The sequence below is a fragment of the Thunnus maccoyii genome, chromosome 4, assembly GCF_910596095.1.
Source record: "Thunnus maccoyii chromosome 4, fThuMac1.1, whole genome shotgun sequence".
NCBI classification, from domain to species: Eukaryota; Metazoa; Chordata; class Actinopteri; order Scombriformes; family Scombridae; genus Thunnus; species Thunnus maccoyii.
In genome coordinates this window covers 7,028,628-7,100,716 of record NC_056536.1, presented here as the reverse complement: position 1 = coordinate 7,100,716, position 72,089 = coordinate 7,028,628, and the positions used below count along the sequence as shown (strand labels likewise).

The 72,089-nt window shown below is 39.2% G+C and overlaps 2 protein-coding genes across 8 annotated transcripts in view; one reads left to right on the top strand and one right to left on the bottom strand.

The window, feature by feature from the left end:
• Positions 1–16,156: 16,156 nt before the first annotated feature.
• LOC121895254 (solute carrier family 41 member 3) lies at positions 16,157–61,903 on the top strand. 4 transcript variants are annotated; one of them, XM_042408251.1, is made up of 11 exons: positions 16,157–16,375; positions 30,013–30,368; positions 40,283–40,390; positions 43,185–43,256; positions 44,359–44,503; positions 46,815–46,961; positions 47,962–48,106; positions 48,569–48,648; positions 54,648–54,782; positions 58,723–58,871; positions 60,181–61,903. In XM_042408251.1, the coding sequence occupies exons 2-11, from the start codon at positions 30,057–30,059 to the stop codon at positions 60,352–60,354; spliced, it is 1,467 nt and encodes a 488-aa protein (XP_042264185.1). In that variant the 5' UTR covers positions 16,157–16,375; positions 30,013–30,056; the 3' UTR covers positions 60,355–61,903. The 4 variants fall into 4 exon arrangements, with proteins under 4 accessions (XP_042264185.1, XP_042264184.1, XP_042264183.1 ...); XM_042408250.1 differs by lacking the exon at positions 16,157–16,375 and adding an exon at positions 26,752–26,949; XM_042408249.1 differs by lacking the exon at positions 16,157–16,375 and adding an exon at positions 27,720–27,881.
• A 4,977-nt stretch (positions 61,904–66,880) lies between these two features.
• Positions 66,881–72,089, bottom strand: part of LOC121895255 (carbohydrate sulfotransferase 11-like) — a 16,132-nt gene continuing 10,923 nt past the window's right edge. For 3 of the 4 annotated variants that reach the window (XM_042408255.1, XM_042408253.1, XM_042408254.1), the window contains 3 exons: positions 70,216–70,292; positions 68,549–68,713; positions 66,881–68,367 (listed from right to left, as the gene is read on the bottom strand). In XM_042408255.1, the coding sequence (XP_042264189.1) occupies positions 67,687–68,367; positions 68,549–68,713; positions 70,216–70,292 (923 nt within the window). In that variant the 3' untranslated portion in view covers positions 66,881–67,686. The remainder of the gene's footprint in view (positions 68,368–68,548; positions 68,714–70,215; positions 70,293–72,089) is intronic. The other variant, XM_042408256.1, reaches the window with a different exon arrangement.

Sequence of the window (72,089 nt, the reverse complement as noted above, 5' to 3'; positions counted from 1 at the left end):
AGTCATCCCTCTCTCATTTTATCTCTCATTTCCCTTTTCTCTCGCAGCCATTATCTTCCCATCTATCTGGCATGTTAGCCAAGCCCTTCAGACTGGCCACACACTCACACACTCAGCCCATTCACCAGATCAAATTGAATCTTTTTCATGTAATTGCTGCAGCGTTGTGTACTGCCAAGTGTTTGTTTGAATTGGAGGGGCTTTTGGTGCATTCACTGTAACAGATAGGAAATCTCATCATATCTCCTTCTCCCAACGTGCCTCCCTTCCCCTCCTCCAAAAAGGTCCAATCCCATACCCACTATGATCTACAATATAATATAAATAACAAAAATAACTTAAGTTCTACCATAAAAATAAACTGTGCAGCTGACAGTGGCCTTACAATGTATTTTTACACAACTTAGATTTTTCATCGGTAAGCCCACTTATAAAAACACTCATTAATATCCATAAATACATCAAGGGAATTAGTCAAGATAAAAATACTGGGTGCTGAGTGTTAATGGAGGCTTTAGGGTTCTTAGCTCTGGGTGAAGTGGCTGGTTGTTCCCTTCTAGGGTTTGGCTTTTGGGGAAATCAGCCTGATTAAAGGGAGCAGGAATGAGCAGCCACACCGCCTCTCCTCCCTGCCTGCCTTCAAGCAGGGCTTTGAGAGCTTTGTCTGCACCATCCATCTGGGTCCATTAGCTGCTCCATCCTGCAGACAGACTGTTATTTAACTTTACTGGATGTCCATTTTAAAAAGAGTGTAGAGCTCTAAAATCTTTTCACAGTCTGGAGCCTGGATGAAAAATAGCCTAGTTTCTTACCACTGGACTCAAATATTTCAGTTCTCTTTCCATTGCTGGGCTTTCACCAGAAGCAGGCCTGCAACCCATCTTGCGTTCTGGGCAACAGCAGCAAGGATTTTAGCTGGTTAAAGAGAGTCACTGAAAACCTGGACTCAAGCTGCAGTGTCAGTAAACATTCAATTCGTTATCATTAGCAAAACACTTCAAAACATTTAAATGGAATTGCATGGCAAAGTAAATCCATGCTGATTTTTGGTGTCAAGTTCAATTTTGGTGAACTTTAACTTGCAAATTTGCACCGTTGACCAACACCAAACAGTCTTGCCAGTGCTGACATTTGACAGGAAGGAGAGCCGGAGAATCCAAAATAGAGGAAGCTATCGAAGCTTATTAGCTGTGTTGCACCATTCACTTTTATTTACAGTTATAGTTAACGTGCAAAAGGCTGTAACTCACCTAAAAGCTTTAATTCATGTTTCAAAATTAAGTTGACAATTGGGTCAATGAATAAGCCATTGCCACCAAAATGATGCATTCCTTTGACATTGTGTAAAACCAAGGTGGTCAAAATGTTTTGTCAGAATGACAGTGGACTCTGGAAGTTTGTTCCTCATCTCCTAATTTCCAATTTCTAAACAGTCTTGTCTTATATGTTTTCACTGACACTGAATGCCTACTGGACCAGTTATTTTTCTGAAGCTAGCTGACTGCTATTGTGCATCAAAGTGAAAACTCCTCAGACGCTGATTTGAACAAAACAAGATTTCACCTTCTACTTTGTAAAGCAAAAGATTACTTAGATTAGCATGTAATATGAGCAAAATTAACTTTATTTTCCTGCAATGGTCACATAACATTACAATACAGTAAACAGAAAAAAAACTGAAAATTGAAACAAAACATATGCCGCAACCATAATCTGCACACTTCTGCTATTATGTTGTCACATGCAGCATCCATTGCAGCAAGCAAAGACATTTGATTTTGTGGTTGATGATTGTATACTTTACACCTCTGTTGCCCCCATCCAATGTTCATCTGAGCAGGCTCCTCCATGTTCAGAAACTTTAGTAATACTAGTGCCCTTAAGCTCCATACTATACCCATACTCATGACTTAGGGAAGAACAGGGTTGGTTGTCACATTCATTAGATGTCGGTCCTAGAAGGTGCTGTTAAAAAATGTTGGTACTGAAATTTTCAGAATTGGGGTCAGAGGTTACTCACAAGGTCACTTGACATTGAGGTGAGAGGACTTTTAGTGTTTTTCATGTCAAAATTTAAATATCCAGCTCTTTGGTGTTTCTTTTCTAGGCTTCGAGTTCGAGTTTTACCTAACAACAAATGTATCGATTTAGCAGACTTAACAACCACTATATATCAATGATATTTATAAAACATGGGCTCAGTAAATTTTGACAATTAGATGGACTATTCTGCATGTGATGACTTACACAATGAAAGAATTCTAACATATTTTTGAGAGTAAAACTATTCAACTGAGAAGAAACATAATCTATTTTGATCACAAAGACATAAACATAGCACAAAAAGTAAGGAAATTTGTGTTTGGTAGATTATTTCTTTGTTGTAACAATGCTTCTTGGCAATAAATCTTATACCGTTGGAAAGCCTGTTTATTTCCCTTTTAAATGGTGCCACATTTGTAAGGAACATGCATTTGTGGGATGAGCAGCAGAGCTGAGTATGTGGGTTGTGCCCATGAAAAATATGCCAAATCTTCTTTGCCAATGCCAAACAGCTTATTCTACCATTGACTCTTGTTTTGTGTTTGGTGGATTGGATGATTGAAGTTTGAAGAAACAAGACATATTGGCAATTTTAACAATTTATTCATTTAACATTCTTCAACCAGCATTTGTCAGTTTGTGGGGTTTATCAGAGACTACCTTCAGAATTTGTGAGTGGAGAGGATGGAATGGCTCTGAATGGATCTGCTTGGTCGTGCTGTTCGTGCCAGAGTGACCAACACAACCATGTTAGCTGACTTGCGACAAATGCTGGTTGAAGAATGGGATGCCATCCCACAGCAGTCTGTGACCAGGCTGGTGACCAGCATGAGGAGGAGGTGCCAGGTTGTTGTGGCTGTGTATGGTTCTTCCACATTCTACTGAGGCTCCTGTTTGTTAAATGAATTAATTGTTAAAATTGCCAATATGTCTTGTTTCTTCAAACTTCAATCATCCAATCCACCAAACACCAAACAAGAGTCAATAGCAGAATAAGCTGTTGGACAGAGAAGATTTGGCATATTTTTCATGGGCACAACCCACAAACTCAGCTGTGCTGCTCATCCCACAAATGCACGTTCCTTACAAATGTGGCACCATTTATCCAATGGTATAAGATTTATTGCCAAGAAGCATTGTTACAATGAAGAAATAATCTACCAAACGCAAATTTCCTTACTTTTTGTGCTATGTTTATATAACCAATAACTGTTCAAACTGTAGACAGTGATACTTCGTCATCTCCCTAAATTTACTAAAACATTTGCAAGTGGTAACAAAGAATGAGAAATGCTCTTTCTGTTGTGCACAAGTAACAGAATGTTGTGAAGAATGTCACATTGTTTTGACTACCTCAAAAGCCATTTGAGAATTGAGCCAAAGCAACTGAGAAAAACTGTAACCTCTACTGAAGTAAAACATTGTTCCACAAAAAAGCAATGGTTTGCAGACAGTTATGAGACAGGAGTCAATATATAGGCTATGTCTTTTGAATAAACAATGTGAGTTTTTGAGTAAATTATTGTCCCATTTTTGTCCCCAAGCTAAGCTAACAAACTAAAGAGTTTACAAACTGACTGTTGGCAAACTTGTTAGCTTGGAGAGCTTTATTTTCCCTCTTCAGTAACTTTGTCTTGAATGAAACTGTGTGCAGTAATGAACAAAATGCTATGGGGAAGAAAGAAATAAACAGAACAGCACAGAGAAAAAAGAGAAAAGCTCCAGGAGCTATTATGACTTACTAGTTCAAGTCCAGCTGGGCCAGCTAGCGAGTTAACCGTTAACTCACCAGCTACAGCAGTTTCAGGATCCTGGTATTGTGCCTGCTCACTCACTGTCACAATGTCATGGCTTAGTGAGGCACTTGAATAGAAAGGAGCCATCGTTAATGTTATCACTAACACCTGTGCTTTTCATACTATAAGTCAAAACATCTGCTGTGAAAAAAGTCAGTACCAGGACCCTGAAACTGAAGCAGCTAAATGGAATTCAGCCATCTCACTCCTAATTAGCCACTGATGTGACACACCTGGTAAACGCCAGGAGAACAGTGAAGACATTGAAATTACTGAGTTGCACCACACTACAATGATTACACGAAGGTGAAGTGAAGGACACTTTTAAATTGTACAAACTGCTCCACAATGATTCATACATCAATGGTACAAATAAGTCTTTTCAATTAAAACATTGTCCTGAGAGCTATGGTGACTGACTAGCATTAGCATGTTCCTGGCTTGCTAGCTAGTGTGTTAGCAGTTAGCTCACCAGTTTCACTAATTCACCAGCGAGCCCTGTAGTCACTATGTCATTAGCTTCTAGCGGCTAACTACTCTCTACCAGAGACTGAAAATGGGATCGCTGTTATTAGTCTTTAGAGATGTTTCTAAACAAATTACAGAGCCCAAACTCTTCACGGTGAAGAAACTTGTCACCCATTGCAGCAGTGTGACTCATTGATATGTTTTTAACAGTTTGTGGTGGAGGACAACAGCACAGAGGACTACAATATATCAGGCTTTGGATATACACACAATACTTGTTAATAGATCAGTTCATTGTTGGTTTGGCTCTGCACATGAGATTTGTTGACAAAAAAAAATAATAAGAAAAGAAAATTGCCAGCCATAACCCTTTAAGCTAAAACCAGACAATGAGCAGTATTTTCCTAGATAAGTGAGCTTCTGAATCATCAGCTGTCCTGAAGTGGAGAGCAAAAGTAGCTGTGGTTATGTTAGGTGAGCAGGAATGACAGTGGCTCTGGTCAAACAGCCAGAGTTTAAACAAAGATGCTCTATAACAAAAGATGACACATCACAAGCTACACCAATGGTATGAAATGGTATAAACTTTCTGTCTCCTAAGTGGGCACAGTCACCTCTCCCCTCCATAGACACAACCCATGCTGACAGGCCTTTTCAGCCCCACAAGCTTAACCTGCCAGCACCCAGGCTACAACCACAGCCTCTGGTGGAGTTTAGATATTCAAAACAAGGTGTAATCAACCTTGGTGTTTAATCTTTATTTAAATTGCATTATGTTGATTATATGAAGTGTGAAGCATTTTGCATGTGAAGGTTGATTTTATTGTGACTTTGCTCAAGAATATCTCTGACTCAGTCAGTTTGTAAAGAGGAAATTTTATGATGCTCTATGGTGATTATATAGGCTTAACGGAGGCCATGTCATTTGCATTGTCATTGTTCTCTACATATAGAGAGAGATAATGGCTATTTTGATATCCATTGACAATAATAATGTATATTCTGGGTGACCAATCTGTGGTTTTTGTGACTTGTTCACACTGAGCAGGTATAGAGAAGACGGTAACCGAATTAACATTAAGATTATATGCCTATTCCCGTTTACCTTACGTCATGGTTAGGTAGTGTTACAGTTGCTTATATCTCGCAAAATCTTTTGCCCTGTTGCTGCTTTTGGGAGGGGACTGAGCTGAATCCCCAGCTCTAATAGTCACAGTTCGCCACTGGTAGACTATATTGTGCCATTGACTCCATACCAGTGGTGGACTTGGACCTCTTATGTTTCAATAGTACTTCAACATCATCGCTAAAGATTCACTACTGAGTTCTGACAAATATGTTCACCAGACGTTAGTGTCAGTCCATTTCAAAATCACCTCCAGAAAGAGCAAACATTTGCTAGTGATAGCAGACTAAAAACATGGAAAGAATATCAAATAGTTCCATTTTTTAAAAAAACAGATTGTAATTGATAGAATGGTGCCAATGGCATTTCAGAACATACTGTATAAAACCCCCTGTTCAAATGGCTTGAAACTCTAGTACTGGAGGACACAGATTTGATACACAGAAGCAGGAGAGGAAGGTTTCAACACTTCAGCCCCTGTGTATCACAGTATGTGTTAGTTTGCATAAGTATTTGCCTGCCATGCAGACGGCTCTTGCATCTGGGTTTATGTGGCTTTTTACTGGGAGCGGGTGCTTTAATATTGAGGCCTGGGATAGTGTTTGTTATAAAACAGTACCTCTCCTGGGATATCTGCTTTCTCTGTTACACAGGAATGTACAGAAATTGAGACCTTGCGAAGACTTCAGGGTAGGGCATCCAAGAGAGAAGAGAGAGGTAGAAACACACACAGAAAAAAGAGAGAGAGGGAGAGAGAGAGAGCTGTATGAGTGTGCCTGAGCTTTGTCTTGAAGACAGAGCTTTAAACACTACCACATGCTACGAATCCCGCAGCGAGAGAGACACACTGTGTGTTTCTGTGCACCACACATGGTTGCATCTGTGCATGGCAGAATGTGTGTTTGTGTATTTTATGCTCACTTATCTTTGTGTGTGTATGTGTGTATTAGAGTGTGAGAGAGAAAGAAAGAGTGGACTGTAGTTTTATTATCCACTGTTGATGGCTCAGACCAATTATAAGACTGATTAGGTTGTACTTGGCAGAAGACCATGTGCTTGCCTGCTTAAAGTCAATAAGAAACACAGCCAAAGAGTAAAAGCATTGTTTAACTCAGTCACTCACACATTCAATACAATGCATATTACAATGCACAATAGTTCTGTGGGAGAATTATGTAAGAGGATGCATGGCCACTCAGAAAATGTGTTTTCCAGAAACTGTCATCATCATCCCAACATTTCCTGGTTAGTGTTACAGTTTCTTCTGTGGTCGGCCTATTTTCTGCCCTTGTGTATGTGCATACATGTGTATGTCTGAGTGTGTTTTATCTGCTTAATTTTACCCTCTTTTATATGTATGTCAGACAGGCCCTTGACATTTCCAAGAGAAACCATTCATTCAGTGAAACGATCCCACATCACGCTCCAGAACCACAATGAGATGAGAAGATCACATCCAGCACATCTCACAGACAGATTTTGTCCAGTACAGTCAATAGAGAGCCCTTTATGTAAATGGAGTAAAAAAAAAAGAGTGTCTATTTGTTGGGGAACGTGTGCATGTGTTTATGTGTGTGTGTGTGTGTGTGTGTGTGTGTGTGTGTGTGTGTGTGTGTGTGTGTGTGTGGGAAGGCTCCCTCAAGTGTTGTATTTGACACGTCCTATTAAAACCAGCTGAAGAATTCATCTGATGTGCGGGGCAAGTTGACACAGACCAACATACTTGGATCCTTTCTTGTGAACTGTATTATAGGGCTTCACAAATATTACAGTTTTAAAGCAACATTATACTTGTATTATTATATCTTAATCAGGTGAAAATAATTCTCTCAAATCTCAAAATGGTCCAGAATTATTTCTCACAGCCAAACTTGAATTCAGGCTTGTTGACCACGTTTTTCAGTCATGCAGTACGGAAGTTAGTTTAAATTTAAAATATGTGGTTTCTCTTTTTCTATGGGGATATGTCAGAGAACATATATACTTCAAGCATGTGACAGCATAGACACCAAAATAGAAAGGGTTCTATGAGTAACAGACTTTGAGTCGCTAATATTTTTAGTGTAGCCATGTATAGAAAACAAAACAAAACAAAAAATAGACCAGCCACGTAAAAATAGAGATGAGGGATGCCCAGCTTCAGTAGCAGCTTCAGTTGATTATAATGGCCGCATCCACGTCTATTTCGGCCATAAGTGTAATGTGGAAGGGGTCGCTTGTAGTGACAAACCCACAGAGAAAATTACAGCAACTCTGAAGTTCACCTCAGCTCTATGGAGCATTTTAGTGCTGCAACTTTACTGCTTTGTTTGACTCTCACCACTCTGATAGCGTTATTTCCAGATGCAGCAGGCAGCTGTTTTCAGCAAAAAAAAATCAGTTAAACCCACTGTACACTACCTGCCTAGCACCAAACAGCAGACAGACAACGTTAGCAATTAGCTCGTGAACACAGTGGTGCATTTAGCAGTTCAAGATCCAGATAATCAGGAGTTGATGGAGACCAAAAACAGGGCTAGCGGGAGAGGGAGTATGGCAAAATTAAATTTGCCAGGTGTCCAGAAACACAACTGTCAAACTCTTGGATATTAGAGATTTTTTTCCGTTGCCCCCAAGTCGCCAAAAGATAGGTATAGGTAGATAGATATTGACAGATATTATAGTCAGATTTGCTCTGCAGTTAAGTTTACTCGGTTTGAAGGGTCAGTTCTTGGTGGTAAGTCTTGATCTCGCTATTCCTGTTGGAATAGCAAGTGTCAGTGCACTTCAATCTGCTCCCAGTGACTTTGTTCAAGCGTATGGGGTGTAGGAACGGAAATGGATATTAACCCTCATGATTCAGATTTTGTTAGCATTATTTTGATTATTTTATGACGTGTTTGTTCTACAAACTATGAATGGATGAATATAAAAGGGACTATTATGCTTGCTGGGAAGTGTGCAAATAAACTAAACGTCGACAGTATCAACCCTGATTGATTTATATATATATAAAAAAAGATAAGTTGCTTTCAATAAATCACAGTACAATGTTTCACACTGTACAAAGCATTTAGGTGGTTACTTCGCATAAATTATATCATATTTCCCACATACATGGTACTGCTCAACATAGTTTTAATTTCATATTTGTTAACAGACCAGTGTTACAGTATTAAAAAAGCCACTGTACTAGCGCACTACCATCCAATCCACAGAGTCCCTCTCCATCTTTAAGAAAAGACTAAAGACCCAGCTCTTTTCACGAACACCTACGCATTTGATGGACTGAAAATAAATAAATAAATAAAATAAATCTGCTTCTATGCATTGCTTCTGTGCACTGCCTGTTGTCACCTACGTTCTATCGGACTTAAACTTAGCTTTATGGCACTTCCTAGTGTAGTTCTCTCTACAAGACTAGATCCTTGTTGTGTTGTAACAAACTCTCAGATGTACGTCATTTTGAATAAAAACGTCTGCTAAATGAAACTGTAATTGTAATTGTAATTACTACCACTAGTCCGAACTACAGTATATGTAGGTTGACGCAAGATGACAATGAGAAAATAGATGTGTTTGTGAGTAAAGTTTTTACAGACCAATTGTACAGATCTGGTTCTACCATATGAGTAAGAGAGTGTGTTTATGCAGCTTTTCTTTGCCAATGATTATATCAAGTAAGAGCCTAAGGTCCTGCTGGCACTCTGAATGCTACTTGGCGAAGAAAAAAGGAGGTTTCTCTGTTATACTCACAATAAATGGCTCTCTTTCTTTCTTCTCATCGGAAACATTCACTTTGATGGCTTCCCAAAGTGTGAGTCACCACAGACAGAAAATAAAAAGTGGTTCAGTGACAGTTCTTTTGCGTCATTTTGTGTACTTACGCTTGGACTCAAACAAGCAGATTTCCAAACAGAAACACCAGACGTGGTCAGGAAACCTCATTCAAGGTTGCACTTTCACACTGACAGCAAAGACACACACACACACAATACATTCACAAACAGCACTTATTCCTCACAGTTGGTAGGTCTTCAGAGTTTTCACTTTGAGAGCTGAGAATGCTGAAGCCCTGCACCCTCTGGGCCTACCATATTTCCTGGTGATCTGAGTGTTGGTGAGCTTGCTTGGCAAAATTTGTTTTGCCTATGTTTCGTGTACTCTCAGCAACTAAGGAAACAACCTAACAAACAACGCTTGCAAACACTATCGAATTTATTGATTCTTGATCTGTGGCCTTTGTTTTGAATGAAGATACAGGTAGGAAATGCATCATATAATTGGTCAGTCATGGACTGAAGAAAACAGACTTTATGGTGAACTAATGTGGAGGTGAGTTCAGGATTATTTACAGGGAGAAAAGAGGTGTTAGACAGGCACCTAATAATATCAGGATGTATGGATAGTTTAATATGGTAATACTGACATTCCGACAACATAAAAATACAAATACTAACTGATATGCAGCTGTTGCACTGGATTGTTTTGTTAGGCCTCAGTGACAGCAGAGTCACAGAAGGCTGGTTGTAAATGTTTTTTCCTCTGCTCTGTTTTACAGCCTTCCCTGCTCTCTGGCCTGCGTCCCTTTGCTCACAGCAGGCTGCTGGGTCTGTGGGAGGAATCAAAGAGTCTGCTCACTTCATTATATAAGAGCACTGCTGCTCGTTATCGACATTTCTGAACTGTCTCTCTGTCTCATTATAATCCACAAGTTGTCAAGTGCCAGCTAGGCACTTGACAGCATACAGACTGACCTTTATTATTTTTATTAGTAGTGCTGTTATTAGCAGCGTTAGCAATAGAAGTAGTAACATTAGCTCCATTATTACAGGCAAGGTTGTAGTACTAACACCAGTGTTAATGTTGAGCTATATGACAAAAAATATTCACCCACGAACCTTTTTCATGTTGAAAACGAGACTAAAACTGAATTTTTTTTAAAAAAGCCATTTGACAGAGAAACCATTATAACATTTTTGTAAACATTTAAAATCTAAATGATAATGTTAAAAACTGAAGAATAGACAAATTAACTAATCACTGTTTTAATGCAAAGTTTATTTACCACATGCATCTGTGAAATCATGACCTGACTCCTGTCTGGTAAAACAGTATCCTCAGCCGCCCAAAGCGCTTTCCAGAAATTGATTTAGCTGCTTTACTGGTTGCGCTATTAAGCAGCATCTTTCATTTTAGGAACCATATGTCTCTGCCAATAATGTTAAGCTAACGTTAACGGTTCTTGGAGGATAAAGTAATAGATTTATGGATTAAACTGATCTATAATCCCACTGACGGCAAGCAAACCAGAAAAACAGGCAGTCTCTCACTGTTTTTTTTTCAAACAAGAGGCTTTAACATGGTCTTCAGTGAAAAGTGATGACACAATACAATCAATCTTTTGTGTATTGTCTATTTAAAGAGTTTTAGCTGTTGTAGTTGTCAAAAATCAAAACAAACAGTGATCAGCAATTGTTTATGTATTAAGTGAACTTCCTTAGTTCCAGTAATATTCTCAGTAATATTTATTAGACATTTAGTGTAACAAGAAAAGGAACAAGTAACATCCTTTTTATTCTCATGTTCATTGAGAGTAAAAACAAAGAAAGTGGTTATACATCTTGTGAAGAGGGTGCTGGAGAAATAAAGTAAAAATAGTGCAAGACTTAATAAGTAAATGCTGGAAAGGGACAGAGAGGAAGCAAAGGAAAGCAGTGAGTCAGCCAGTAGAGAAATGTGTGTGTGTGTGTGCGTGTTTTTATGGGTGGGCAGAGTAATCCTGATAAACTACCCTACGCTGGCTGCTTCCCTGCAGGCAGGACAAGTCAGTTGACCCTTCTCACACAACCCGGCTGACCCCGACACTTTGAGCCTCTCCACAGATGCTGGTGCAGCGAGCACCTCAAGACCCTTTTACTATCTCACAAGTTCCCAAAACGCCGAGCACAAGACTCTTTGACCCTGACGCTTGAACCCAACAACTTTACAGTGCCGAATTACGTCACTTGAACCCCTTTGCAGGAGAAGAGTTTAGGGAGAGGTAGAGTTATCTCTCCTATTGCCATTAGCTCATTCATACTCAGCTAGCCCTCCACTGATATCTTTGAATCTTACAAAGTTATTGTTACAAATTAAAGTTCTTTTCATTAACTTTTTCTTTTTGACTGGGAAGTGACTCTTCATGACTCTTCAATGATATATTTTTTGTTCCAAACAAGGTCTTTCCAGGTAAAACTAAAACTGAAGTGGAAGTGATGCGTCCAGTTTATTTTCAAAAAAACACAAGAACAGGCTGGTGAGAATGGATGGTGATTGTCTGAATTGACAGGAGAGAGCACCACCTACAGAAACTCAAACTTCAGTGCCACAAAAAAAGAATTATTATAAATTATAAATAATTATTTTAATAATAATGAATCAATCCCATCAAGTGAAAGTTGAAAGGTTCATTTAGTGTTGTGACATTATTCTCAAATAATTATTTATTACTTACATTATTTTCTCTCCAATCTGTTACAGTTGAAACTAGAGCTATTATGGGGCCTTTCTTGATTTTGAAGTGCCAGAACTTCCAGAACATTTCACTGTATTTTGAGCTCGTCAGAGAATGAGGAGTGTGTGATGAAATAATACTCTTGAGCAAAGGTGTTGGCACATACAGCAACTGTGTAAGGAGCTCCAATCATCCATCAAACTTCAGTCGGATTATGCAACATGTGCCTCTAGCGGTGTAGACACTCCACAGCAGTGGCTCAACAGATGGCCCATCTCAACTCATTCAGTGAAAGCTGACACACATGCCCACTACACATGCACAAACATTCTGAATGCACCCACAGGCAGGCACATTGAGACAAGGACTGCTATATCCTGCCACTGATAGCCATGTGACAGCTGTTTCTAGGAGAGAGTCTGACAAAGTATAAATGAATCTGAGAGTAGCGGAAGAATGCTGAGGCAGTTACCAGGAACCAGTTCACTTTGCTGATAACACATGAATTAGCATCAAAGATGGTGACTGACAAGACCCCATGGGCCAAAATGGGGCTTTTTGAGGCAAAAGTTTGCTCTTGTTCACCTATTGGCCCCAACACCTATCTACCACCCCCTGTGCATTGTGTATGTACCCTGTCAGCCCCAAGGTCCCATTGAAATGAGAAATCAGAATCAGAAATAGGTTTATTGCCAAATAGGTTTGCATTTTGGTGCGTAACAATCAAAATATACACAAAAATCAAATAATCATGAATAATATAAAATGGAAATTTACAATAGAATATGTAAAATACATTCTAAAAGAGCACACAAGTGCTGTTATAAATAGCAGCGTCATTATGGGCTCAGAGACCAACAGTTCTCCTCTGCTAAAATAACACTATACCTTACTCCAAGGTTTCTGTCTGTCAAACAGTTTGCAGTAACTTGATTAAACCCACTATGTGAGCATAACCTCCACTAAAGTAATGAAGGGATTAAAACTAAATTTTGACTCAGGGATTCTCTACAAGACTGGGCCACAAGATTAGCTAATGATGAAGATCCTGCCTTACTGAATATTATATGGGGATATTGTTGTACCAATATTATATGCAAATGTGCATGGAGAGTTGTGCAACTGTGTCTCAATCTGTCTGTACATAATCAGATTTGTAAATGTGTAAAAATCTGTAAATTCATGCTGAAATCTGTGAATGTGTACAGGATTCTGCAAATGTGTATTCTGATTTGCAAGTGTATTGAGACTTGTGAATGTGTATACATCGTGCCCATTTAACATGTATAATATTTAAGTTGGATGGCTTTAGAAATGGTTAAATTATTATTTTTTCGCAATAAGTGTCTTTAATTAACTTTAATAATATAGTATATAAACAAAAATTGCTCTTCCTTATGTTTTTATTTGTATTTAACTCTGCCTGCTTGCTTTGCTTCTTTCCAGCTAGAAGCACTATGTAGTAGCAGCAGAGCTAGGAAAGCCACTCAGCCGAAGCTATGGGAGTCGTGCAGAATTGTTGCAAATTATGGTTGTATTAACCGTAGAGGTATGAATAACCTATCTCAGCTCACACTTAAAACAGTATGACTTGAGTAAATTAGTTAGAGCTACAGAATTTCCTTGTTTGAAGTGATTTTAGCATCAGTGGATTTAACTATAACCCAAAAACATTAGTGTTAGCTTGTTGTCCTTTGCTATTATTAGGAGCTAAATTATTGTTTTTGTCAAAACAAATTTGCAGCACTGAAATGTGTCATACAAAACAGGATAGGCATAAAGATAGATTTTACAGAGAAAAGAGCTAAAGAGTGCAAGTAGAATAGTAGCTACACGTTTGTGAGCTTTCCTTACTTAATGTCAACAGTGCTGGCTGAGACTGAATTTAAAGCCTTACAGCTAACATTTTCTTGTTTATTGTTGCTATTAAATGCAGTACAGTGATATTAAGTGTTTTCCAATTATAGTTCTAGACATTTACTTATAAGGGAGCGGTTCAGCAGATAATTACTGGTACAACTTGCTTTGTAACATATGCATCATCAAATTGTACCCCCTCAAATAAAATTTACCGCATGACACCCCTGGCTATACCTCTGCCATGCTTGAGATTTATAAATGTGTGTGGCAATTTGCCCGTAACTCCAGGTTTTCTTCGCCCTGTGCCAAGACTCAAAAGCTCACGCTGCCAGACTGTCCCTCCTCACTGCCAAAGGCTGCCGAGCGACCAAAGCAACAAGGCAGGTCCCAACTACAAGCAGAAACGGGCACACCTACGTTTCCACGAGATCTAGCGCTAACAGTGTAACCTGCCAACCTGTAAAGTTTTAGAAGCACTAGAAACTGCTTGCACATGCTAACGTTAGCTAACAGACTGAACAGTATTGTCACAGTTTTTCCCCTTAGATAACTTCAACCCTAAGTACTGTAACACTAATATCATATATAAACTATTCAGTTTGTTGCTAACAGCATTACAATGGACAATGGTCTGTATTTTATTGCTAGGGGTTTGCTAACATTAGCGCCCAGCAAGTTTCTATAAACAAATGTCTGTCAACAAACTGTACAGGTCTTTATGTTTGTGACAGCTGCTTACATGTTCATCTATATTTTCAGTAAGCAACCTCTATCAGACTAATCCTCACTGACGACATGCTGTGCCCCTCCCATGCTCCGTAGGTGCAGGTCGCTTACTGAAAATATGGTTAAATATGCAGGCTGCTGTGACTAACTGGGAATCCACATAGAAAGAGAGGTGTGAGCTGGACAAGAGCATGCTCTGTCCACACCAACTCAGACCTGTCTTCTGACGTCTCTGCCCACAGAACCAGCTGTCTGTCAGCAGCAGCCCATGGGGAGCGGAGAGGACAGCAGCTGGCCAAACTGTCTTCACCAGGCTGACTGACAGCAGAAATTTACTGAACCAAAATAGTTTTTGTGTCAGCTCCAATGGAAGAAATCAAAAGTGTTTGTAATTGATTCATTGATTTTTTTCCACGTCCACTGTATCAGGCAAGGGGAATCTGCCTGTAGTGAAACAGGCAAGCTCACAGGCAGACTGGGAGCCTTAATTAATATATATACATACCGTTAATAAATTCAAAACATACTGTACAGCAGGAGACTTGTGTGATTTAATTTAAAGCTGTCTGTGCACTAAATGTGCCAGAGAAGAAAAAAATAGACTTGCAGTGTAAAATAACATGGGGCCCGTGAGATGCACATCACTTGTGCGTATAAGGTTCATATAAGGACTCAAGAGGTTTTATGGCTTTTTCTCCAGTCTGCCTCCAACAACATGTGATGCAATAAGACATATGGGAAAGAATCATAACCTGCATAAATATCTTGGCTGCGTCCAAAGAGAGACAGTTTCTAATATGTCTATGTGTTTTAACTGTCTTTTTAACATGTTTCTTAAAATTCAAATTTGGATCCAGTGTCACACCACTGTCTGTGTCTGTCATGTTATTAAATAGACTGTTTTCACAGCAGAAAGTCATTTTGACAAATAAAAATGCTGTGAAGATCCTTTTCTGCTGTGAAAAGGATCTGTTGGCTTACAGTGGGGGTTTGGGGTGTGTGTGTGTGTGTGTGTGTGTGTGTGTGCAGACTTACGATGGAGGAAGGGGAGGGGGGATGTTGTCAGCTCAGGTGTCTCAGTTGGATGCTTGCCGCTTCTTCCACCTTTTTGGTTTCCTCCCTCACCTGGGTGGCAGTCTTAGTGCTACTGAGAGTTTCCGTATCTATGTGCTTTTTCAGCATCTCTAGCTCTGGTCTTGTTTCTGTTTCTCTTTTGATGCACTTGTACTTTAGGCAATGCACATGTCATGGAGATATTTTTGTAAGCCAACTGTTTCTTTGAGTCATCCAACTCTTGGCCAAGTTGGATTCTCCTGTTTCTCTCACAGGAGTAGTTGGCCCTCTCTCTACACAACAGTTCACTGACCTTCTGAAATTTTTTATGAAGTGCATCACGGTCTAACAAGGCCTTCTGCAGAGTCCTGTTTAGTTCCTGTTCTCTTGCAGCAATCTTGGTTGCTTTGAGGGATTCTGTGTCTATGTGTTTTTGCAACTTCTTCAGCTCTTTTCTTGTTTGTTTTTCTCTCTGTGTACTTGTCATGGAGATCTTTTTGGGAAGCCAACTGTTTTCTTGCTTCATCCAGCTCTTGGCCAAGTTGGATCCTCCCAGTTCTCTCACTGGAATAGTTGGCCCTCTCTCTACTCAATGGGTCATAGAGCATCTGAACCTCTTGATGAAGCTCATCGTGTTCCATCAAGGCCTCATGCATAGCCTTGTCTGGTGCCTTTTCTCTGGGGGTCCCATGGTTTTTGAACTTTGAAATCAAACTGGCCACTTGATTGCAGAGAGACTGACATAGTTTTCTTTTTTGTAGTCTTTTTTTAGTTTCTCCTTCTTGGCGTCAAGTTCCTTGTTGTGACTCTCAGCACATTGGAGCAAAGGTAAATAATTCAATTTCTTCTTTTTCCCCTGTATGTTTAAATTCAAGTTTACAATGTGTGATTTAAATGTTAAAACAAGGGCTGTTACTACTGTCAACATTTAGGACAGGTTTAAAACCCTCTATTATTCCCAAACTGATTGACAGGCCAAACACAACTATTTCACACAGCAGAGATGTTGTCATTGATGATCAGTTGAGAATCACAAAATGTAGCTTTTCATCTATAAATTCCGCTCAGTAAATATCTTACAAAACTGGATAAAAAAAAAAACTTGTATTAAAACGTGTATGTGTATGCTTGTTTTTTATTTTATTTATCAAATTTTTGAACTTCCCTCTAATGTCAAAGAGTGATTGTGACATATGATTAAGGGAAATGTTGAGGTAATGAATATGACTCCCACAGAGCATGAAGGTTCTCTGGTCACTGTCACAAAAAACCCCAGTTAAACAATATAGAGGGTTTTAGTTATTGTATCGTGTTATTGTACCATAGATTTTGTCACAATTTAATAATTGTACTATTTGTGTCAATAAAGACATTCTTGTCTTTTACTGTAGTTTTCATCAGTGAAGATTTAATTTCATGTAATATACTCTCCTTCATCATGAATGCGCTTGATAGGACAATAGCTGACATCTAACATGCTCACAATGACAATGCTAGCAAGTTGACATCAGGTACAATATATGAGATAATGTCATTTAGAAACAAAGAACTAATTGATGCTCTTGCTTTAATAATTTGCGCTTTCAGATGAGTAACTCATCCTCTTGGTTTAATAATTTGTGCGCTTAATTAAGATTACTTAATTAGTGCTCACAATTTGTTTTTGGCATGAGGCAGCCACTTTCAAGTGCTGTCCCTCATTCTCTCGCCACCCAAAAACAGCTTTGAAACCCCTGATTAATGAAAAATACAGTAGCGGTATAGGTTAAGTGCTCCTCAGCACACAGGACAACATCTGAACTTGAGGCTTTTTTTCACATTCCAGCTCTGAAACAAAAACCACAGTTTGTGTGGCTTTAGTTGGAAGAGGCCCACACATGAACCTCTCCTATATCACCATACCTTTCATATATGTTGAGTTCAGTCACTTTCACTTCACTTCAGAGTCTGTAATGCATTAGATTAATGAATGTTACTCATTATGTTCATGTCAATTGTTTTTTAAATAATTATTAACAACCATTTTCATTATTTAGCTCATATTTATTATTAAATACCTGTAGCCATCACACACCAGCAGGAATGATACAAGGGTCTCCAAATTAAGAATACACTTTTTCATGCATGTGGGACAGCAGCGGCAACTGCATTAACTGTTCATGATTATTAATTATCCTGTCAAAGCAACAGGATCGGTCAGGATCTCCTATAATGCTAAACAACATTCGGCTCTTTTCTGCACATCAGACAGTTGAGCTGTAACACAGAGATTCCACATTTATCCATGTGAAATCTTTTGGAATAAAGCAGCCATCTTCAGGATGAGCCCTGAATGCCATCAGATCTGTCAAAACAGTTTTATTTTACTGTTGGTAAAAGTCAAATATTACTAATGTGATCACTCTTGCATGTGCATTTTTTTCAGTCCATGGGTGATCCTGAATGACCCTAAAACACACTTTATCATCTGTACTGCTCTATTTACATGTATAACTTTCTGCATAGAGCCAAATCACCTCATGCATAAAACCAGAACTTACATTTGACATGTGACATACAACCTACAGCTGTTTCCCTCTCTTCTTCACGGCTATGGATAGTGTCTTCAACTATTTATTGATGGTGATTATGTTGTTGAATCATGTTTTGATATTTCCTAGTGCTCTCTGGCTCAGCTATCCAGGGTAACAGTTCTCTCTGAGCCTCCAGCTAAATGTGTGTATATATATTCAAATTTGGTGAATGGCTTTGTGCAATTTGGAAGTGTCCTGTATATGATGATGTGATTGGGGAATGCCTTCTACCAGTACCGTGATGCAAGTCGATGGAAGTGGAGCTGCACACATTTACAGTGACAGTGAGTGCAGAGATTTTGAGAGGGATATCTCTGCTGACTGGAGCCAGCACCAAGTGTGTGGAGTAGCTCCAAATGAGTAAGAGATAGAGAAATTACGGTGTCCAATAATTCTAAGGCCTTTCTCAATCTTTGTTCTCGTCTCCACTTGTGTTCTTGTGGACTTGTGAAACATCATCAGTCACAGCCCAAGTACTATTCCAATTCAAAGTCTGCATTTAGCTAAGTACAGTCCAAATGAGCAGTAGTGTTCTTGCTCTACCTGATTTATCGAATATACATTGGACATGGGATAACCAGGTATCCCAGAATAGATTTCGTACCAACAGGCAGTAATGGCAGAGATTTTGAGGCTAAAGGCTGTTGTAATTTTTGTCCAAGAACAGAATGTGACAGCATGTCATTTTATTATGTTTTGCTATTTTTTTACATGAGAGAGTCACCATTTAGATTCACCATATTTGGTCAGGAATTTGGAATATTTGGAAATTTGATATTTGGAAATTTGCTCCAGTGTTTTCGGAGATGTGAGTTAGAATGTACACACATTCTAATTATATCTTTTTGGAGGATACACTTTGATCTCACAGATGACATAATATTTGTTGCTGCCACATTAGTTTGTCTGATAGTGAAGTGAAGCTTCATGTTTTTATTGGACAGTACAATAGTGCTGCCTCTGTGGAATTTGGGGTCCTTTCAATACAAATCTATAAAAACATTAAAATTAACAGATTGATCTATATTAAATTTCATTTTATTATTTATATACATAACAGATTGGATTTTTATTATAGCAACATTACAGATTGGATAACATAATTGACTGCATTTCACTGTCAATTAGGTTATTTTTTCTTCTGAAAAAGTCTTTTAGTGGTGACTAAATGACCCAGCTCTTAGGCCACAACAAATAGGAGACACACCATGATAACGTTTAAACCAAAGATATTTTATCAAACCAAATTAAAGAACTAAATGTAAAGCATGGGGTGTGGATATCAGTGGTGTCAGTGGTGTATGGTGTGCATGAGTGTAAGGTGTGTGTGTGTGTGTGTGTGTGTGTGTGTGTGTGTGTGTGTGTGTGTGTGTGTTGTAAGGTGCAAAAGAAAAGCATAAGAATAACTTAAAACAGCATACTAAACCAAACAAACGGGTGCCTGAAGGGAAAAGGGAGAGAGAGTTGCTGCAGCAGCTGCATGGCAGAGAGAGAGATGCGCTGCAGCCAGGCTTAAAAAACCTGGGAACACCCCAGGGCCCCCAGGTGTTCCATGTTCCTCAACAATCTAGCTGCAGGGTGAACAAAGACACAGGTGAACCACACAGCAACGCAAAATGACTCAGCAGGGGTCATCACAGTGGACTTTTGAGATTAGATGATTTTGTGACAGTACAGTGACAAGAACACTGCAATTCCAATTGCAAATGATGGTACTGTGTCCTTCTGTCCACCAGAGTTTGGATTTCTGAGTTGAGCCTGCCAAGTTCGAACTTCCAAGCAGACAAGTATGAACTTGACGTACTCTGTATGAGAAAGGCCTCTAGTCTCAAATCCTGGTTGAGCATTCATGTGGACTAATTACGCAAACCGTCAGCAACAGATATACTGATGACACGGATTTGTGTGTGCATCATGTCTTAAAGCTAAAACCTGTTATTGTTAATGTTAGTTTGTCTGATAGTAAAGCTAGCTAAGGCTTGCTGTGTAAATTAATGTGTAAGCTAGGTAACGTTAATGATTATTTAGACGTTTAATATGACTTTTGCAAAATAACTCATGCACTAACAACAGCATGATGTTGATGCAGCAGTTGGCTACAGCATACAAACAGCATAACGTGGCTGCAATAACAATTAGTAATGTATACACTTTCATATAAAATTTCAATGTTTACATTAACTCATCTCACAATGTAAATGTTGTTTTTAGTGACAGAAACCATTCTTATCCAAGTGGCTTCTCCTGTTTCCTGCATTTACCTATGCTCTTTATTTAACAGTTTACTGTGCATTTTTATACAGGTAATTGATAATTGTCATAACTGTGGAACTCATCTTCACAATGCACACACACAAATACGCACAGTTAGGATAATATCAGGAGATAGTCCTCATATTAGCTGTAATGACACAAGAAGGTGTTGCAAGAGTAAGTGAAATAGTTGGTATGTGTGGGGATGGGAGGGGAGTGGGGTGACTTAGCCTACTTTCAGGGACACACACCAGACTTAAGACCAGTTGATTTGGGACGGCTTGTTGAATTGGGGACAAAATCCGTGTCCCCAATTGGAAAAAATCTGGTTTTTGGGACAGTGGTTAATGTTAAGGCTATGTTAAGGTTAGGGTTAGGCAAGTACTGGTTATGGTTAGGGTTGGGGTAAGTCTCCAGGAAATGAATGTAAGTCTATGTGATGTCCCCATAAGTGACCTAGGTAAACGTGTGTGTGTGTGTGCGTGTGTTTGTAGACAGAGTGAGACGGGAAGATAAAGTGGGTGAAGTGGGAGTATCACAAGGCCAACAGCTGCTGGTGTGACCAACAACAGGTGCTCCAAGGTAAACCAGAGGTATACCAGACATATCTCTTTGCTCATGCAGCTACACTCTATCTGCGCACGTCAGATAAAGTGTGGGTCCCTCCAAAACAACTGTGAAGAAGTTCATCTTTGGTGGCAATCTGTAAAACTATTTGAAAGATATTTGGCATTAGCATTAAAACAGTTTCAACCTGCCTTAGCCTGACAGACAGCAGACAGACAAATGGATAGCCAACCTAGTAAATAGCGGGCCAGGACAGGTGTTTGACAATGTAAACAGATGGAAAGAAGACAGACAAGTAAGCAGTCAGATGGAAAGACAGAAACGCAGACAGACCCCTGACTAAAGGACTGCCATGATAGCGTGGCTGGCAACAGGGGACAGGGACATTTATTTATAGCAACATTACAAGTTTCCATGATAGTTTCCACCACGCAGGCCAGAGATTCTGGAAACACATGGCTATCTATCAACCACTGTGCTTATCATCACACAAGTACCAAAGCTACTCTGTCGGCAGCAGCTTATGAAACGCTGCATGGACCAAAACACCCACCGCCCTGAATGATATGCCAGTAATGAATTTTTTTCTTTATTTCATTACCAGTTGATGTAATCAGTGGTGTGGTGTAGGGTATGTAGAAGCATACATTACAGATTACTACCCTCTTTATGCATTCTGAAAAAAAGTCAAGCTTTTGGGAAACAATCCTGTCGGTAAAAGTTCTGGTTAAATTACTGAAAATAAATATCAAATTCTTCCATAGGTCACCCGAAGCTTATCATTTGCTTCTCCCAATTGCTTGACACAGTATACTAAACAGGGCCTACTCTTACTCACATGGCGCACTATAGCGTTGGCATGAGGCCCACAATATCACATAGCATAATACGTGATGGCAAGGAACACTTGAGCCAGCAATCTACCAGGAATACATACTGTAGGTGATCTATGAGTCTAAATGTTTGTCTATATTGCCAAGTGTACAATAATTATCATATTTGCACCATAAAATAGCCCTTTTTATAATGTGCAATCGAAAATTTTCAGAACCCTTAAATGTATGCAATAATTTTGACATGTCATAAGTATGGTTATTCTCATGGTTTTTTTGGTTTTGATTTTACAAAAGTTCTAAATCTATAACCCATTTGCGCACATGCTAGGATGCATATAGTTTCCTGTAGCCTCCATAAACAACATTAGCTTATAGTAGGAGCCCAGTGTAGTTGGTTGTATTGTGAACTACTGTACAGTCTTTTGCACGGATTAACATACATTGTGAACTCAGTTCTTGGTTTGTGCCATCTGTATCCTCTTTCACACGTAGTCCCCCATAAATTACTGGGATAACCTTCCAGGCACCACTAGTGATTTTCACTATTCACACATGCAGCTACATTCATAAACATTTCCGCCTTACCCCTTTTCACACATGCCATGGCAATGCCGGAATAGATGGGCTGCAACACTTATGGATGCCAACCGTCATAAAACTCAACAGAAGAAGAGGGCAAAACTCACATAGCTCTGATCAAACTTTCAAACTAGGCAGTCCAGATTAAATGAATCAAGATTATGTTACTGCATTGCCTATTTCTCATCTCAAATGTTTCCAGAAACACATTTTAGTGTACTGTTTAGCTATAGTATGAGAAAGTTTGTGATGTGGCCGCCATGTTGAAAACAGACGAGCCAAAACCAAGCACCACTCAACTCACAGTACGTCACCCACACATCAAGTCTTGTGATTGGTTCGCTCACTCCACGTGAAAGTGTCTTTCGTCAGATGGATGTAATCCTTTGCATGCTTATCCCTGCAACGTTACTGCTTTCATTCACAACACAGCTGTACCGGCATTTTCCCTGAAATGTTACTCAGTCTTGAGGTGCGAAAATGAAGGCACAGATTTCCCTGAATATTGACCCCTGCTCCTATTCACACATGACCCCATGCGGGAAATGTTCATGAACGTTTCAGGGATAGACTGCATGTGTGAAAGGGGCTTGTATTTGAATGTCTGATAGCTTTGTTGGAGTTTTTTGAACCACTTGCTCACTGATCACTGGTAAATTGAACAATGCAAAGAAAAAAAAGACGTGCACTCTAGACATGATCTTCCATCATTTTTGTGCTTTTCAATTCTGTTTGGTCCTTTAACAGGTCACATAGCTGTATTGTGTTCCCCCACTCAATTACATTTTCTGAATTCACATCAACACCCAAAACCATCTGGCACAGGCAATGAAGATATCCTTGCACCAGTGCCATTTCAGTTGGGGTCATGTGACTACTTATGTATCTACTAAAATTGTATAAATGGATGAGGAAAACGCAGAATATTTATTTGACCTGGAGAGAATCTGTATAGGATCGAAAGGTTTTCACATAAGAGTGGTTACCTTCTACATACATTAAACTGACAAATGTGACCATGGTCAAGCCCAACAATTTGAATAGAAGTAATATTACAGAATCACTATAAAACACAGCAACACTGGAGCTGGTGTTGCCTGTCTGTGATACTACAATATGTTTGAAACAAATATGTCTTTTTATATGGTGTAACTTATACATGAAGTTCTGGCAAGTCTCTACTTTTTACCCACAGCACTCCATAGTTCAGAGCAGCTCTGTGGTGCAAATAATGCCTTCTGTTGTGTGTGTGTGTGTGTGTGTGTGTGTGTGTGTGTGTGTGTGTGTGTGTTTGTTCATGCTAAATATGTATATGCTTGCACACCATCTCTGCATGAAGGCGTTAATGAGGTGCTGAAAATGTCAGTGTTCATACAGCCATGGTGATCTGAAGCCAAAGAACACCACATAACACATAAAGTACACATAAAAAAAACATAAAATAGAGAAATGTATAGGGAAACATATGGGAAGGCAATCTTAGTCTTTCCTGGTTTTGATTATAGTTAATATGAGTTAAAAATAAACAATGAGGGCCTGTAAAGCAGATTTCCATAACCTCCAGGGGCTTTCCACCTCTGAATAGAAGGATAAAGCAATCCTTAACTATAACATGGATCATGTTACTATAAACCTAAATAAGACCAGGACTTAAAGCCCGTTACAGATAGATCATCCTACAGACCACCATGTTGCTGATACCACCAAAACTCAGTGCACCTCAAAGTTTTTTTTTCTTCCTACTTTAAGATCTTGGAAAAATGCTCTTCATACTTGTCAACTCTAATATCGCGAACATTTTTACAAGCCTCTTTGTTTTAATTGCAGCAGTTTGGAGCAAGTCTAAACTGTCCACATGTGCTTAGAAAAACAAAGCCTCTCCACTGGGGTCTTTTTTTAGCTTCAGTATTATGTTGCAAGTGGGTGAGAATTTTGCCAGGCATTTGCCTATTTTAAAAAGTTCTAAAAGTAATAAAGACATGAGTTGAGCCTTTTGAGGGTTTTCTTTCTCTTTAGTCCATGCTACCACCTAGTGGTGAAATTGTAAACTATCTTTTAGTCTTGACTTGACTTGAATCTGATGAAATTGAAGTAACACACTGTACAGTCAAGTGTTGGAGGTGAAATAACTGTTTGCTAATTAGTGTCCTTGCTCAAGGACACCTCTGCAGCTTAACTAGCAAGGACTTGAATGCAGTTGTCAGGTAGAAGATCTTGACAGTGTCAGTGACACCAGGGAGACTTGCAGAACCGACACAAAAATGGAATCTATAGTTGTCAGGAAACTGCAGCAGTGTGGTCCAAATGATTACCATATGGTTTCCCACAAAACTATCTGGAAGTTGATTTATCTACAGCCAGTGCTATATTATGTTCAATGCCAGTAATTCCAAGATATTCTGTTAATTGATTCAATGCATTTTGGAGAGTTGAACTGTCCATATGGTCATCTCACCGCGGTAAATTCACATTATATCCAAGAGCATATTATGGCTTAGTGAGGCACATGTTCCACCCTCAGTGCTGTCAAGTATGCAGCAATGAGTACACTGATGTGTACATCTAAACATCTTATTTCTGTACTGAGTTTGGTGTTGGCTGCATTCACCCCTCTGCTGGATTTAGCTTCTCCACCTAATCACCAGGAATGGATAACAAGAGTGACAATTCACTTCAGGCTCCACATTGTCATTTTTTGTTGAACTTAGGGCAGTCAATCAAGCAATTCATTCAATTTTATATTAACAATGGATGAAATTCCTATGTATTATTTGATAGGGATACTGGTAGTGATGAACCCACAGAGAATAATTACCAAACTCTGCAGCTCCTCTTAGTTCTATGGAGCGTTTTAGCATCTTTCAGCTCACTGTTTTGGTTTTACAGGCTGCAACTTTACTGTTTTGAGTCTCACTCATTGCTCTCATCAGCATAGCTTCCAGACATATCAGCTGTTTTCAGCAAGAAGCTTTGATAAACCACTGTATTATCAGCACTAAATGTCAGACAAAGTTAATGATCTTAGTGGATAATTTGACAGTTGAGGAGCCAGATATTTCCTTCAGGTGTTGGAGGAGACCAAAATAGTGCAAAAAAGAGCATGAATGTTGGACTTACATTTACCAAGGGGGCCAGAAACACGACTCTAAATGAATGCTAATGTTGCTCTGTGTCTGCTGAATGTGTAAACAAGCCACTGTTTCCTAACATACTCACCTTGTTAACTTTATAAGGTGATAATACTGTATATCAGTGCTTTCTTTACGGCTTACCAGACTAACCCCTGAGTGGTCACAAAAATCAAATGCAGATTTAATAAGAACTTCATAACTTGAGTTGATGACACAATACTGATTATATTTAGGACAGTAGTGTGCATGTTAACACATTAAATGATTCATAATAGCTCATGCTGTAAAAGCACAAATATACATTTTAAAAAATATTTCTTATATTATTTTACATTAAGAAATTATTATTATTATTATTATTATTATTATTATTATTATTATTATTATTATTATTATTATTATTATTATTATTATTATTATTAATATTATTTTACACAATGGATAGAAATGCTAAAAAAGGCCCAAGTATTAACTCAGATGTACTGCACTTACAAGCAGATTTTATACCCATTATAATACACCCTGATATGCTCTGAGATGAAACAATAATGGAGAGGACATGCTGTGTATTGCGTTATTATTTATGTATAGCCACATAACAAGAGGCTGAATACAGCTATAGCACTTCAATGCAATAGCTGACACACTATGTTACACATTACTGGTACAGCAATGAGTTACAACCAGCAGTCAGCAGCTGGTATGTTTCAGTGTAGAAGTAAAAGAAGAAATTCTCACTCTGTCACCCACATGAGTCAAATACACAAGTGGGGTATTCTATTTAACCACAGACCACTAACGTCTTAACAAAATCACCATGACATAACTGTTAAATGTCACAGCATGCGCACGGTGTGGTGTCAGTATTATATTATAAATCAAGACAGGGCAATGAGTCATTTTTGAAGCCTGGTTTGGAAAAACTGATTCACATTTAGGCTGCATGATGCTCATCTGTAATGAATCTGGCTCCTGGAACTAAAGATTAACAAACTGATGTTCTTAGGAAGATTAAGAAATCTTGAGTGCCCTACCACTAACTGTGAATTTGGCAGGAATTCTCTAAATACCAACAAGCCTGTTGTAAAGTATATTCCTCCCATGAATGAAAATGTGAAAGTGCTGTAGCTGCCTGCTGCTGTCACCAGCCTACCAGAGATGGAAAATGACAGGAGGGGGATATCCTTATCTGCCAATGCCATGAAATTCAAGAGGGTGCCCCGTGATGCATGCGCACTAGCTCCTACATTGCACACATACACACACACACTCACACTCACAGAGAGCTCAACGCACAAACATAGGTACAAAAATGCATGAGCAAACGGAAAGTGCAACATACACATAGCCTTAATATAGAGAGACACTTCCACTCAAATTCATACATACACACTGTTATTCTTGGGAGCTTGCTTCCGGCTCAGCTGTGCACACACTCATCCTGACAAGCTCTGGAGACAAAGGTAAGAGCAATAAATCAAATCTCAGCCTCAAATACAGCAACTTACCTCCACTGTGTTTATTATTGGCTTACTTCAGTTGTGTTCAGTCTGAGGAGGACAGCAGATAATGTGCTTTTCAACCTTAGTGAGTGTATGTTGACTTATGTATGTGTATGTATGTGTATGTGTCTTCATTATCTATTCTCAGCTTTAGTTACAGGCCAGCAACCATGGCTGTGTACAGCTGCTTCATACACTACACACTACACTTAGGGGGAAGACAGTCATTGATTTCACTCATGTTTGCTCCCAAATAGGATCCTCACGTTTGTTAACAAAAACTGGAGTCCAGGGACTTCCAGGTAGTCCCGATCAAAATAAGAAGGAGCTGCTTCTAATATGTTCTTTTCCTATGACTTTGTTTCTTTTGATTGCCACTCATCTCACTGCAATACAGCAATGTTGATCTCAATAAGTTAGGTTTTGGGGTCTTTGACCTGAAAGATTTCGACCCCCTGCTCTGTGAGTTTCTATTGTTCAAGATTTTATGAGTCGAAGTGAGAAAATGCATCTATCTTATACTAAATTGTAATGAAACACAGTTGGTTATACAGTCTAGACTTGGTGTAACATTAGGATTCATGGACAGTCTATGAAACCTGACACAGTTTCAAAAATTTAAGTAGCTGCTCACTTTCTCCGCTGGGGGGCGGGGCTACACGCTGCTACAGTTTCACTCCAGTTTGTATCCAATCAGAAAGCGCCGAGTCGTGTAACCACGGTTACCCGAGCAGTGCTATTATGGGCTGTACACATGGCAGCCTCCGATGGAGGAATGCATGTCAACATTAGGGTTTTATACTTCTACTTTTCATGTTTCTGGTGCGCAACTAATGGACCGTCAGATGAAAGCGGACACATCTGGAGATTTCCGGGACTCTGTCGTCGATATTGTGTGTATTCATATTTTCATTCCAAGTTTGAAGCATCAGTAGTGTAATGTCAGTCTTTGTGGTTTGGATTGAATTGTGATTGATGGCTCATTAACGCTCCCCGGTGATGTAAACGGATGCATGAGTGCTGGCTGAGCTGCTATAAACAGCTACCCATCGAGTTTTACAGTCATTTACAGGAAGATTGTGTTGACTCAGCAGAGGTCCATTGTGCAAATTGCTGCACTCAAGAAAGTCTGCTCTGAATCTTCTTTAACATAAAAAAAACACAGCTGCTGTCAAATGAGGCAAAAGATCATCCATCAGAGCTTCAAATCAGACCATAGAAATGTTGTGTCTTTATTTTTAGATAATATTAATAGCAATGAGAAAAATACTTGCAATAGTGAAGTTGGTATTTTAAATGAGAGCAGGATTTCTTTTGATATCTGACTCTATTTATTTCATATGTTATTGTAGAGATGAACCACAATATATATCCACAGTGGAGTTGATACTGTAGATATAACATTAGATTGATTGATTTGATTTATTGATTGGGACAATGTGCAATTTTAAACATTAAAGATGCACTGTACCAGAGTTAGCTCAAAGCTAATTTGCATCCGTAGTCCCCCACAATCAAAACATACAACAGTACAAAGCAAAAAAACACACAGAACACACCATACAAAATACAAAGCTACACACAACAGTACATCACATACACCCACAATGTCAATTAGAAATTAATAATGTAAACTTGTCAAATTAAAAGCAAGATTACCTGCGCTAATGAGAAGACCATAGATGGAGTTTAGACTCAATGGTCACACAGCTGATTGGTTTTTAGTAGATTTTTTAATTTGGCCTTGAATGTATTGATTGAACTACAGTTCTTCATATCATCAGGAAGGGAATTCCACTGAGCTGTGACTTTCACAGAGAAAGCTGACTGCCCAAATGCAGTGCAACGAAATGGTATGGTGCAATCTTGTATAGAGGATATTCTAGAGGATCTAACAGAACTTACTGAGCGAGTGTACACAAAGTCACATAGTAGAGGAGGGGCCAAACCATTAAAAATTTTACAAACTAGGCACAAATTGGAGAATATCATAGAAAATCATAGAGTTTGAATTGTGACATCCAAGGCAAAATGATAAATGTGATTGTTCATTAGATATTTTGATCACAAATATATATTATAAATACTGTGATAGTGTGATGTACATCATTGCCACAGTGTTTCTAAAAGCCTTTATGTAGTGGAACAGTGATTAGCAATTAAGTGTTAATGCTGTTCACCTTCTGTAGGCAATCTTGAAAAAGTAAGGAGACATGTTTTCATGAACATTTGTACACTTTGTGATAGGGCTGGGCAATATATCGATATTATCTATATCATGATATGAGACTAGATATTGTCTTAGATTTTGGATATTATGATGTTGCATAAGTGTTGTCTTTTCCTGGTTCTATAGGCTGCGTTACAGTAAATTGATTTAAAATTTAAAATTTTCAGAACTTATCAGATTGTTCCAGGTGTTCTATTGTTTGCGTTTACCCACTTAGTCATTATATCCACATTACTGATGATTATTTATCAAAAATCTCACTGTAAATATTTAGTGAAAGCCACAGTAGATATGAAATACCATAAGGTAAGAGGTAACTGTTACACACAACTTAAGGCTATGTTATGAACCAAACACATAGAACAGGAGGATCATAAATGGTTACATTGTTGAAAATATGACTGATGCAAGAAATTTATTTTTGGGCTGTGTACAGGGAAGACTTGCATGTTTCAAAGCTTTCACTGGCAAACACTGTACATTTTACCTCATATATGGAACCCCTAAACAAAAGGCAGTAATAACGTAATCAGATGAGTCAAACTCACATGGCTGAATACATTAATAGGTAAGTGGATAAACTCATGTAACAGTAGCTAAAGCATTTTTCATCAACTTATTGGAAGTAAAGGAAATAAAATGTTTGTACACTTTTATCAGCTGACTGGAGGTTCAAAGAAAAGTGTATACCATATATAGTTTTATTTTTGACTGAGATTTGGTGGGGTACACTTGAAACAATACCTGACCCCCCAAATGTCCCTCGTCCCTTTTCACTCTCTATGTATCCCCAGATTAAGCCACCAACGTCCCACTCATCACAACCAACACCGCCATCATGCCCACTGAGGAGATACCGTCACAACAGACCCGCAAGAGGAAAAAGAACAAAAAATCACGCTCCAAGGGGAAGAGCCCTGGTGGGAGTCCCAGTGCCTCCCTAGGAGGTACCTTAGAAGGACAGGATGACCTCCTCCTACCCCCGGTCCTCCAGCCGCCTCCTAAAAAGCCAGCAGAGCAGAGGCCGAAAATATCAGTGGCCAAAGTGGAGGAGGAGTCATCCGTAGCTATCTGTCTACAGGTGCTTTTCTTCTACCTGCTGGCTGGGATGGGCATGGTGATGGCCGGCATGGTGCTGGACAATGTACAGGTGAGTGAATACTGTCCTGGGGCTGATTTTGAAACAGTGGTAGCACAGATTTCAAGGTTCATTCATGAACTGAGTACCAGCTCGACAGTGGATATTTGTTTTGACAGTAATGCAAAGTCGTCATAGTTCATTTTTACCCAGTAGTGATGCTCAGTTTGAGTGTTAGTGTGTGTTGTATCTGACTGCCATTGATAAGTTACCTGTTTATCAACCTTATGCGACCCATCCATTCTTTTCCATCCCATTTCTGCTTTCGTCTCTTCTTGTCTCTTGTCCTGCTATGGTAAACACAAGTCAAAAACCTCTGACTCGATTGGTTCACATAGCCTAACACACATCCACATTCACAATAAGGTTGTATGGCCACTGGCATGACAGCACCTATGTTTTGGTGCACATTCACCAGATAACCCTTGCTGATTCTACAAGGTCATATGGCCTGATGCCACCACAGATATTGGTTCAAAAAGATGGCACAAAATTATCAATATAGCTATCTTCAACTAGCTTACTTTGTGTTGTGGCAGCACAGTACAGCAATGATGCTAACAGTACAGTGATGTATGTTAAGTTATTTGCATTCTACACAAAGGAATGCAAAACCAGCTGATTTATGCTTTCTTGGTCTGGAAATAGATTTATAAACATAACTTTTCACTCAACTACTGAATTGAGCGAAAAGTTTTATTCTGAGTGAAAAGTTTTATTCTAATCAGTCACTGTGACTAGCTGATCCACTAATAGTGGCCAATGTTTATGACCGTAGAAGAAGGTCTCTCATTTTTGTCCTTAAAGCTATACAGTGCTAAGATGCAGGCACATGGTGATCACAAGCAGCAGATGTCAACCCACACAATACAACACATTCCCTTTTCCGGTGCAGTCAGAAAGTTAAAAGACAACATATTGCAGTGAAGCGCTTTCTTGTTGCTGGGACACATACAATAAGGTGAATTGTGCTTTGTGGTTTGAGTGTTATTTGAAATATTGGCACTGACTGGAATGCCTGTCAGCCAATAACGATCCATGGTAGGGACATTTGCAACCGGGAATATATTTGAATAATGTTTGTCAAGTTAGAAAACCAGCTGATCTCAGCCATTGTTAAAGGTATCAAAAGGTCCTTTGTTCTGTGCCACTGGAAAGCCCTCTCTAGTGTGCCACTGTGTTTGTGTGTCTAGTCGGTATTCTGCTTCTTCTCTTTTTAATTGATGTGAAGTGGGTACCTGTGTGTGTGTGTGTGTGTGGTCCTGTTTTGTCTTTATCCTCTGCAAAGCGTCCCTGGTATTTGGTTTGCAGCCAGTTGGGCTCAGGGAAATCAGACACACTGCTGTCTGCTTTATGATGAGCTCGTACCTCTCTCCTTTTTCCTACTTGTCCTCCACTGATTAATGCACACCTAACCTCATGTGGCTTACTCCCTTCACTCCATCTGGTGCTCATCAGTATTGCCTCCACCCTCTCCTCTTCCCCGATTAGTTTTGAATTTGGCTGGGCGCTGTGTCTCAAAGCGCAGGGCACGTAGAAGGACATTGAGAGTAGCCTATCTAATTGGAAGGGAGATAAAGACAGGAACACTACAATATCAGCAACTGGGCTTTTTATGGTAGCCTGTGGTGGTTGTGGATCCGTCCTATATGTTACGTCCTTCACCCAATGCCTGCCTATGGGCTTTTTCAGTTCTGGAACCCAGTGGTTTGTCATTACTTTCCAAGTTATGTCTCACTCAGCTTTACTGAACTTGGGTTACATCACTCAGTTATTCAAATATATTTCTGACGCTTCCATAACATTGTTTGTTTGTTTGAAATGGACACAGGGGCCTTAAATCAGTCTCTCCCAACTCTTTCAGACTGAACCACTAAACTATTGGTCATTGTCACTCCAAATAAATTAATGCACCAATGATATGTTCTGAAAATTAGGCATGTGGTGGTAAAATTAAACATAAAGATGTCCATAAATCGTCACCCTACCAGAAGCCAGAGACATTTTATGCTGTGAATTAGGGCTGTGCGATTAATCGAATTTTATTTTCGATTACGATTTTGGCCCCCAACAATTATGAAAACAGGATAATCGAGATAAAATGATTATTGTTTATTATTGTCATTTCGTAACAATGCTCTCGTTTTGTCTTGTGTTACAAATCTAGCACACGCCTTTCCTTTACAGCTGTGCGCTTTAACGTCTCCGACAGGCATTCAGCATCTCTGTCCACAGAACCGGACATATGTCAGAAGCAGCTGCTGACCAGTGGCCGGCTAACCTGCCTTCACCAGGCTGACTGAAAGCTGAAATTTATTGAACCAAAATAGTCTGCATGTGGGCTCCATGGGAAGAAATTAACATTGTTTGCACATACTGATTCATTGGTTTTATTTCCTCACCACAGAGAGCTGGGGCTAGCTGGGAGGCTACAGCATGACCGGAGGGAAGCAAAGCCAGTTAGCCTTCGCTAGCCTCCCAGCTAAAGTTAGCCCCGGCTCTCTGGAGCCTGCGGAGGAAACACCAGGACCATCAGGATGTAATAGTCCGTGGAAGTGCTATGGTGTTCGGCTAACCAGATAGGAAACTCCTGACAGGATGTTTTGGTTTATAATAGCGGTTGGCAACTAGCGTATTAGGTGCATTACCACCACCCTCTGCTTTGGACTGTGGACCAAAGATTAAATGCTACACATTAATCCTGTCAAATAAACTCAAAGACAACTACTGCTCCACCCACTTGGCAGGTTCATTAAAGTTTTAATGCTGAGCTGCTGAACTCCAGTCTTCCTAAGTTCTTCCCTCATACATTGTCTTTCTTGATTATTAGGACAATCTATGATTGCATGTGTAATAGTCTCCTCAGCCAGGTGGAAAAAAATATGTGCATATATCAGCATCGGCAATTAGCAAAAATGAGAGTCAAAAACTAATCGTGTTAAATAATTGTGATCTCAATATTGACCAAAATAATCGTGATTATGATTTTTGCCATAATCAAGCAGCTCTACTGTGAATGTGGAGGAAACAAATGTTATGCCAAACTAGTGCATACAAATTAAAAAACATGAGGAGACTGTGTAGATGAGAGAATGAAAGAAAAATTAACAGTTTGTGAGACTGTGCACTCACTTTTGTTCAACTTTTTTCTACCTACCCGCTGTGGCTCATCGTATGACCATGGCAACCTCAGAAGCTAAAATATAACAACACAGGAGCTGAGTTTACTGGTTTCTGAATTGAATTATATCCTACATCTTTTCACCAGCAGACATATTGATAAGGACAAACAGTCTGGGAGCCATAAGGCTGGGCAGCAGCCTGTTGCCGCTGATTAAAAATACAGAACGTTGACGTTACTGGATGGCAGCTGCGTGATAACCGCTAGCTGTCTGAAAGCACAACAACAGTAATATCAGTTCCACTTGCATCTTGAGTCTTGAGTGGAAATAGTTTTTGTCAAACTGCTATTTCTGAGGTCAAGAAGGAACTTTTATGCTTTTAGAAGTCCTAAAAGTGCTGTGGATTCAATCATAGCAGCTACCGAGTCATCACCATGACATGACAAAAGTGAAATCAATAAATATGCTAAAGAGCATATGTGCATTATCTCTCTGCTGTTAGTTTTTGTGTACATCTATGTATTTTATTTATTTATTTAGTACATCTTTTACCTTTTTGTCTTTGTGTGATCTGTTCATTTGATGGCTGTTGTTGACATGTTGTGTGGTGTTTGTCATGACTGATGTTAGCAGCTCTGTGTCCTTTCGTGGTCCAAGACAAATTTCCTTTCAAGAACAATAAAGGCTATCTTATCTTAAAAGGAATTTACTAGTGAATTGGAAATCGACTAAGTCTCAACAGTATGTTTATATGGTCTTACATGTGGAGTTAGATAATAGGGAGATGCAGTATAAGGGCCTGTGACAGGATCACACTGCAAATCTAGCAGGTGGAACGGAGGTAGAGATGGAGGGAATGGATTTAGAGAAAGAATGAGTCACGATACAGAGGAAGATTAAAAAAAGAGGGATGAGAGAGGAAGGAATGCACAGAGACCGGCGACGTAGAAAGAGGGATGTCACATGGCAAGAAGGAGGTAGGATGAGAGGCAGACACGCAGCAAGAAAAAGAGAGAGGGGGAGTGTTAGTGTGAGCCGGTAAGCCGGTCATTTCCCTCATGAGTTTGCATGTCAGGCAGTGCAGACAGCCCTGCCTCTTTCTATGCTACGTCACAGCAGAGCAGAGCGGAGGGAGCAGGACTACCCTGATGCTGACAGGAGGAAAGGAGCACTCCAGCCTGCTAGAAGCCGGCTGCTGCATCTTGTCAGCGGACCTTTTTTAGATCTTATTACATTACGGAGCTCTTTTTGTTGTAATCTTCAACCTTGCTGTGAGCCTTCCAAAAGAGAGGAGCTGGAATGACAAAGACCACATTATCACAACTAAAAGGATCCTTCTGCTTCTAACTCTCAAGACCTTTTGGACTATTCTTCATATCCTCGTCCCTACCGGTCATCCAGCTGTCACAGCGAGCACCACTATCATTTGCAGGATACAGCTGTGCCTTTACACAGGAGGTTAAGGAGATTTCAGATGGGATCAAATAGATTAAACCAGCAAACACTAAACTTCATTGAAAGGATTGTGAACTATATCAAATGGATACTGGAGTAGATCAAAGCAACTGTACTTGAAATCTGAACTCTTCATTGTCAGGTTCAATGTCTTTAACCTGTGTGTGGATGTCAAATCTGTCTTATTGACCTTTACTTAAAAAAAAAAGGTCAGTTAGAGATACTCTGGCACTTGCATTAAAGGCTTGACTTTTGAACCTGTTCACCTGCAGACATGAAGAGAGTTTAACTGAAGATGTGGAGCATCTGTGCGTGTAGAGAACATTGTGACCTATGAATCAGAAATGGTGTTAATGATTGTGTTCCCCAGTGGAGCTGACAAATGGATACCTCATCACTGCTGACTCACCACTGGGCCAAAGATGCCATGCTCTGTTGCCCTCCAGTTTAAAGCCTTTAACTTTGATTTTGTCTGAGAAAAAAAGATAATTAATTGGAACAAACACATCATTAAGTGACAATCTCTTGCTTGTTTCACTTGATTTTTACACTCATTGAAGACATGGCAGTAGCTGATTACTTTCTTTCTCAGTTTTCTTCAGATGTCAAAAGGGTTAATGTAAGCTTTTACATCTGCATCATCAATAATGATTCAAGAAAAGCTTGCCTTTGAAACTAGAACAATGACGCATTCACCAATTCTGTCTCCCAGTTCTTCAAGAAAGGCCTTAGTGACTGCTTGAAACATTTGCCCTTGGCCTTTTTTTTAACCAAAAATATTGATTGGTTTCTTCTTCAGCATTCACCTGGCTCACTTCTCAGTCCTGAAGACAGGTGAAACTCAGACAAGTTTTTTGGACATATGAGAAGCTGATTTTTTGCGTCAACTAAACCCACATCCTTTACATTTGCAATGCAGTTACAATTACCATGGGATAACTATACATCGAACTTAGTACTCAATTAACCCTTCATTCAACATGGTGGTGACTCGACTGGAACTAGAGCTACGCTACCAGGGCAAGAAGTTACGTGGCGTGACGTGGAAGTTGACACGCTCAGAACATGGTTTCCTACCAGAGAGCTCCTGGCTCATTGCTGCCCAGGTCATAGTGCCATACCTGGTGTCAGGTCTGGGAATGGTCTCCGCTGGTATCGTCATGGACCTCATACAAGTATGAAAATCTAAGAAATATTATTTGTGAACTTTTTGAGAGATTGATAGATGATGATGGATAAATAGGGCTAAGTGAAAGAGTAAGAAAGCTCTAGTATTGTAGTGCAGTACTATAAATAAAATGTTATTTAAATATGATTTTTTTTTATAATATAACCCTTTTTGAATGCTTACTGTACTATGTTTCACTTTAACAAGAGAAAAGTCTTTGAGGATGAAGATTATGGCCGTGTCCGAAATCACTCCCTAGTTGACTTATTCACTACTCTCTATATAATAGACAGTTAATAATGAGCTGTGAGATTTTGCTAATCATCATTTTGCATCATTACTGTCAGCTGTGGAGTTGCACAACGGTAATTTTTGCCTCTAAAGAATGCGGCGCATTACATTGAGGAATGTTAGCAAAAAGTAGCGTACATGCCATGGACGCAACTTTTTTTGTTCGATTGGGGATTTGAATCCCTCTCTGAATTTGACTGGAGTTGCTGGACTGTAAACCTCAAGTCCATTTAAGAGCAGGGTAAAGCTGCTATCATTGCTCTAAACTCTGATTGAAAAGCATATTATTTCCCACACTATGGATGTTCCAGTCCTGAACAGGGATTTGTAACCTGTAAATTAGTTAGCTAGTTAGCCTGGCATACTAATGTTTGCAGATTATTAGAGCAGATAAATGCAGTGTTTAAACCAAGCTGCACACTTTTGCTTAAATGTTTCAGGTTTAGGAAAGAAAAAAAAAGACAACACCCTCCAAACTCTTGAGATACTGCGTATCTCTCTCTCTAGAGCCCATTTCACACAACTTCAAAGAGCTGAGAAATCCAAAGCTTGACAGGTCAATCATGCCTAGTTACGTTTTCTAAGCTGCTATTGGACAATCGCTGCTTGAGGGAGAAGTTTAGTGAATGGTAATTTAGCAGAATTTTGATTTAAATCAGAAACTGATCAAAGAATAAGTAATAAGTAAGTAAGAAGAGCATGAATCTGAACAAGCACATTTCCATACTTTATGGTTTTTGATACGGGTACATTTTAATCTGTACCAAAAACATACTGAGGTTCAATACCCAGATGGATTGACTTTATCTAAAGAGTTTGGCATGAAGGAATGGATGGTACCTGATGGAGTGAATAAATGCAAGGTTAGGTTGGATATACAGTTGCTGCTGAGGTGAGAAAGGTCATAGTTAGCATAATTTCATATCTACAAGGACAAATTAGGGTCAGCTTGACATTGGCCTTTTATTAAATATCGTACATTTGCCAGTCAATCTCATCCACCCTGATTAAACCTTGGGCTGCTCTCTGACCACATATGCATGGGTCTTTCAAACACTTGCGGCTGTGGCTCAACAGGTAGAGTGAGCCATTGCCTTGGTGTGCTGGGGTAAATGGGTTTGCAAATTGTACAGCACTTTGGATGAAAATACAGCCAATTTATTATTTAGATTTTATTTGTGGGGAGAGTGATGAGTTAATGGTTGATGCTTTATTTGGTGGACAGCGGCAGTCAATAAGTGCACAAATGGACGGAAGATGGAACACAACAGACAGATTCCTGGATAGATAAGTGGATGTATCAGTGGATGGATGGTGGAAATATTGATTCCATTTACTGTATGTAGTGTATAGTAGTTTTAGCCCCTGCCCCATCCCTGTTGACAGTGCTGTTTCGTGTTCAACAGATGGAGCTTTGCTGAACATCCACCTCTCTAAGTTTTCTAAATCAGATTTAGATGTGGGAGAGAGAGAAGGGCCTTGGAATAAAAGTGAGCAGTTAATTTAATAAATGGTTGGAGGATGAGAGATAAAGAAAGACATGAGGCCAGAGAGAGGGAGAGGCTCAAGAAACTTTAATTTCGTGGTATCACATAGTGCAGTTGCAGGTGCACAAATAAGAGGGAAAGACGGTCCACATTACTTGCAGTTTTTCGAGTATTTCTCACATTTGTCTTAACTGTTACATTAACTGTTCTAAAAAATAATTGACTGCACATGCTGATGACATAGACTAATTATAATGTCTCTAATGATGACAAGTACTTAATGATATTGACAATAAAAGCAAACACATCATAAACATAGTTTTTTCTCCCTAGAGTAGCACTGTGTTTAGTTATCTTGGCTCCTAGCCCTTCAGACTTAGGCAGCAGCAGCAGTATTACAGCAGAAGTGGGCCATGTCCCATGATAACTTTCCAATATGACAGCTGTTAGCTAGACCTACCAGTCCACAGCCTTAGAGTGATGTATATAAATAGACCGACACAACCTCTACAATTCACCATCCCCCTTATTCAGCCCTCTATTCTCTCCCACGGACTTGTTTACCCCCCTCGAACCTCATCACTACCTCCACCACTTGGCCTTAAAGCATCAGTTATAAAAATAATTATCTCATTGGTTGAGTTAATTGTCAGTTGGTGGAGCCAAAGCACAAGTCTATATTAGATAACTGGCAAAGGCAAATGAGCAAGTGTAGTGAAAGATTTTAAAAAAATGATATACTGTATTATAAATGATATTCAATTAGGTCATGTATTTTTGAACATGGCTTTCAGTATTTTGGGTGAGGAAGCTATCTATCTACTACAGTACTTGCAATTAGTAGTTGAAACCTTCATGATCTTAACAAAGCTAAGCAAACTACACACCCATTTAACTTTATCAGCATGGGAACGAGCATACATACATCATCATAAAATGGTGTGTACGTAGCCCATGGACTTCACTATTTGAGCTGGTGTCATTTAACCCACAATGTTCTCGAGGCTTATGGAAAATGGTGTTCAATAAAGGCCACCAAAAACTACTCGCTTTGTCTAGGCAAATGGAGTGAACCACACTGAGTTTATGTTGCAAGACTGGATTTTTAGTCATCTCGATTACAAATGTCAGAACAGATTCACCTCATTGACTCTTAATAGAACAGATGACTGGTGAAGGACGAGCATGTATTATTGTGCAGGCTAGCTAAGAAGCTTATCTAGTTTGTTGTACACTTTTTTAATTGTGCTTTACTTTAAAGGCAGGCATATTTGCTGCGGAAAATGTCAAGTTCATACAAGGACACATTTGCAGAAAAAACAAAGCACTCTATGGGCTTTGGATTCTACATTTTGTGAAATGCAAATAATAAAATATAATAAAATGATTCATCATGTGTAGCTACTGTATGTTACCTTGTAGCAAAGCTTGTCCCGGTCAGTAATCGTTATGTTTCAATGATACTACATATTCAAGGGTGTTTCTATGTTGGTCATTTTCTGTCATTGTTATTTAAGGGTAACTGAATCACTAAAAATATTTCTGCTTCCAGGACATTGTTTCGACTGAAAAATGTTTTTATAACACAATTTCTTACTTCTCCTTCCCTTGTTCTGGCCTGCTCTGTCACTCTCTCCTCTCATCTATTCCCTCCCTTCTTCCCTCCCTGCCTCTGCTCCACATCACTCTGCTCTTGGCAGATGCGTTGTCCTTTTATATGTGCATCTATTTAAAGATCTAAACCATCTTGGACCTGCCAACTGGAGTTGTAGTCAGAAAATGTGAGGCAGCCTCTGAACTGTACGTCTTGTAAACCCAGTGAACCTGTGCAGTATGGTGTGGCATCAAAGATGCTGCTCAGAGATGTGGAAACAGGGAAAGTAGGCTACTGGGGTAGTCTAGAATATGTGATGTGCTTATTTCCAGGGCCGGCCCTAGCACATTTGGTTCCCTAGCTGAGCTTCATCCTGCCCCTCCCCCCGTTCACTTATTGAAGTAACTTGGTGTTCACTTTATCTGTTCTTTGAATTAATTATTAATGTAGCCTACTCTGATTTTGTGTCGAACATAGGACATGGTTTTATACTGGCAAAACATCCAGCGTATTTCATAAATTGTTAATGATTAACCGACAATCAATTGTTAACACAGCCAATCAACTGAAGAAACTGCTTAAAATTTGCATCCCTAGTTCAGAGTTTACATCTGTGGTGGTGGAAATGACTGATGTTTTTTTCAAATTGAAATATGTCATTATTAACAAGGAGGAACTGGGAGAATGGTGATGATTGGTGGTGATGGTGATTAAATGTAATTATATCTGTGTGTATTTGTTTTCTGTGTTTGTGAGCAATGCTCCGTAACTGTCTAAACAATGTTTAATTTTCCCCGTTTGTGTTCCAGCACTGGGAGGTGTTTAAGGTGATCACAGAAGTGTTCATCCTGGTGCCTGCACTGGTCGGACTCAAAGGAAACTTGGAGATGACCCTGGCTGCTCGCCTCTCCACTGCTGTAAGAAGAGCTAGGTGTTAAAGGATACTGTAGGTTCATATTATTTTAAGTCTGTCTTAAAACAATGTTCACATGCCCTTTACACTGAAACAGACATTACCCTTACCTAACCTTTTCAAAGATGGCCTTTTCTCTGCAATCCTTTATGGATAAATATCAGTAAATTCATACTGAAATCAAAGTAAAATTATGCTCCTTATAACTTGAGGTCTTTGCTCATAATCATCAGATTGATGACTTTTTCTCCAATGAAAGTAACCCAGTTGATCTTTTTACAGCTATGTAAACTGGAAGAAGCAAACACTGCGTGTGATGTCATGGAGCAAAAAAATAATAACACTAATAGCCTTGCTGGCTGATACAGAGCAATTACAATTAGCAAAACAATCAGAGGGATAAAATCAATGAAAATGATGTTTGGCATTATCAATACATTTTTTGACTTAGTAAGGCTCAGAATGTCCAATCAACATGGTTCTTATATCCTTGGAACTCTGACAATCTCCTCTATTCATTCATATTTGGATCGTTGCACTGTTTTGAAACTTCTGGACATAAAGATGAATAAAAAAAACAAATTTAATTTTTTTGTATTTAGTTAAGTTCTCTCATAGAGCATGCATACATGAAAAATTATGGCATTTCTGAATAGTATAACTTGTCCTGAAAAAACAGTATATGGCATGCCTGGGTGACATGTATAGTAACTATGCCGTCAGCCTATAAGAAGGAAAATAAGAATGAGATAAAACACCCAGGATTCAAAGGGTAAAGTACAAAATGTAATCTTCATGTTACCATCCCTCCACTGCAACTTAGCAGGAACATATCCACTGGATTTGTCTAACTCAGTCTGCAGCTTCATGTAAGATTTTGTCTCCCCATCACTTAAATTGGAATCGTGCTAGGAAGTCATCTCTTCAGGGCCAAAAAGGACAGGAGAAACAATTACAGCAACCAGAAAGCATTTCGATGTACATATGGGCATGAGTATTTTTTGAAGACAGACTTGAAAAACTATCCCTGTGCACTATCATAGTTGTTACACATTACAGCTTTCAAAGCCTTATGTTTGTTGAATGACGGTCTTTTTAGTATTTAAGAGAAGATCATTACTACCTACTAAACTTAGCACAAAAAGTAAGGAAATTTGTGTTTGGTAGATTATTTCTTTGTTGTAACAATGCTTCTTGGCAATAAATCTTATACCTTTGGAAAGCCTATTTATTTCCCTTTTAAATGGTGTCACATTTGTAAGGAACATGCATTTGTGGGATGAGCAGCAGAGCTGAGTATGTGGGTTGCGCCCATGAAAAATTTGCCAAATCCTCTCTGCCAATGCCAAACAGATTATTCTGCCATTGACTCTTGTTTGGTGTTTGGTGGATTGGATGATTGAAGTTTGAAGAAACATGACATATTGGCAATTTAACAATTTATTCATTTAACAAACAGGAGCCTCAGTAGCGTATGGAAGAACTATACACAGCCACAACAGCGTGGTACCAGTGCCAAACAGCTTATTTTGCTGTTGCTATTGACTCTTGTTTTGAGCTTCTGGTACCCCCAGTGGTACCGCCTTGTGAGCATGGGCACTGCTACAGTGGTCAGTAGGTGAATCGGCATGCCACGATTGACTGATCTGGATAGGGCCCGTGTGATAGGGCAACTTCAAGCTGGTGTTCCGCAAAACCAAGTTGCAGCATTATTTGGAGTGAGCCCTAGTACCATCTCCAAAGTGAAGGCCAGTCTTCCACACGCTACTGAGGCTCCTGTTTGTTAAATGAATAAATTGTTAAATTGCCAATATGTCTTGTTTCTTCAAACTTCAATCATCCAATCCACCAAACACCAAACAAGAGTCAATGGCAGAATAAGCTGTTTGGCATTGGCAGAGAAGATTTGGCAAATTTTTCATGGGCGCAACCCACATACTCAGCTGTGCTGCTCATCCCACAAATGCATGTTCCTTACAAATGTGGCACCATTTAAAAGGGAAATAAACAGACTTTCCAAAGGTATAAGATTTATTGCCAAGAAGCATTGTTACAACAAAGAAATAATCTACCAAACACAAATTTCCTTACTTTTTGTGCTAAGTTTATATTACTCACATTAACTCACATAAGATGAATGTATTTTTCAAGCCTGTTAATATCATGTAATACCATGGAAAACTAATTGGCAAAATGTTTGTTTTTCAGCTCAGTTTGAGTTGTACGTAGATCTGATTTCTACAGAGTAAATGTAAACTACTTTAACATTCAAATTGTCTCTGGAAGTAAGATTAGGCATGACCACCAGATGTTAAATCATTTAGAATGACAATGAGGTCTAGTTTTGGTACTTAGTCCTGTGCAGATGACACAGCACTTATTCAGTTTTGCATTTTTTTTCAACCTGTGTGGGTCTCATTATCGCAGTGTTTGGTTGACCTACCCATAGGTTATGATAACATTTTACTCACCAACTTCATTGCTGAGTTCTGGGGGCATGGTGACTTTGCTATGATAGAGTCCAGCAGGGCAAGAAATACGGGCAGTCAAACAATCAGACAAACCCCAGGTTGTCAAAAAAAGAAAAAAAATCTTTGACTGCTCCAGTTTCAATTTTCTCTTCATCTTCAAGTCCTAACTCCTTGTAGCTCTTCATGTTTGCAAATGAGGAATGCATTATTCCATATCAACATGTTTGTCATTTCGTCAAACCTATATAACTTTAATGATTGAAAGTTGAAAGCCCTTTCACCCCCACAATATGATTGAAGTGACTGGTGGTATCTCTGTGTCTTTAGGCCAACACAGGCCAAATGGATGACCCTGATAAACAGTGGACTATGGTGTGCAGCAATCTGGCCCTCATACAGGTAACATACTGGAAACTGGAACCTCTATTACTCGATGTGTTAACTTACAGGTAAAATGAGGACTCAAAATAACCAGTGAGCTATTTTATGTTTAGGTACCTGATGTCTAATTTATTGTGTTGTGTTTAGTGTCACAGGTGTTATAGGTAGTATCTCAGCTATACTCAAATAGTGTTAAGTATTACGTCACAAGAAATCTAATGACAGCTTTATATCATTGTAGGGCTGCAGCTAACCATTATTTTCTATTGTCAGTTAATCTGTTGATAATTTTCTTGATTAATTGATTAGTTGTTTGGTGTATAAAATGTCAGAAAATGGTGAAAAACGTTAATCATTTTCCCAAGATGATGTCATCCAATGTTATATGTTTTGGCCCGACCAACAGTCCACAACCCAAAGATATTTAGTTTACTGTCATAGAAGACTAAAGAAACAAGAAAATATTCACATTTGAGGAGCTGGAATCAGAGACTTTAGACATTTGAAATGATTTGAAACAATTGATTATCAAAATAGTTGCCAATTAATTTAATGTTATATTAAATAGATATGATACTTTTAAAAATAATACTTTTACTATTAATATAAGCTGCAGACTGGGCTAAAGTGCTCACATTAGATCTCTTGTGGTAATTAGAAATACAGTATAATTTGGCAAGAGAATAAAGGAACCAAATAGAGGTCAGCACTGTGTTATCAGGTTCCATTTTTGTGAAAATAATGGTGAAGTTTGAATGGTAACGTTAATATAGCTTAAACAATTATGGACAGAAAATTAATCGGCAACTATTTTAATAATCGATTTATCTTTTAAATAATTTTTCAAGCAAAAACAGACAATCATACTCTGGTTCCAACTTCACCAGTGTGAGTTTTTACTGCTTCTCCCTGTTTTATATAACTGTAAACCAAATATTTGGACTGTCGGACAATGGACAACATAAAATGTCACTTTTGACTCTGGGAAATTGTTATAGGCATTTTTCATTGTTTTCTGATGTTTTATCGACCAAATGATTAATTTATTAATCACTGTCACATTAATTGTTGTACTGTACAATTGTTGAATCTTATGATGTCCTATTTTCATATTCTGCAGGTTCAAGCCACAGTTGTGGGCTTCCTTGCAGCAGTGGCAGCGGTGTGTTTAGGGGCAGTTTCCAGAGGGGGGGTTGAACTGGACCAGGCAGCTGTTCTGTGTGCCAGCAGCATCACCACGGCCTTTGTAGCTGCTCTCTCTTTAGGTTAGTGACCTGTTTTGCATCAGATTTTGAATAAAATGGTAAACGGACTGTACTTGTATAGCGCCTTTCTAGTCTTCCGACCACTCAAAGCGCTTTTACACTACGAATCACATTCACCTATTCACCCATTCACACACATTCATACGCTGAATGGGTACAGGGGCTACCATGCAAGGTCCCAACCTGCCCATCAGAGGAAATCTAGTCATTCACACACATTCACACACTGATGGCACAACCATCAGGAGCAATTAGGGGTTAAGTATCTTGCTCAAAGGGCACATCGACATGCGAACTGGAGGAGCCGGGAATTGAACCGCCAATCTTCCGATTAGTTGACGACCCGCTCTACCTCCTGAGCCACAGCCATCCCTAAAACTGAACATACATTACAGTATTTTATTTTTTTAATTTTCTCAACAGAGTTTTAGTTAGCAAAACTCTCAACACAAAATTCTGCACAATTATCAGTACACAAAATGGAAACATCTTCATCATATTAGCTAATACATCACGCAAAAGGTTCATCAGAGAAGCACAATAGTTTATGTGATGATATTTACTTTTTCTGCTCTGCCCTGGCACCAATCCTTAAATATTTCAACCAGTATGCTGGAAAGCATATAGCTATAAACCACAATTTACACTAATGTAAAAGACAATACATTGCAATATTTTTACAGTAATCAAAAGGAAATGGGGTAATGTTACAGTAAAATAAGGAGAAATGTTTGCAGACACGTGTTGCATTGATTCAGTGAAGTGCACACTTTGTAATTAGGCACTGAAATTTGTACTACAATGAAGTGTCTGTATACTGGAGACTGAGTGTGCGTCAGTTTTGCTCTTTGCAGTGAGAAAACCGAGCCAAAGCAAATGTAATATACTATACTAATGCCAGCTGGCATTAATGTTCTGAGTTATCAGGAAATGCAGTGAGAAAAAAGTCTAAAATCAAGATGTAAGTGCACTAAATACCCAGTGAGGATCCAGTCACCCAGGATCCAGGGGTAGCATTGCAGCACACAACTGGCAGAAAATGGTTTTCAATGAAAGGTGGTAGGATGCTTAGGTAGTAAGAAAAAAAAAAGATTTTTGGGATAGTCACTAATTGGAAACAAACATGAAGGTGAGGTATTATGGTTATTCAGCTGCTTCTTAAGCAGACACAAAGACACACACAAGATGGTCTAACTAGATAAGACGCCTTTTAACCTCCTTCATAGCTGCCCTGTCTGTTGGTCAGTAAACTGCTCTTTAATGGATTAAATGACTAGTTTGGCATTTTGCGAAATACACTTATTTGCTTTCTTGCAGAGAGTTAGATGAGAAGATCAAAAACTCACTCATGTCTGTACAGTAAATATGAAGCTAGACCACAGATAGTTAGCGTAGCTTAGCATAAGGACTGGAAACAGTGGGAAACAGCTAGCCTGGCTTTGTCCAGAGTTTGCAAAATTGGTTGTCTGCACAAAACCCAAACTGTAAGACAAGACTTCAGGATTAGTCAGCTTTAGAGGTGCTTGGGGGCATTTTTTTTAAACTTTTGGACAGACCCAGGCTAGTTGATCCCCCTACTTCCAGTCTGTATGCTAAGCTAACTTCATATTTAGCATACAGACATGAGAGTGGTATCAGCCTTCTCATTTAACTCATGACAAGAAATCAAATAAACATCTTTCCCAAAAAGGACTGGTCTTTTTTACTCTTAATGTCAAACCAGACGTCAGTACATGGACCCAGCAGAGTTTGACTGTGCATCTATCCCCATATAACCCCTCCCCACATGTAGTTACTGCATAATCCATAATTCATCCACATCATTTATGTTCTAGCATTTAGCAGGCTTGATGAGTGAAGGAATTACATTTCCGGTTTCTGTTTTTGCTAATGTCTTGAGTCATGTCTCAGCAGGGAATAACCTCTTTTCAGTTTTCCTCCCCCTACTATTCAGTTTATAATATTTCTCTACAGTATTTTCCTACGTTTCTTTTTTATTTGATTAGTCCTATCCAGCTTGTTTAAGTCTTCTTTTTCCTTTCCCAGTAAGCTGTCACCCTGTGAGGCTGGGTGATGTCCTGAAAATTGTCTTTATTAATATAGAAATAGTAACACATTTCAGCTGAAAGCTTTCATCAGCATTGTTCTTTCTTTATTCATTTTTCCTTTTCATACATCTTGGTTAAATGTAATGACAGTTTTGCTTTTTCTCCATCATCTTATTTTCTGTTTCTGTCTCTTACTCATTGCTGTCTTGCTTCTTTCTGTCTTCACTCTCACTCCTCCTTGGTCTGCCGCCACTCCTCCGCAGGTCTGGTGATGATTGGAGTGATTATCGGGTCCAGGAAGGTGGGGATCAACCCTGACAATGTGGCCACCCCCATCGCTGCCAGCCTGGGTGATTTGATCACCCTATCCCTGCTGGCCGGGGTCAGCAGCACGCTGTACGAGTACATAGGTGAGGAAATGCAGTTGGAATGCAAATGCTTGCGGTGGAGTCAGTGAGGGCAATGAAGTTTGACTCAGCTCTGATTTATGGCTCCATGTCACCCTTGTTTGAGCTGCTCTGCTGTGTTGTGGGTATCAGTAGCCACAGGAGTGCTTCCATGTAGATTTTGGCCGCCTTTTGAATATGACGACAACTTGTTGGTTTCTTTCAACTTGGCACATCTGGATTAATGGGTTTTCAACCCATAAGAGGACATTTTGAATGTCTGCTTCGTTGTAATAAAAACAACGTAATGGTGTTTATTATGGATATAGTGTCAAATAACTAAGAGGGACTATTTGGACTTTTTTGAGTTCTTCTGTGTTCTGTGATGCTGATGAAGAGAACAGAAGATGGCAGCAAAACTCAGGTTTATTATTTTTTCAGACAGCTCATCATGATGTATGTCTGTGAGGCTCTTGGCTATAATTTCACTGTGAAAGTGTTTCTGCATTTATGATAAGGCGCATCATAAATGTTTATCTTGCAAGTAAAGTGTCTATATTTCACCTAAACCCACCTTTTTCAAGATGGCATTAGTATTTATTACTTGAAATTCATATAAAACTATGGTATACTCAGTATGGACAAAATAACTTTTATATCTTTCGTTTTGTACTGTATCAGAGAAGTGTTGATTTAACTTTACGGTGCTGTTTTTTATCACTACACAACAGTATTTTACAGTTTAATATAATTATAGTATAATATGACAGTAATATTTATAGCGAGTCTGTTATATTGCATTACATTGTCTTGTGTTTCTGTTACTGTGTTCTCACCTTTTATATCACTGTATAGCTAAGTGTCAGCTAACAATACTAGTATTGATAATAGCATAATCCATGGCTTGCTCGGTTTTTTTTTAAATTTTATTTACATTGATTTTTTAGTGACCATCAATATAAGTAGCATATAAGAGGAGGTCAGTTTATTTCTTTACCACCTCATACCTGTCTCTGTCCCACAGATATATGGTACCTGTCCCCCCTGGTGTGTCTGGTCTTCCTGGCTCTGATCCCACTGTGGGTGGTGGTGGCCCGACAGAGCCCTCAGATCAGGGAAGTTCTCCGCTCAGGATGGCAGCCTGTTATAGTAGCCATGTCCATTAGCAGGTATATACATACATACAGACACACAACACAAACTTATAAAAATGTTAATTTTATTATTAATTAATGATCATCACATCCATTTGTTCAGTTAAATTGTATACTGATGTTAAAGAAAAGAAGACCTCTAATCAAGCTGAGTGAAAAAATTAGAAAACTGACAGACTTGAATAAAACTGATAAAACTGATTTTACACACCAAAGTCTGTTTACAGGTCTTGGGGAGTACTACTGCACATGTGAAATAACTTGTATAAAGCCTTTTGTGGCTCCACAGGGGGCTATGAATGTTTATGTGAATGACTAAATTTTGATAAATCAAAACCTACACTGTAGATATCTACAGTGGGTCTCCTGTTAACCCTTTGCACTGACCACAAATCCTCAATAATGCAGTCGTCAGGCTGGGAAACCCTGGCAGTGATCGCATGTTGTTCTTATTCTTTCTTTCTTTGTGGTTTCCAGTTTTGGAGGTCTTATACTGGACAAGACAGTGAGTGATCCCAACTTTCAGGGCATGGCTGTCTTTACACCCGTCATTAACGGTAAGCTGATTGGTCTGAAAAGTTATATGATGAAGTAGTAATCAAACTGAAAAATTAAGTTAAATTAGCATTTTATCCACTTAGTGGATGTTGTTGTCCAGAGTGTGTATTAGTGTGCTACTTGTATGAATCCAAGATGAATCCTAAAGATTCTGCAGTGAGCACACAGTAACCCCCAATGAAATCTAACAAACACATATCACTGATATATATGGAGGGTACGTACTGAACATGGCAAGAGGTGCCATCACAGTTTTTTTTGATATTGATGTAAAACAGGAGTGGATGAGGTTGGGATGGTAAAGGAGAAGGCAGCAGCAGCTTGGAGTCATGCAGGGAAAAATCACTTTGAATCTTAAATCAAAGAAAATAAAACACACACGATCACTGATTGGATAATCTTTTGGTCAGCTGATGTGTCATGTCTGCTGTGAGCAAACAAAATGTTCAAGTTGTTATGGAATTTTCCATCTTTAGGGTTGACAAATTGGGTTGCATTGGATCAAGCCTGGGCCTTGAGGTCACACTGAAATTCTTAAGCAGGAAGGAGGTATTCTCTCCTCTCCTTGAGACTGCAGCTGTCTGTGATGTTTTGGGGAAAGCAGAAACCTCCCTGATAGAGGGTAAATCAGCATTGCCATGGTCACCAAGGTTGGAGGCTTTCCTAGACAACACAGTTAGGTGGATGCGTAGATTCTATGGACACAGTCAGACATTCAAACCAAAATGTGCTGACAGTGACCTGAAGTTCCATGCAACGTGACCTGAACTGACACGGGTAAAATGCAGTTCCTTGTTTAGAAACTAGTGAACCAATTAGACAAATTTTTCATAGTGTGGGCTGATCTGCTGAGGTTAAAGACTTAGACTCAGACTTTCAGGGACAGAACGGAAAGAGACAGCATCCGCGTTGCAGATGACTTCAATGTTCGCTATTTCAGTTCTGCTTGATCAAGTACTTCAATAAACTTTTTCAGCTTTAAGACATCTAAGGCTTGTGTCCACTTTTCCCCACTGAGGTGCTGACCATCGGTCAAAATATCCACAACACAAGTCAAATACATTTGAACTCACATTTTCTGTTCTCTCGGGTGCTTCCTGTATGAAACCGAGCAGCATGTTAAAAACTGAGCTGACAGGAGTGAACAACAACAGAAAAAAATAGTAATGCTTCTCACTCAGATTTAACTGAGATTTGCTGCATTTAACAGCAACAAGGTAGACCTCAAGAAATTACTTTTGCGATTGATTTCCTTCCCTGCAGGTAGCCACTGACAGCTGATTGTTTTCATTTATTCCACAGTGTTATGAAAATCAGCTTGCAGCAAACTTTTATTTTGTACCCCTTTTTTATCTTGTCAGAAAATCAATCCCAGAATACAATAATACAACTAAATACAACTAAATAATATAACTAAAAGGAAAATGTAAATTTGGTCATTTCTTGTACTGAAAAGTGTCCTGCCCAGCAAGTAACTCTAAAGGCTTGGAGTGTGTATCTTAAAGTATATACACGTATATATAAGTGTTGGGTATTGATACCTTGGTTTGAGGTATGTAAACATAGATTTCTAAACACAAGAATCTGTACAAGAACAAGTCAAAATAAAATACAGTTTAAAACTGGCCAATTTATAGTTAAAATCAGGAATTAAGTATTAAGTAAACATGAAACAGGATCTGGCATTCGCTGCCAATCTCAGAACTTGACAGTTTTTGTCAAGTCCTACTGTACAGACCCATTTCATTCAGTACCAGAAAAGTACTATAATATGATACCCAGCCCTACCAACAAGAATGATCAGAGCAGTTCTTCCTCAAACTGAATTACAATGCATGATTACCTTTCTCAAGCAATTCAGAATTTTGTGCAAGTTGATTTTATTGCCATTGCAAAATGCACTGAAACCAGTAGCAGTGCGGAAGGTAGGAAACCAGTCTAAATACATACGGGAAGCTTTGGAAAATATGAGGCTGTAATGAAAAGTGTACATGATTTGAAGTTAATGGGCTACCACATGCAGAACTGCCAAAATGTCCTGCAAAAGAAACCTTAAAACCTCTGGAACATTTGCAGCAGCTATTTCAAATGCACCAAGGCCAACATGTGGAGCATCAAACTGCTTTGATGCATCGCATCAATTTCAGAATAGTAATACATTCAAAACTGTAAGAGTTGCATTAACGGTGCATGCAAAGGCACCCTTTATAGCTCATCAACTGAGCCAGCTTAATTTACAAGTTTAAGGACTTAATTGACTGTTTGCTAAACTTCCCTGATGCTCCCCTGAAGCTTTGGATTTTTCCACATACTAAAGTGGTGCGCATGAGGTTGTAGGAAGAGCAATAATTAGTGTATAAAGAGCTTTGAGGCTATTTTTTGTCTTTCCAAAACCTAAAATATGAGCACAAAAGTGTAAGGAGTGGATTAAACAGTGTGTTCTGTGTATCTGCTGTAATATGAATACATCCAGTCTCTAGTATCTCCCCACTGTGTTGGAGCCGGTCCTGGTCAGTGGCTCTGCCCTGCTCTTCATTACATTTGAGGAAGTTTACACTGCACCAGTCCCAGCCAAACGTGTTATTTGAGGTAGCATTATGTTTGCCAAACACATTAGTCTGACCTCTGTCTTGTCCAAGCTAAGCCAAATAGGGTTATGTCAGAATAAAACAGACGTCTTATCTTACATCTGTCCTCATTATACTTCTAACACTAACTAGCCCTACGTTGCAATACAAGAACAATCCTGTTTCTTTATTCCTACATATACATAAACATTTAAAAGTCATTTGGAGACAGCATTTTCAACCAGCTCATGGATTAGCTCGCTAGTAACAGCTGATAAAATCTGCCAGCAACAGTTGACAAAATCTATGATCCCCAGCTAGAATTGAGAAGCCTGCTTTTGACTACTTTTTTCTGAACAAATTGAATTCTAAGTTGTAAATCTGCCACCATTACCACTGTAAACTGCATATCGATGGCCGAAGAGCAAAACCACCTATCTGAAAAATGCACTTTTTTGAGAAAACTAAAAAAAACTTGTTTTCTTGCAGAATGCTATTTGTTAAGGATACACAATACACTGTTATTATATTATATTATTATATTATGTGTTAACAATACCGACTAGATATTAATGCCTCGCAAAGTGCAGGTAGGAGCTTTTGCGCTTGGTGCAAGTTGGAAGAGGTTCTACAAAACGATGCTCTAAATTAAGTTAATTTTATTTTTAATTTGATTTTAATTATTAAGTTTGTTTTCAGGTAAAAAGATGTAGTAAATGTAATAGTTACTACACTGTAGTATACTTGGGTCAGAATTCCTTAAGTGGGAAATTCCTTAAATTCAGTGCATTTGCTTCCTTGTCCAGACGGACGGGATTATCTTGCAGACAGACTGAATATGAGCAGCTTTCCTTGTTCTCATCATCCAAAGTGAAATCCGCCAATCAGAAAATTCTGCAGATAGGAGGTTTTGTGCTTTGGCCATCGATATGTGCCAATTGACAAGTATAGCAACAGTAACTAAGGCTTAGCAAATGATTTAATGAATTTCATCAAATTTCATCACCCATCACAATGATGTAAAAGCAACTACAACACTGTGGTGGTGTTGCATATTACTCTGCTTGCAGTGAACTATAAAAGTTGATGATGAAAAGATGATGCATGTCAAAGGTCACATTAAATCCATTTACGTCTCAAGGTAGAAACAGAGATCATATCACACTACAGATCCAGTACACGTCGTGGATGGAAAGATGGATAAAGTAGAACTAATCAGGAACAGAGAGAAAGAGAGAGGAGAGAAAACAATGTTTTGCAGTGTGTACTGAATTTGTAAACTGACCCATTTAATCCACATGCTGCTCTTTTCTCCATGAAAAAAGTCCCAATCAGCTGTAAAAATCGGAGACTGAAACTATGAAGATTTAGTTACTTTATACACATAGAAAACTGATTTTCACCTCTTAATGCTGTTGAAGAATGATGAAAAATGCATTGAGACAGAGAAGCGGAGGCAAAAGAGAAGCAGCCTCCAGAATAAGTGGTTTGGCTGTGAGGTGATGCATGCAGGGATCCACTGAGGATAGGAGAAAAGTCGATACAAACCACTAATGGTGCACACCCAGTGTCCTGGCACAGCTGACAGGGCCTTAAATAATCATCCAGTCTTGCTGTCACTGTTTCTCATTTTGTCTCTGCCCATCAGCCTGCTGTTTCTCAATCTCCTTCCTATTCTCTCTCTTTGCACCCCTCTCTGCTAAATTCTAAAATCGCCAATCTGGTTTGAATTTCCCATTTCCCCCACTGGCTTGCATATAAACCAGTATTATGTTATACTAAAGTTTCCCTCGAGTCTTTTCCATCTCACAAAAGAACATCTGTGCCGGTTTTTGGGGTAAATACTTGGATAGGTGTTTGATTTAACTGAATTAGGCACAGATAGCCTTGTCAACACCAAAATTAAAATGGACTTTGAAGACCGGTTGTATCTGGAAATATTGTTTTGCATTTAGCAGAACTGTTTTGAAGAAGGGAATAAAATGGATCAACTCACACTAGGATGAAAGGATGAAATCTTATCTTATAGCTCTAAGGTTTAAACCCAGTGAGCTTTTTTGTTGCACATAACATCTGGGAGAAGTTTAAAAATCTGAAAATGACTTATCAAACAGATCAGACATTTTTACACAAAGTTAGTTAGAAACAAGGTGTCTACCAGAATTAGAAAGACAGCACATAATGGTTTTTGCACATCCAGAGTCAGATTTCACTGTTGAAATCATACAGCTGCATGCTTCTCATTTACTTTCCATACGTACGCGTTGCTGCTCTCATGTTTCTCTGACATATCGGATGGAGCTTTTGTTTGTTTTCATCTCTTTAATTTTGTCAAATGCTGTGTCTCTTCTGGCCAGGTTTTAGCTGTGCTTTGGCCTGTGTGGCTTGGTAAGATAGACTTCACTCTCTCTCTGGAAACTCTGTCCAGATCACAGCCGAGCTAAGCTTGCATCATTACCATAGACTCTATATATAGATGGACGTAGCAAGGCGTGATGTCACCCATTGTTTTGCATTGGAGCTAGTTTGAAGCCCAGAGTTGCTGCTTATAATCAGTGCCATCTTTCCTGTTTGGAACCAGGACCTTCCAAATGAGTGTAGGGTGTTGCCTTTCATGCTCTGGAAACATGCCCCGCTACCTCGCACTGAAGTTAACGCTAACTTACCGGGAACACTGAGCGGTGCACACTTGTGCTAACATTAGCTAACTAACACAGCAGGTATCAAGTAACATTAAATTTACCGAAATACCGTGACAATAGTCTGATTCAGTGCGAGTCCCGCAGCCAGGGAGCAAACTGTCAATCACAGCTGTCAATCAATACCCACACGGCAGACATTAAAGCTACTATTCATCTTTCATGTTATTAACGGAGCAATAATTTCCAAAATGATCACCAGCACACTTGTTAGAGGGCTCGAATTTAATAATTGAGACCATAATGACTCGTTGAAAAAAATAATTGACTCAGTATTTCATGAGAGAAGTGGATGCTTTTTGAATAGGAGTCTATTGGAGCCAAGGATTTTTTGGAGCCAACATCTAGCAGCCGTCAGTGGCATTGCACTTTTAAGGGATTTCCGTATTGGCTTCAATTTCAAGCTTGGTCATCACTTGGCTTAATTTGTGTTCAGGCAACAATGAAACAGATGAAAAGTGTTACTGATTGTTAAGCTTAGTTTACCGCCCCTTGTGGGAAAGAACTTTCTGTTTCAGTTGATAACGATGATTCAAAATCAATATCAGATTTTGAGATGAATCTTTGGGGGAAAAGCAAGTCTTTGTTAGCATTTTTTTTGATAGAATTAAAGTTGCAACCAATGGATACAAGTGGTTGCTCTGCTAATAAAGTAAAGCTCTACACAGCATCATCTGAATCCTCCATTCATACTCACTCAATCTGTCCTCTGTCCTTCTTTCCCCTGTGTAGGAGTGGGTGGTAACTTGGTGGCCATCCAGGCCAGCAGGATCTCAACTTACCTGCACTTCTGGAGCATCCCAGGGGTGCTGCCCTATAAGATGAGGCAGCACTGGCCTAATCCCTGCATCACTTTCTTTTCCTCAGGTAACACTGTCATGCTGGCTTGACAGCACAACATCCATATGTACTGAAAATCTTAGACCTTTAACCCAGGGTGACTTACAAGATTGAATTCCTAGATAGCCGTTGTTCAGTAAGTGGTTGAAATGTTACTTTATATTACAGACTCGGACTAGGCTGACTCTTTGAAGCTGCTCTAATCAATATTTTTACATTAACAATGAATCAAATGACTATGTGTGATATGAAAGTGACAAGCCCACAGAAAACGATCACATGACTCTGCAGGCCCATTCACAGAGCATTTTAGCATCTTTCACTTCATTGTTTTGGTTTTACTGTCCCTAACCTTACCGTACATATTCACTCTTAACACTATCATGAGCAATGTTTTTTAGCAGCAGCAGCTGTGTTCAGCGAAAAAGCTGTAAAAACCCACTGTACACTACCTTTCCAGCATCAAAAAGCAGACAGACAAAACTAGCAACTAGCAACTAAAGAGCCAGATGTTTTTCTCGGGAGCTTCACCAAAAAAGAGCTTAAAAGAGTGAAACATGACTACATCCTTTTTTTTGCAGTTTCAGTCAGCACCATCAGACCTCTAGCAAACACTGTCACTACTGCTAGCTACAGGAGCGAGGAAGCTCATCCACTCACTATGGACAAGTCAAGATTTTAGTAAAAAATGTAAATTGATTATTTTGTAATTGGTTAATCAAACCACCAATTTGCTGCCACTTATCTGGGTCCAGGTTAATTGATTAACTATATTAGTTCTGTAGGAATTATTCATATATTCAGCAGGGAAGTCAAAACGGTTATATAAATGTCAATAAATTAATGCACTTAATAAATCATTGTTGGACTTATTGTCCCTACTGGTTTTCCATCATTCATTGAGCAATATGATTGTAAAAAAGTTGTTAAATTGCATCTCATATGGTGTTAAGAAGGTCTTAAAAAGTCTTAAATTTAATTTGGTGAACCCTGCAGAAACCTTGGTTAATGTTGTGTGAATTATCAAATCAATTAACAGCTTTAATATTATTATAGTTGATGATATGATCTTAATTAGTTTCGAAAAGGCAAACAGTATATAAGGGTTTACTCATCCTTGGAAGATAGCTATGAATCCCCCTGTTAGTGTCTAGACACTGATGATGATGAAAGAATAATGGATTTAATTTCTTAATGGTATATTATGCAGGATTTTCCTAAAAAACAATGTATAGACTCATACACAATGAAAAAACTGGATGGCAGATAAATTCTTACAGCTAAATGCAGACAAAACAGAAATGCTTATCCCTCCTAGTCTTGTCCCTAAGATAAGGGATGGTCTTGAGTCTCGTCGGTTAAATCCTCCATAAGAAATCTAGGTGTCACTATGAATCAGGCTCTGACTCTGGACCAACATGTCAAGTGTCTGATTTGCTCTTGATTTTTTCAGCTCAGGCCCATTGTGTCTCAAGCAGAGATGGAAATGTTAATTTGTGCTTTTATATCTTCCTGTCTTGACCATTGTAACTCCCTTTTCACTTGCCTCAGCAAAACTTGGATCGTTTACAAGTGGTCCAAAATGCTGCTGCTAAACCCTTGACCAGGTCCTCTAAAAGGCCTCATGTGACACAATTCTGATTGCTCTTCACTGGCTCCCCATCAAATTCACAATCCAATTCAAAGCTCTTGTGATCACCGATAGAGCTCTACATGGTCAGAGATTTACTGCAGCCCTGAGTCACCAGCAGGTCTCTAAGGTCCTCTGATCAGGGTTTGCTGGTTGTTCCTCAAACTAGATTTAAAACTAAGCTTCTGGGCATCAGTGGGTGTGTAGCCCTCAGCCAGTAACAGTATGCAGGGTGTGAGTTCAGGACTCATAGTGAAGTCACCAGGTTACATAGCTGTCTGCTGTCTGTCTGCTCTCTGTCTCTGTGTCATGGACATACATATAAAGAGCTGCAAGTTTGTGAGTCTGCTTGACCGAGGGCAGGGCTGAGCTGCACACACAGAGCAGAGAGGCCACAGCAGACAGGATGAAGCTCTGCATTCACACAAAATCTGGTAATGCAGCACCTTCCCGCAGGGTTGTGCGGAGGTGTGGGCATGTTTATTTGTGCTTTAGAAGGTAACCACCATTAAACAATCAGAAAATAACTTTTAAGAGAGAGCGAGAACAAAGCCTTGAATCAAATAAGATTCACAGCTTTGTTCTTGCTCTCTTCATTCACTCTCAGGCTTGCTCAACTACCGCTTCTCTCTCTCTCTCTCTTGCGCGCTAGTTGAGCTGGGAGGGAGGGTCCAACTTTGAATGCAGTGTGTTTACAAACACCAACCGACTGCATAGTATACCTTTAAAGCCCTACTAGTGACATTATAGCCTAACCTGTCTAGTAACATGTCAATAACAGAGATATGTGAAATCCATAGGTGAAAGCAGACAATGGCTTCTGTATTGATGGATCATCTGTCCTAAGCGATGACTTCTTGCTTGATTTTACAGTAAATACCCATAAATCTTCCTCCTCAGTGGCCAGGCCCAGTTTTACGAGGATGCAAAAGTATGCATAGCACCCTCCGTTGAAATTTGAATAATAAATGCCAGGCACAGAGGCGCATGGACTGTGTGCACGTGCATGTGCACCTGCTATTTTGGTTCATAAGTGCAGCAGTGCGATGTGCAAAAGGGCGGAGTGAAGGTGAATATAGATCAACAGGTGTAGCGATTATAAATACTCTCTCAGCCAGTCACGTCACTGCTCTCATGGCTGTGAAACAGCTGTGCCAATCACAGTTAAATGTGATAACGACAGCTCAGCAAACGGAAAGCTTTTCTTCAGGAAATGTCTGGACAGTTCAGAGCATCACATCCTGAACACACATCACCACAAATCTGCACCCATAGACAGATGGAGTAGTTTTTTCATCAGGTAGTTACTATAATAACAATAGAAATAAGAAATAAAGAAATTGATTTGGTAATGCAATGTGTTTCAAGGATAAAACATGAGGCGCTACTTTGCTAAAAAGAAAGTTGGAAAAGAGGCTGATGAGCCCTTCATAAAAAAACCAAATACTGCGTTATAACTGACCAGTCTGATGTGTGTAGAAGTGTGTGGTTATACTGTAGCAGCCTGGTTACATCAGGCGATTTAATGAGGGTAAACACAGTGAACAGTGATGTGTAACGGCACTGTGCTCTGGCACAGCACTTCTCAGAGGCTGCGGATTTATCAACATATCAGTCCTGCTGCCTTCAGATGCTGCAGGAATTTAATGAACTGAAGGAGAAGGTCCTCATACAGTATAAACAGCTGTTGACAACAAACACTGTAAGAATCACCCACTTCAATTTATAGATCAACGCAGACTGATTTACTGACTTTTCTACTTTTGCCGATTTTGGTCAAAGTGTTTAATTTGAATAAATTATTTATATTTTAAGCATTAATCTGTTGTTGCAGCACATCTGCAGCAAGTATTTAGGTCGAAACACAGGCATCTGATACTGTATCTGTAGCTTATGTGACGCTCACAAAAAGAGCAGGATTTTATGAGGATGACATATGACTGCAGCGTTCTACTACAGTCATACGTCATTGTTCCATTTTAGCAACAGCTTAAATTTTTGAACTCTGAGCTCAAATTGAATTATTTGTCAAAAAATATTTGGCAACAGTGTGGCTAATAAACATTGACAGGAAATGACTCAGAAAAATATGAAATATCTTAAAAATGCCAAAGTACACTGGAGGGAGGCTTTAAGAACTGGATGGATTTGACCTGGAGTAAAACATCCTGAGGGGCTTGTTAAACACAAGCTGTGCTGGTTCTCAACAACATGAAACACCTGAAATGGAACCATTTTTGAGCACCAACACATGCATAAATTTATCATGCTACCACAATATCGTAACCTTCCTGTTTACCAAACTGAATGAATGCTTCTCTTCTCTATGTCTCTCAGGGGTGAATTCCAAGTCAGCACGGGTGCTTCTGATGCTGGTCATCCCCGGTCATCTGGTCTTCCTCTACGCCATCTCTCTGCTGCAGGGGAAGGAGGCGCCTATCACTGTAGCCTTCACCATCTGCTACCTGTGTGCTGCTCTGCTACAGGTAAACTGATGCAGTTTCATGCACACACTTTGTGAGGTGTTTTCATGCCCCCCATTCACTACAAGAAATAAAAGAAAGGAAATCATTTTGATTTCCTTGTTCGTGGTTGTTAACACTGACCAGTTTCACATAGACTCACTGGCCTTGGAGCAGAGAATTTTCACACAACACTCTGATTCAAACTGTGGAAACCAGTCATCTGAAGGTACATTGTAAGGCTTTGTACAGTGTGATAAAAATGGCTGCTGCCACCTGATACCTAACTGTGAAATGACCTGTGCCAGGTGTTGGTGTTTCAGCGGCTTGGTGAGATTAAGATTTGCTCCAGGATAGAACCAAAAGTATTCTTCATGCCTGCCACGGTCCCCTTTCTGACCTCCTCAACATAATATCCGCTGTTAGTGTTTAACAGCCTGGCTGATTGAATAAAAGAACACACACAAAACAGAAAAACACACATATACAGTATATCCATTATCAGCATTTGAGGGTACTAGTGCAGTGGTTCTCCAACCATTTTTGTCTGACGTACCCCAACAACAGACACCCATCATGCTCCAAATACATTCTTTTGAATTGATTTTAAACTGGATGTTGTTTCTCACTAGTTTGTCATACAATTGAATTATTAATGCTTGGGCGGGTTGGTTTGGTCAAGTATTCCTTCTACATCCATTCGGAATGGCAGAAGCTGGATTTTACAGCCATTTATCCATTACCTTTAACTCTTAGCCATCTATTCCAACCATTTCCCATTACTTTTAGTACACTATTCCAACCATTTATCCTTTACTTTTAGCTATGTATTCCAACCATCTTTCAATTTCTTCTAGGTAACTTTTACAACCATTTAATCATTACTTTCAGCTAACTATTCCAACCATTTATCTTATTTTAAGCTAACTATTCCAGACATTTATCCATTCCTTTTAGCAAGTTAAAAGTAATGGATAAACATCTTTTTCAGCTGTTTAATCATTAATTTTAGCCAACAGTTCCACCTTTAACTTTATCTATTAGTTATAATATCTATTTCAACTGTTTATCTATTATCTTTTACTAACTATTTCAACCATTTATCCATTTCTGTAAAATTTCAAGTATGTATCAATTCAGCTATTTAATCATTACTTTTAGCTACACTGTTACATCCATTTCTTTTAACTATTGCAACTGTTGAATCCATTACTTTTCTGTATGTATTTACACTGTTCATCCATTACTTTTAACAATCATTTTAACTATTTAATCATAACTTTTAGCTAAATATTTTTTTCTCTCTTATCGCTGCCTTTCCTTCTCCATCCAGGTGGCCATCCTCCTTTACGTGGCTGACCTCATTGTCCGTGTGATGTGGAGACGGAGTCTGGACCCTGACAACTTCTCCATTCCCTACCTGACAGCCCTGGGGGATCTGCTGGGCACTGGCTTTCTGGCCCTCTGCTTCCACTGTGTTGCACTGGTTGGAAGCCTGGGTCTCTGAGTTTTTCCCCTTCGCCTCTTAACTCTTAGACAGCCACTGTCTTGTTGCACCCATTTTGTTTTATTTACACAGAGATGCTTTTGATTGGACAATAAGGCAATTTCTGATCTTTATCACTGGGCAGTTCATATGGCACAGGTGATAAATTTACACCCATACATCTGACCTTACAGTATTCAGACATTTTGAGACATGATTTCTGGTCATCAGTGCATCTATTTTGAACTTAAGTTTACAATCATTCCTTTTCATCTCTGTCTGTCTTTTGGTTTAACTGCACTAACTAAATTTGTGGTTGGAGAGTGTGCTCTCCCTGTCTCTCATATCATCTCATCTCTTTGGCTTCATCAAAAGAATATGTAGCAAATTGACATCATAGCAGCAAGACAGCGTAACAGCATATCAATTGTGTAGTCCAGTAGAAATTTTTGTTCCAACAGCCTTGACTGTGAAAAATTGGTCTGTTTGTGGACTTTTATTTGAACAGACTGTACTATGCATTAATGCTGGAGGTTGTGGAGGTCGGTATGTGGTATGTGTTGGTAAGTGTCATACACTAACTGGAATCATCATTACTCATCATTGCTTAGAATGAGTGGGACAAATCAGGTTCAGTACCTGTAACACAGAGGAATGTTTCGTCATCACATGAAAAACTTGTATCTCAGTTATTATCCATTTAATGGACTTTATGTATTGTAACCCAAAGCTCCCCTTTTCATGAGGTTTTCTGCAAATTAATTTTTAAGAGGTAACAGAGACAGAACAGGGGTAATTGGTACATTTTAAGGACACAGACAAATGGCATGGCTTCACAGTGGAAACAGTTTGATTAGGATAGGGAGACAATATCAGTAGGTGAGGTGGAGGTTTGTGTCAATCATGAGCAATGGAATCACCTCTGCTCTGACAGTTTCATGACATCAGTAAACATCAGACATGCAGATATCAGTGCAGACCGGATCCACCTAAACACTGCTCATTCAGTGGATACGTGCAGATCTGTTGATATGCAGCACCTAAAAACTATCACAGGAGATGGCATTTTTAGCAGCTCTGTTCACTGGATATCCATTTACCAGTGTTTCTGTGAAGTGAGATGAAGAGTCAAATATAATGGATCATAAAGACTTAAAGAGGGACGGCATCCACTAGCAAGTTTCTGACGTTTCTAAATGATGTGTTTGTGTCCAGAATCCCTACTTGTCACACGTCATGGCACATAGTGGGATAAAATCTAAATTGTTAAGGTTTAAAGTATGATCTGGTGCTGACTTCCATGTTCACAAAACAGCCACGGCACAAAAATCCCTGCAACCCTCGACTTCTATTCCTTCTCCTGCTCTTTCCTTCCTCTGCTGAGAAGTCAACAAAACACCAAACAGGCACAGGTGGGAGATGAACCTTGTGCCCAGCGAAAACACCACAAAATGAGCCCAGTGTCTCCAGTATATTCAATATGCAGATGATATATTGCTGTTTGTTGTACATACAGTAGATATATACATGGTTATTAAACTGACACTTGCGTTTAAAATAGTGATAGTTATAAGCAATGTTTTTTCTTTTTTCAAAGGCCCAAATTGTGTTTCAATGCACTTTGAAGTTCTGCAAAATGTATCTACACCTCTCACAATGTGTATAGCAATCTCGCTATAAAAAAAGTTAGCGAAACAGCAGTGAATTGATGCAGATGACCTCTATAAGTTTGGGGTATTCATTTTCATCTGTCAGCCCAGGTTTATGTGTTTATATCTACTGTGTAGCAGCAGAGGATCTCACCTCACCACTTAGCAGTCCCTTTAAAGTAGGTTTCACAGAGCCTTACAGTTCATTATGATGGTATTCTGTTCGAACCATAAAACCTCATTATAGCAGTGAGTGCATATACATGCACACGTTACTCTTTAAAGTCATGTTTAAGCATCCTCATATTGCAGTTATGCACATTTACATTTACATGAATACTAAAAAGATAATCATTAGTATGGATTCAGAGATTACAGTGTGAAGTACACCTGGCTATCTCTAGATCCCTGCTATCATACTTACAGTTCTTAATACATATATGAGCTTCACATCAAAGATTTGTACAATATCTCAGTGCAGTACATACTGTATATGTGTGTAAATGCACTCATGAAGCCACATGGAACATTTTTTGTTGTTTGCTGTATACTCATTTTTAGAGACAAACCTCATAAACACTGAAATTAGAAACATTTCTCAGAAACAACCCGTCGTGTCAATAACTTATCTTCTATGTGAGGTATTTCAGTGTTAATAGTGCTTTGCTATAAGCTTTAATCGTGACACTGTTACACAGTACTTTCTACACTAGAAGGTAATGAACTATAGATGTGTACTATTTGAGTCACAGTTTATCTCACTCGAACTTACTCTATGAGATCTATGTGTTAACTGTGATACTGTGAGAATTAGACCACAGCTAAGGTTGTGTTGTACCAGCACATAAGTGTGTCTTAATCAGTAGGGCTGGACGATATGACCTACAATCTGTGTCATGATAAACTGTCACATTCACAGAGAGAGCAATGAATGTAATAAAGCAGATGATGTATTGCTTTTTGTTGCACATACAGTAGATATACACTACAGTACAATATTATTAAAATGGTACATGCAAACACTAGTGGGTGCTGTAACTATTTTCAAAGAGTTTATTCATTATTTATTATTCATCCATTATTTCAGTTATTAAAAGGGATAGTTTGACATTTTGGGAATTGCACTCACTTGCTTTGTTGCCGCGAGTTAGATAAGAAGATTGATGCTACTCTCATGTCTGTGCGCTAAATATGAAGCTGGAGCCAGCAGGCAATTAGCTTAGCTTAGCATGAAGACTGGAAGCAGGGGGAAACAGCTAGTCTGAAACTGTCTGAAGCTGGAAAAATCTGCCTACCAGCAGCCCTAAAGCTGACTAATAAACAAGTTATGGTTTTATGGGGAGTTTCCTTTTGTAACCAGTCTATTTCTTGGACAGGACAGTGACAGGCTAACAACCTCGTTATTACAATACTCCAGAAAGCCACTGCACCCAGCCAAGAAACAGATCCAGCTTCATATTTAGCGCACAGACATGAGATTGGTCTGTATCAATCTTCTCATCTAACTCGTGAAGTGAAAAAGCGTTTCGTAAAATGTCAATTTTTTGTTTATCATCCAGCCCTATTAATAGGTATGTAAAAGAGTGTGATGGCAAAATACCTGATTGCAAACTTGCACTTTTGTTTCAATAGTTGTTTAAAGTTGCCTTGAAAACAAATTAAATGTCAACTGTGTCTTATCCAACATCTCCCCATCTACAACCATGTCAGTGTTAAAGAAGTAGTTGCTTTATTTAAATGTTGCAACAGTCCTTCCTTTTTTGCTGTCAATAGGAAAAACTTTGTACTGTACTTCAATGTTGACACTGCCACGTTATGAATTTAGGGGCTTTTAAAATGCCTTTTTTTCTAATCTTGCTGTGTTCAGTGTCACTTGAGCTTCCACACCTGTGTTATGTCTTCTGTGTGCGCAAAGATGAAGTGCGGTTTCAAAAATGTGACAAATGTTTGGTGAGTGTTTATGTGATCTTGTGGCTATGAAGTTATATTTTAATAAAAACCAAACGTGTAATGAAAAATGTGTCACTTTGGCACCATGAGTATTAGTATTAGTATTAGTATTAGTAGGGTTTTTAAAATAGGTGAAAGATTGTTTCATCATTTCATTTGATCATCAGAATAATTTGGAAGGTGCTTTAATCACTGAAAAATTTTACATAGTGACTTTACAAAAATGTTAAATTACAGATTTTGTCACTAGCATGTCTAGAAATCTAAAATTTTATTAGTTATTTTGTATTTTTCAGCTACATGACTCTTGAAATATCATTTGGGAATTTTTTTCTGTTTTCCAAGGATGGCTTGTTCATCCAGCACTGCAGCCATCCACAAGTAATGTGCCAAGGGGGAAAACAAGGTCATCTTTGTCCAGTACAACTAAATGGAAAGCTTCCCTTACTGTCATACAAAAAAACACCTTTGAGAGAGGATCTCTGACTTTAATTTAACTGTGTTTGTGATGAGAAACAAAAAATGACCACACACACTCAAGTGCTGCTGTTAAGGGATTGTATTTGTCAAAAACTTCAAGGTAACCAGCCAGTCAACTATCAGAAAGTGCACTTCAGTTATCACATTCACAGTTTTGTGGCACAAGTAAACTGGTGCATGAGAGATTCTTTGAGATTGTGCTTTGTTCACTTTTTCACAGTGACTCACCAAGTCACAGGTCTGACTAAAGGAACATTTCTACAGATGTGGCTGGAGGTGTCTGACTAGCCGTGTTCATACACAGCAGTGTCCGAGCATTTGAGATGAATATACAGTATGTTTGATCCCTTTTAAAGAACAAGCTACTTGTAAAACTTGGAAAAAAGTAAATTATATATATTTTGTGCAGCAAGTCATCAAGCCAATAAGAAGAAAACAACATGAAGGGTGTGATTGGATTTTGGCAAGTCACAGCTTCCTGCATATTATGGCTTAAATCACACACTGCTTCACAGCAGCGCATTAAAAATGAAAACCCTGTAATCCATGGCTGAAATCATAGCCGAAAGGAAAAATAAAATGTGGCATACAGTAAGCATGATGAAACAAATTTAAGGCTTGAATAAAAAGATGGAGTCACTTATAAAGACAGCTTTTAACAAATTACCCATACTCACTCACAGATATTGCACTTTTCAAAGCATGTCTACAGGCATAAAAAGGCAATGTTTCCAGATAATAATGTTCAGTATAATGAAATATTTTACAAAAGACATCTGGTAGATAAAGAGATTAAATTAAAGACAATTTCCTTTTAGCTCAACGCCAGCCTGTCTTGACATGCGCTAGCAAAATTGTGCACGCTTTTTCAGCAAAACTGGAACTAATATCCTGAGACTGCAGGAGACAGCCATTTCAATGGAAATGTTACATTTTGTTGTTTGGTATTGAATTCTTGTTATTCTCAGAGACAACCAGCTAAACAAAAACATGTCAGGTCCAGATGAATCCCAGCACTTATCTAACACATGTTAGATTGGTATCTTGATAAACAGGCAATAATACCGGGAGGCTACAAGATAGTCCAAGTAAGACTTTGTGTACACTGAAAAATCACTTGCTGTTGCTATGGGAAATGTACGGAATCACAAATTGAAGATAGTAGATGTAGGTGAAAAGTGAAAGTGAATACTATGCGTCCTCACACACAGACACTGATCATCACAGATGTATGAGATAATAACTAGGTCTGAGCAGGGGATTTTACTGCAGCTTTTCTTATTACATGTTAATTATTTCCTAATGATTTCATACAAAATTTTCTGGAAAGAACAATGTAATTTGGTTGCAACAGAAGGCAAAAAAATATGGACTGACACTGTTATTTTAGTTAGAGTTTAATTAGTTTGTGTGTCGAGTACTACAGCATTTAAACCTGAGTAAGTATTTATTCATATTTTATTTATAATCAGAAACTGTATTCGTCATGCTGTATGTGTTGACTAAAAGGCTTAAAAGTGTCAACTGAATATAATCTGTTTGACCCAAAACTGATGTCAAATTCCAAAAGTCTTTACAGGAAACGTTCTAGTAAATTATCAGGAATTTAAGAATGTGGAAAAATACAGCAGTCGCATTATTACTTTAACAAATCATCTTCATCTCAAGTCAATCTCAATTTGACTTGTCATTCTCAATTTCTTTCATTCTGCCATTCACGGATACAGAAACAAGTGAAAGTATCCTCAAACTACATAAAAACAGTCACAGTAGATTACTCTACTAGTTTAAAAAAAGATGCTGGCTTCACAAATTCACTGGCAGATTTGACTGTTTCAAAATGATGTCAGCCTAGTTAATGTTACTGCCTCTAGTTTCAGAAAATAAGACTATTATTTAAGCCTGCATGAGGCATCTGTTAAAACTGATATTTTCGCAGTGCAAACCATTCATAAAAGTTGCTACCTTAAACTGTAAATTCACTAACATTTGCTGAGCAAGGACCTGCAGTGATGACTGTAGCTGGGTTAACCCCTTAATGTGTCTGCCTTCACGCTAACAAGGGCAGCTCTGACCAGAGGTGTTGCTGGGCTGGACTCAGGCCCTGACCACAGCTATGTGGCTGTTTGTTCAGCATACCTGCCCAGAGCTAAATACAGACAGCGATAGAGGAGGGATGGCGAGCTTTTACTTGAATTACAAAGTGACTGTGAATTTTCCTGGAAGTGACTCATATGTATATGTATGATAGTGTGAACGAGTGCTGTGACGAGTTAGATAAAACAAGCGTCAGAAGCAGAGCTTAGATTAAAAAAAACGTATATGATAGATAGATTTCTATTTGGCATCAGTTTATGTGCAAAAGCCGAGACAGCAAATAACTTGCTCCATGCAAGAAGTATTCACTCAGAAGAGAAACCCCTTATTCTTTCATATAAAATCCATTTTCACAAAATCATGAGCCCAAATCCATAACAATAAATACTTTATGCACTGACATACATAAATAAAGGCCTTCCAGAGATACTGTACTGTAGGTGCTTTGAAACAATCTGCAATGTGCAGCTTCACAGTCAGCACATTAACCTGTATGCCCGTGTAAGAGAAGAACCTGCTCCTCTGAAGTGTGACTTTAATTTGTGGCTCATTAGTTCTCAGAAAAACAAGGCAAGAGAACTTTTACTGTAGTGGGCACCACAGGAATGCTGGTAAGGCATATTTCACTCAACTCAACAACTACGTATAAAAGACAGCAACAGAACTAAAACAGAAAAAGTCAGGGAGAGAAAGATTTGCTCCATCTGACAAAGCAGGTTCTTGGAGAGAAATGGAAATCGGGTGAGTAAAAATAATAAATACTGAATTCTTACTGAACTTAAAGGCCAAGACCCTTCAGCAATCTGTTCTGCTAAACATCTTTAAACTGGAAAGTAAACCAATAAACTATGAGTGAGTGTGACACACTGCATATAACATGCTATTAAGATAACAGCACATACAGTCTGTCCTTCTCAGGAAGAAATGTGGTTCCATTTAGTAAGTTCCCTTCACTGAAACCAGTTTTTTAGTTGTTGTTGGAGAGTCGTAGTGCCAAGTCTGTGCGTGTGATGGACCATTCCACGCAGGAATGAAAAGTCCATGGCAATAAAAAAGTGCAAACGTACCATCACACATCCACTGTATGAAATGTGGACTATCACAAAAGCCTTCAGAGCTGCGCGATTGGCCAGTCCATCCATGGCACTGATTTCAACCCTCTTTTCTCTGCCCCACATCAAGTCCTGAGATACTCTGGTGTTGAGTAGTTAAAGAGCAGGAAATCCATTCGATACAGGTTGAATAGTTTCTTCTGGTAGAAAGGACTGATGTGCTTAAAGAAGCGTGCTGCCATGTTGCCGTCAGTCCGGGTGCTCTTACCAGACGTTGGAAATTGAAGTGTCCCATCCACTCCGGCCAATCTGAGCACAGCCTGCGCGTCTGGCTCCAGAGTCTCATACTTCCCCACCACGTCATAATGGATCAGACATGGGTGGCAGAGAGAGTGCACCCGCTCCCAGTGCTCATTGAAAGGTTCTTCCCGTTGGGTCCGAGGGTCCACAAGATACTGGACAAACTCGTGGAAAGAAACGTCATTCCCTTTCTCCAGTGCTTCACGCTGCGGGTTGGGCCGGTGCCGGCGGACGATCTTGGTTCCGTAGCGCTTGTGGAAAGCAGTGTTGTAGCTGCGCGTGAACTTGTTCCGGTAGGCGGACACCAGGCGCTCAAAGGGCTCCCGCACGAAGATGAACTTGAGGTAGCTGCGAAGGCGTTGGTTGATCTCAGGGACTGAGAACTCGGAGAGTGTGCGCAGGTTTCCCGCCACGTGGGCCTCATTGGCAGGGATGGCAAGAGGGTCAGTGTAGCGGCCGTCACTGGTGAGGACCATGAGGACACGCTTCCAGTTGGTGCAGGCTACCTGGAAGTGAGGACAGAGAGATTTTATTTCAGTCAAAAAAACTTTTATACATATAAAAAAGTGAAAGCAGCAATGCTTTTACACACTGTAACAAACTATCATCTCAACAATCTGCAACAAACAATCTAATTTTATGTGGTCTGGAACTTCAGCTGTGTTAATTACCCTCATGGTAACCAACCTTTGGTACATAGCAGTAAATAAGGCTGTGTTTATCATCCACAATGAGGTGTTTGAGATCCTCGGGCGAAAGCACCCGCCGCTTCCTCGTGTGGCTCAGGCACTCCTGCTCCAACAGCTCCCTGCGGCCTTGGAGGGACCTCTGAGCTGCTAACAGCTCCAGCTGCTTGTAGAGAGGACGATGAGGACGATGCAGCAGGTGAAAGAGAGACCAAGTGGGATGATTAAGGGTTAAAGAGAAACAGAAACACCTTTTAAAAATAGTTGCAGGCAGTTCACATATAAAATATATTTTATATCTTTTGGAAGAATGGTGTTCATCCCTCCAGAAGAGTTCAGAGACGTGCCAATGTGCATTGAGACTGTTCTGGCAGCATGTGGTGGCCCAAAACCTTACTAAGACACTTTAAGTTGTTTTTTCTTTTAATTTGTCACCTGTCTGTTAGGCTTGTCACAGTGGTCAATGTTACCGGTGTTACACAGCGTTTGGACATACATCATATACATTACTTGCCCACCGCCCATACTGAAGTTTTGCTTTTTTCTATAGAAACAAACCCATTTATTTCATTTTTGCGTCAGTGCCCATGTTCATCAAATAAAAAAACAAATTAAATAAAAATCCAATTTGTAAAGTATCGAGCGTGTTATCAATACTTAGTCGGACGACAGATGCTACAATTATAAAGTGACAGGGTCAGCTCCAGAAGTGTCTGCAGCAGCAGCAGCAGCAGAGTCGCAGCAAAAAGTAGCAGAGTGAAACGTCTGTTCTCCGTCCTGCTGCTGTAAACTTAAGTAAAACTAGCTGTTAGTGAGCAGCTGCTCTTATGTCTCCCTGGGTCTCGGTGCTTGTTTTCATCTCTCCGGATGGCAGGCGAGTGCCATTTGTAAAATGTCCAGTGTAACCGGTAACCGGTGTTGTCAGTTTTTTAGTCGGTGGGAAAATTTCCTCACTGTGGCATCCCTACTGTCTGTGACACATTAAAAGAACATATGTCATATGTCATCTTCACAAAAAAACTTTAAAAAACTATTTCAATAGTGGAAAATTTGCACTTATTGAAGCTGACAAAGTCTTCAATAAGTGCAATAAGTTTACCAACTAAATCCCTTCATCCTGCCACCTGGCTGTAGGAGGTCTGGTGTCTCTGCTGACTTGATATATTTGCTTCTAATACAGGGAAGCTTGTTACTGTGTGTTTGCGAGATGGCTACATAGCTTGCTAATTCAAAATGAATGAATACAATGTGAACTGAGTTGATGGCCTTGAATCAGTTCTGGAAATCATTTCCAATCAGCTTTACACTGTATGTAACAATAAACATCATAAAGATGTTCAATGCTCAGCTCACTGTGACTCTCAAAGTTAATACCCTACAGCCCAGCCTCCACTGAGATGCCAAAACTGTCATCAAATGATATTTTCAGAGAAATCTGGGCAACCTCACAGACACAACACGACTCCAGAAAATCACTGCGCCAAGCCAAGAAATAGTCCGAATCATTAACTACCGTAAAACCACAAAGTGTCAATTTTGTACAGATTAAAAAAAAACCCATTGTGTTAGTCAGTGAGCTTTAGGTGGATTTTGTTTCCTTAGGACTGAGCCAGGCTAGCTGTTTCCCTCTTCTTGTAGCTAAGCTATCCAGCTTCTGTCTGTTCTCACCTGATCTCCATTGTAGAGGCTCTGCAGTGGACTTCTCCTGCTTTGCCCTGGTCTGCTGACAGTCTTCAAACCAGGTTCTACAGTAAGAGAGGGACAAATCAAAAAGCCATATGATTACAGCCACTCAACACATTCTTTTTAAAAAAAAACACCATTTGACAGAAGAGTTTAACTTGTGTGTTATCTGAATGAACTCATGTCCCAGTTCATTTCTTTTCATAAGATGTATGTGAAAATCTGATATGAATAACACCACATTAAATCTGTATTGTGTTATATGTCAACAGGAGAACACGTCTGGTTAATTTTCATTGCGTGTGTTTTGTTGACTTGGCAACACGGATGAAAGTCTGACCACATTATTGTTATTTTTAAATTAGCCTATATGACGGTCACAAATGAGAAACACTTTGTTTAACAATGTGTCATGTAATTGCAGAGAGGTTTAAATTACACTGTAAAGATGTCCGTCAGTCGGAGCCAACTTTCCAACCTTCCTCTGGTCTGTTTGTCATGACGTGATCCTTTTTTTAAAAAAAAATCCTCCCTCCTTTCTCCTTTCACTCATAGATTCAATAGGAACAGCTTGTTCCTTTCAAACTCTGTCTTACATTAGTTGCACTTCTCTTCTTACTCTTTGCTTTTGCTGCAACATTTTTTTTCGTAACCTGTCTTTTGTCATTTGACTTTTACATAAAATAAGTTGTTTATCCACAGCAGACTAACTGGAGGACACAGTACAAATCAGAACAGACTGTAAAGATTTCAGGAACACGCACTTCCAATTTACTAACATTACACAACCAAACAATGATGAATATGCATCAGTATTTGGCTGCATAACATGCATATATAATGAGGGACATGCAGGAGGCTGTGCTGGTTTGAAGAAGATATCTGGATGGAGACCTTGTTATCGTCTCTCCTCCCTCCTCCAGTCTCTATAAACACATCTGTCTTCTCCTTCCATCCCCCCACTCCCATCCCCCTCCTCTCCAGCCCCCATCCAGACCTGATGGCAGTCAGTGTTGGGGTCTGCAGTTAATGGTGCTGAGCGAGAAAAGTGATTTGCTTTGCACATGTGGCTAAACAATGCCTCCGGTTGCTTTATGTCTTCACACAAAGTTGGAACGAGAAGGAGGTGGAGAGAGGTGGAGAATATGCTTCATATGTATAAGCATGAGGGGAAAGTATTTGGAGGAGGGCCCAACAGAGTGATGAGAAAACTCCATACCATCATATGGAAAGCATATCACTGAGTTAGGGCATAAAAAGGTTGGGAAGGCTTATGCTATGCAAGTATGCAGTCCAGAGGGAAGTTTTTCTCTCTGACTGTTTCTTTTCTTTCTGATGAGTTCACATCAAGCAAATAAAAGTTCCAACATTTTGAAAAATGTAATAAATCTGAGCGTCAGCTTGGGACTCGACTCATGAAAGACATATAAACCACTATTGTGCGCAAACTCATGATCAAGATTAAAATCAAGCTCTAAATCATGACTGTTTCCTGCAAATTTGAGGAAGCAGAAAACACAAAATGAATTACTGGTGACTAAGCGAACACAGTGAGGCATGCGCTATAAGAGGATCTGAGATAGACAGTGAGACAGAGAGACAGACTGTCGTGATGCAGCCTCTCCCTGTCCCTCCTCTCTGCGTGAGCTCACAGGAATCATCAAAATCCTCGACTTCCTCTGGGTGAACGCTCTGCCACATCATCTGAACACAGAGATAGGCATCTAATTCTTGGACCGTGATGAAAGCTTTACTGGATACATTTCAAATCCACATCTTACACAAAATCAGAGTTCCATTTAACAAATATAGGCTTACTAACATATAAATGCTATGTATTTTATGTATATTTTGAGGTC

Excerpts from the sequence above, each read along its gene's own strand:
- LOC121895254 (XM_042408251.1), top strand. The coding sequence starts at position 30,057 with ATGCCCACTGAGGAGATACCGTCACAACAGACCCGCAAGAGGAAAAAG. Across the intron at positions 43,257-44,358 it reads GCAATCTGGCCCTCATACAG|GTTCAAGCCACAGTTGTGGG; the intron begins GTAACATACTGG and ends CATATTCTGCAG. Across the intron at positions 44,504-46,814 it reads TGTAGCTGCTCTCTCTTTAG|GTCTGGTGATGATTGGAGTG; the intron begins GTTAGTGACCTG and ends ACTCCTCCGCAG.